General features: G+C 35.7%; 3 protein-coding genes across 3 annotated transcripts; all 3 read left to right on the top strand.

Annotated features, from left to right (window-relative positions):
• The first annotated feature begins 35,349 nt into the window (after nt 1-35,349).
• LOC145943222 (uncharacterized) lies at nt 35,350-40,062 on the top strand. The gene is made up of 2 exons (XM_083050702.1): nt 35,350-36,126; nt 39,367-40,062. The coding sequence occupies exons 1-2, from the start codon at nt 35,350-35,352 to the stop codon at nt 40,060-40,062; spliced, it is 1,473 nt and encodes a 490-aa protein (XP_082906828.1).
• Nucleotides 40,063-40,073: 11 nt separating this feature from the next.
• Nucleotides 40,074-40,835, top strand: LOC145943221 (uncharacterized). Its single transcript, XM_083050701.1, has one exon. The coding sequence runs from the start codon at nt 40,074-40,076 to the stop codon at nt 40,833-40,835; it is 762 nt and encodes a 253-aa protein (XP_082906827.1).
• Nucleotides 40,836-41,050: 215 nt separating this feature from the next.
• LOC145943220 (uncharacterized) lies at nt 41,051-42,052 on the top strand. The gene has a single exon (XM_083050699.1). The coding sequence runs from the start codon at nt 41,051-41,053 to the stop codon at nt 42,050-42,052; it is 1,002 nt and encodes a 333-aa protein (XP_082906825.1).
• The last annotated feature ends 30,037 nt before the right edge of the window (nt 42,053-72,089 follow it).

Here is a 72,089-nt window from a genome sequence, read left to right as displayed (position 1 = left end):
CACTCAACCAAAGTTTAAATTCTTCAATATTTAACCAATCTTTTTTAAATATTGATTTACGCGATTTTTTGTTGGTATCTCAACATCATCATTACTATTATTATATCAGATGATAATGTATTCTTTTTAATATTATTTTTATGATACGCGGAGTCAGCATGTCTTGATATGTATGTTGAATTGCACGAAAAAGTTTTATTGCATATACTACAATAATAAAGACTATTATCAGATGATACTTTACGTATCCAAGATTTGTATCGATCATCAGTAAGCCAAGCTTTTGCAAAACTTCGCTTACGAGCTTTTTGAGATGTCGACAATTCAGCACACATATTTTTTCAGTCACTTTATATTACTTGTTAAAACGAAAACGCGAATAATATATCACAATATGCGACTCACAAAATGCGAATTAGCTCGAGATTGATAAAAACGAATGGCTCGAAAACGAGAGATGTTTATGATAAAACAGTCTAGAGCTGACTCAACGAATTTCGGAGAACATAGATGTCAAAAATCTGTCGCTAGATTGTTATTGTGCCGAACAGCTGATTCGAGAGCTGCTTGGTAAGACGAGACGCGCAAAAAAAGTAAACACGGCTTGTCGAGAATCAAAATCGAACGGTACACGACTTAAGAAAGCGATTACACGCGCGATGCAAATATAATGATTGAAATACATAGAAATACTTAACAAAAAATGTCTGAAATAATTAATTAAAATATATTATATATTAAATTTATATGTTCAAATATATTGGAAAGCCATTTAGTTATTGTTAATTAATTAATTGATTTTTTATTATTTTCATTTATTTTATTAATTTTATATATATTTTTTTATTTGTTTTATTTATATTATTTATTTTATTAATTTTTTTTTAATTTATTTATTTTTATTATTTTATTATTTTATTATTTATTTATTTTTTTTAATAATGACATTTTCAAATATATTATATTTTAAATTTTTTGACGGAGGAAACCACCACCTTCTCGCGGTTTCCGTTGAGCAACAATATGTACGTTGTACATTATATAGTACAAAATAGAGAATAAAAAAAATTAAATGTTCAAGAATATTTATAAATTAGGGAGTAAGAATGGCGACCGTGGAAGTGACAGGAAAGTTTTAAGGCTCTGTGTCGGAGCAAAGATTAGGGGCTTCTAAGGAAGGGGATATGGAGAAGGAGATGATGTACGGATGGAAAAGCAAGTGAGGAAACAGGGGAAATGGAGGAGATACGGAGAGTGAAGTATTAAGAGGAAAATGGAAAGAAGAAAATTATGGAGCAGTGGGTAGAAAGGAAGAGGAGACATGACATGGAAGAAGAGTAGACGGAGAGGGCGCTATAAAAGGCTGGGAGAGTCAGGAGAGAGTAAAGGTAGAGGAAGAGGGCGTCGCGGAGGAGGAAGGAGGCGGAGAACATGAGAGAAAATGGAGAGAGAGGGCGACACAGAGAAGAAGCAAGCGGTTTGAAAGGATCACGGTAGAGGCAGGGAGAACGAGAGAAAATGGAGAGAGGGCGCCACAGGGAAGCTGAGAAGGAAAGATCGACGAGGCGGGATCGATAGTATTGACAGCTAAAGTGATCGGAGGTTAGAAAGTTGGGTGCAGATAAGAGATAGAGGAGACAGTAGTAGAGGAGGTGATAGAGGTGAATGGAAAAAAGACATTACATCCAGAGCAGGATACGGCGATGGATGTATTGGGGAAGAAAGAAGGAGTTAAGGAATTAAAGAAAATAAAGGAGTTATTGACAAGGATAGTTGAGATTATGGAAGGAAAGGCAGGAAGAAGGTTAGAACGACTGGAAGAAAAACACGGTGGCACAGCGGAAAGGAAGGATAAAGTAACTGCAGGAAGTGAAGGTGGAGAGGAGATTAGGAAAAAGGAGGGATCAGATGGTAAGGACAGCGAGACGGAGGAGGAGAGGAAGGAAATGAGAGACAATGGGAGGAGAGGAAGAGGACGTTGGCGGGGAAGAAAGAAGAAAAGGAGGAAGTGAAAAAAGCGCAGGATGAAACGGTGCGGGGGAAGAGAGAAAAGAGAAAGGAGGAGAGAAGAAAGATAGATGAGAAAGAAGAGAAGAAGGAAGCAGGTAGGAGAGGGCGGCGAAAGAAAGTAAGAACGAAGGACACACGGGGGTGACAGCAGGAGAAAAGGGATTAGAAAGTAGAAGGGAAGAAAGTTCGGGAGAGATAGATATACAAGGGAAGGAGAGAACCAAGGGACGAAAGGACGTGCAGAAGATGGAGAGGGGGGAGAAGAAAAGAAAAGAAGAGAAAGGGGTGGAGAGCGGTAAAAAGGAAGAAGACAGGATGAAGGAAGACTGGGAGGAAGAGGACGGGAAGACAACAGAAGAGGAGAGTGAGGAAGAGCAGGGTAAAGGACAGAAGAAAAGAGAGGAAGAATAAGTCAAGGAGTGGTGGAGAGGAGAAGAAGAGATAGAGTGGCAAGAGAGGAGGGGAAGAAAGAAAGCAGCGGAGCGGAAGAGGGGGAGAGGCTAAGAAAAGGGGGAACGAAGAATAGAGAGATGGAGAAGGAGAAGAGGGGAGCAAAAGAGGAGGAGAAAATAGGAAAAGCAAAGGAAGGAGGGAGGAAAAAGTAGGGGGGATGAGGAGAGGAGGTAAAGAAATGAGAGGAAACGGAGGACGACCTGGAGGACAAGGAGAAGAGTGAAGAAAGCGACGAAGGAGGAAGAAGAGTGGCAGAGAGCGAAAGGGAGGAACGGTGGAGGATGGTAGAAGAAAAAGAGGAAGGGGAAGAAAGAAGTAGAGGTGAAAAGGAAGGAAGAGTGAGAGAAGTGAGAGCAGGGTTGGCAAAGAGAGGGGACACCAAAAGGGAGGTGGAGAGAAGAAGCAGGAGATGGAAGAGGGAGGTAGAAAAGAAAAGGATATATGGAATAGAATAGAGGAGAGAAAAGAGAGGTGGAAGAAAGAGAAGGAAAGAAGAAGAGAGGGAGGAGCAGGAGAGAAGGAGAAGGAGAAGAAGGAGAAGGAACCTGATTTGGAAAGGAGTGGAAGGAGTGGACAAGGATGAAAGGCGGGTGTTTGTGGAAGAAATTACAAGACGAGTGTTAGGGAGGAAAGCAGAGGTAGAAGGAATAAACGAGAGGAAAGAAGAGGCGGGAGCATGGGTGCTAATTGTGGAAATGAAAGAGGAAAAGGACAAGGAGGAAATGATGGAGAAAAGCGGGGAGATAGGTAGGAAATGGGGAGTGTGGATAGATGAGGACCTAACGATGGAGGAAAGGAGTACGAGGTGGAGGATAGTGGAAAAGGCAAGGATGGAGAGAAAGAGAGGAAAGGTGGTAACAATAACAAACAGGAGGATATGGATAGAAGGAAAGGAGTGGAGCTGGGATATGGAAGGGTTAAGATGGAGAGAGCAGAAGAACTGAGGGAGAAAGAGCAAGAAGGAAGAAGGAGAAGAAAGGCGGAAAGGATAATGAAGGTAGAGCGAGTTAAGGCGAGACCAAGTTGCAAGTAGAGAGGAGAAAGGAGAAAGAAAAGAAATAAAAGATGGGGGAGAAAAGAAAGGTAAGGTGAAAGAGAGAAGAGAGGACAAGGAGGAAGAGAACGAAGAGGGGACGAGAGTTTCGAGATAGACAAGGACAGGAGGAAGGAAGGGGTCAATGAAGAGTGGAGAAGAAGAGGTGGAGGGAGAGGTAAAATAAAGATATGTATAATGTTTGAGTTTTGTATGTTAAGGTAATAGAGCGGGGGGTGAGGTAAGGAAGGAATAAAGGTCGGTGGAGTTGGAACATTGCAGGAGAAAAGGAAAATGGAAAGGAAAGGAAGGATGAGTCTGGATGAAAGGCGAACGTAGGGGGGAGAAAGAGAAAGAAGAGCTTATGTTTATGTGGTGATATCTGGTATTTAGAAAATTGTGAGGTCGCAAATGGCCAGGCACAGTAGAGAAGGGTGGTATGTGAAAAGGTTGTAAAAGGTTGGGGTAACGCTCCTTTTAAAAGCGCCTTTATACTCCCTTTAGGAAAATAAATATTCTAATCATTCATTCATTCATATTTATAAATTAAAATTTTATTACAATTATTTCTTATAGATAAGAAATCTTTTTTAATAGAAAAGCGTATATATTGGCCAAGAGTGGAATTTTACATTTAAAATATACTTATAATTATTAATTATTATTATTATTAATTAATAATTGTTTTTAATTAAAATTTTAAATTATGAGTGAATTATTTATATTATATATATTTAAAATATATTTTTTCTCTTATTAATATTATTTTATAATATTAAATATATTTCTTATATTTTATATTTTCTTTTTTCACATATTGCATCGCATCCGACTCGCCATCGCTAATATTCCAAATTTGCTCGAAGTTCGTAACTCTAATAGAGAACAAAAGATATATATCTGTCCTCTTCTATTCGAAGCCGCCACCCGCTGAGCGTCTAATTATACATGCGAGTGTTTTCATTCCTTCAGTGCGCTTTGCGCTTCCAGACTATCCCTACCCCTCTACGTCACAGGCTGCAAAGTGGCTGTTGCGTCTGCAAATTGGCAGCTCTGCCGCAGAGGTTTTAGTGCGGTATATCTCCCCCCACAGGGGAGAGAGTCCCACATAACCCTCATTCCTTTCCCAAGGAATGGGGGTATTTATAAAAGATTTCCTCTGCGAAAAGAAAAGAAAAAAAGGCCGATTGGGGAAACCACTATAAAAAAAAGCATCTGCAATAATACCTCACGAGTGATGTGGAAAACTATATGTCAACATTATAATTATTGCATATCATTTTGTCTAATATATTATAATATATTATAATATATATATTTACCTCATTTTATACTTAATTTTTTAAAATTAATATTTCGAAAATAGAATATAGATAATCATGCAATATAACAATTTCAAAACGAATATATATTCAAATACAATTATTAAAAAGAGTGTCCCGTTTGATCATGTTAATATATATATTGATCACAGCCAATCATACAACCGATGCCTAGGGTACTGGCTTCTTCTTCTTCTTCTTGTTTGGCGCTTAGCCAGGCATCTGCCTACTATACGGCCACTTTGTATCGCTGTGTGAGAGAATTATGGTTATTGGTAGTTTTTGCTTCTCTCTTCGGGTTGATATAATCTGTATGTGAGCGTCGTCTTGTGTTTTGATGTTTTCTGTGCTTTTGACTGAAGATTGAGAGAATGATTCGTCGGCAAGTCTTGAGTCTTAGTAAACACACTAAGGTGTGTTTTGCTTGGTTGCGTGTGTCATTGTTCATTTAAGAGTAGTTTTCAGACTTGTAGTTTGTGCTTGTTCAGGAAGGTTTGAAGAGGGGATATAATGTTTGGGGAGGGCGTTTTTAAGAGATAGTGTATATCATAGGGAGGAGATTTTTTGGTTTTTTTCCGAATAGTTGGAATAAGATTGTTTCTATCTTTGTCGTATAAGGGACAGGACCAAAGAATATGGTTAATGTTTTGTTGTGGGTATTTGCAGTCGCATGCTGGGGAAGAGACTATGTTGAATCTGTACAGGTCGGCGTTCAGGTTGTAATGATTGCTCCGAATTCTGCATGTAGTGACGATTTCGTTTCTGTTGAGGCTCGTTTTGTAGAACCAGGGTTTTGAACTAAATGATGGGTACAGACTAAAATATTGTTTTCCGGTTGTTTTGGCTTGATCCAGTAGAATTTGTGATGTACTAGATTGAAGTTTGATCAGGGCGTTGTGGTAAAAATCACTATGGGGAATCAAGTGATTCAAAAGGGTTCCGTACCTTATTGCTCTTTTTGCTAAGTAGTCTGCTGTTTCATTGCCTAGTATGCCCTTATGGGACGGTATCTAAATGATCTTTATTTTGAGGTTGAGTGAAACAGCTGTGTGGAGTTTTTCTTTTAGCGATAGGATGAGCGGGTTGTGATTTTTGCTTGGAGAAGAGGAGAGCGACTTTACAGTGCTAAGTGAGTCCGTGAAAATTGTGGATTCAGAGATTTTTTTTTACAGGATTAAGTCAATGCAACAGCCAAGGGCTGTAGCTTTACCTGTAAAAATTGAAGCGGAAGATTGAATTTTGTAAGTTAGTTGAATGTTGAGGGAAGGCGAATAGATCGCAAGTCCCACATAAATACCAGATTCTAGCTTAGAGGCGTCTGTGTAAAATACATGCTTATCATTGATCTGTTGATGATACGCAGAAAGAAAAATTTTGTGTAAATGGGGCTCTTTCAATCTCTTTAACAAGTTTAGGAGCAGTTACCACTGTGTCTGGAGTAAATAAATTGATATCATAAGGATGTGTGTCTATGAGAGGTAACGCTGAGCTGATATTTGATTTAAATCTTTTGTTTGTTATAAAGGCTTTGTAGAGTAAGAAATTTTTAGATAATTTGTATCTGTCGTTGCAAATGAGGGAGATTTGAAGGTCTAGCAGTTTGTCCATAAGAGTGCTGGATTCATTAGAGAATAGTTTCAGGATGAATTTAGACGTAAGGTAAAGAAAGCGACATTCTAAGGGGCTGATCGCGGCTTCGGCTAGTACAATGTTAGATAAGGAAGATTGTCGTAGGCCCAGGTTGAACTTTAGAGCTCGTCTTTGAATCTTCTCAAGTTTAACTAACTGACTTTTATTATTGACCAGAAGAATGAAACACCCGTATTCCATATTGCTGCGGATTAGAGCTTTGTATACGTTGAAAAGTCTGGGATCTGAACCCCACCAGACGCCTCTAAGCGATTGAAGAATGTTGGTCAGTTTGGAACATTTGTTAACAAGGTAGTCAATCTGTTTGTGTACACATAATTTAGAGTCAAGAATTACTCCTAAGAATTTATGGTGAGAAGCGGAACTGAGGTTTTCGCCACATATATTGATTGAGTAGGAAAGAAGATCTTTTCGATTCCTCGCAAATACAATCAGAGCCGACTTGGAGGGAGAGATGTTCAAGCCTCCAGAATTGAGGAAGAGTGAGAGTTGTTTGATGGATTTTTCTACTTTCTTTATAGATTGGCTGACATTTGGGGAGCGCATATAGATGGCAACGTCATCGGCAAACTGAATGAGTTGGCATTCCATAAGAATCTGTTCTTTACATTTAGCAACTGAAATGCTAAATAAGAGAGGACTCAGAATGGATCCTTGAGGGACCCCCTTAAACGAGTAATAAGTCTCGGAGATTTTTCCGTTAATAATGAATTGTAATCTTTTATTATACTATATTAGATTGTGGATAAAAGTACAGATATTGGTGGGAATGCCTAACTCAATTAAATCAGAATTAGTATGTTGGGGATGACGTTGTCAAACGCCCCCTCTATGTCTAAAAAGACACAAACTGTTGGTTGCCTTAAAACAAAGCCATTGAATATGTCTGCTGTAGGAATACCGATATTATCGCTACATAATTTTTCTTTTCTGAACCCGTATTGGCAGGCATTGGATTTGATTTTTTTCTATCCACCAATCTAGTCTTTGAAATATAAGTTTTTTTAGTAATTTGAGATAGCATGATGTTAGTGATATTGGGCGCAGCTTGTTGGGGGTAGATTTGGGAATGAGGAAAATTAGTGAATGTTCCCATAAATGAGGGAAGAAGCCTTCCTTGATGATATCGTTGAAGATGTCAACAAGGATTGGCAAGTTAGGTAATAATGAGATGATGTTGAAATCTATTTGGTCAAGGCCTGGAGATCTAATTTTTGCATGCTGAATTGCTCTTCTAATTTCTGCTTCATTAAAAGGATTGTCAAAAATCATGCAGGACAGGTTGTTATTGTTACTGTGTAGAGGGAGAAGCGGACGCTGAGAAACGTACGGAGGACATAATGAGTTAATTATTTTTTCTGCCCCTGGTGAAATCTTGATGTTAGAATTAGATGGGTGAGGAGTAAATCCTAGTTGTCTCTTCTTGAATCGTTTAATCATATTCCATATATGTGAAGTTGGGGTCCGACTGTTTATCGAGTCACAAAAAGCTTTCCATCCGTTCCTTTTGGATTTTTTAAGGCGTTTTTCGGTTTGGATCTTTGCTTATTGGATGTGGAGATATTTGCTTGGAAGTTGTTTTTGCATGCAGAAGCATAAGAGCGTGCCGTTGTCGCTGAATTGACTTCAGGAGAAGATGGGAGAGAGGGACTAGGTGTCCATGATGCTGGAATGGAGGAGCGTGAGGAGAGTGGTGAGAGTTGCGGATAGTTTTCATAATCTACTTGAGGGTTGACGTGGTCTATTATTGGCCGTATTACGAATAATGTTTTTAGCGTCAATTAATGGTATGTTTTGATATGCTGCTAGCTCTCGAATCTGTTTTTGAATGTTTTTTTTTCTGGGCACGAATTGTCATTAAATAAGTGTGTTCCTCTGCAATTGGGATACAGGAGGGAGATCTAGTTTGGGACATATCTGATTGTTGTCATGTGCCCTTTCGCTGCAGTGTTGGCAGCGAGGACTACCCTTACATTGGGAACTGTTGTGACCATAGCGCAGACAAGAGGAACATTGAAGGTTTTTGTGATGAAAGGTGTGACTTCGTACCTGACCATGTGTAGGTGAACGTATTTTGGAAGGGATTGTCCTTTGAATGTAATGGATACTGTTCTCGAGGGAACATAACTCACCGTACCAACGTCGGCTCCTGATGGAGATGACAATTTTCTGTATCAGCGACGAGGATACACTTTTGAGGAAATGGCAAATCGATGGAACATTGATAAAAACACTAGTAAATATTGCAAGATTTTAAGAGGAGTTCTTGAAAAAACGCTTGTTAAAAAATACTCAAGTTTTCCTCGTAATCGAGATGAAGCACTGAAGCATTTGACTGAAACGTCAAAAATTTTTTATAGTCCCACTGGTGACAAAATAATAATAATTTTCGATGGAACGTATTTATTTATACAAAAAGGTGCAGATTTTTCTTTCCAGCGAAACACATATTGTTCACATAAATCGCGAAATCTAATTAAGTTGTTCGGCACCTCGATGAGCATCGAGTTGAATGATAAGAAACCTTCGGATTTATTACGCGAAATTAAATAATTGTCGGGAGGAGCAATTTCGGATAATGTTTTACACTTAATTTAGCTTCAAAGATTACCTTTTCAAGTTCAAGCCACTTTGGCAGTTGTAGAAGATTGCCTTTTAATTGAACTTGCCGAGTGTCACGTCCGGTCACATAAAATTTTTACTTTTACATGAAATAAATTCTAAGTTCCCTAAGCGCTGTTTGAAAAGCGCGCCAGTGCCGGCCATGATGCCTAACTCAGCCTAGTGACTAAGAGAGGCGCTGCGTAACGTCTAGGAACTTCCTACTACGGGGAAACGTCCCCGGAACACCGAGCGTCTCCCACTCTCGGACCGCCGCAGCGCCGAGCCGCCGAAAACGAAGGACCTCAGAGCGGTCCCAAAATCCGGCAGATCACATCGCGACTCCGACTAGAGCAGTCATACCTTGAACGCTCTCCTAATTCTAAATCTAATTCAATTCTAACATTCTAACTCTAATATTATAAGTCCTAACTCTAGCATTAAAACTTTAACTTTAGTTAACTTTTGTATCGTGTAGTGTTAATTTAGAATAAAAGTGTGTTTCATTTATAATAATTCTCCACATTTATTTTAAACAAATTCCAATTCCACGCGTTTCTAATATAATATTTTGCTCTATTATTGTTACTATTCTAATATTACGATTTTGGTATTTTTAAATATTCCTAAAACGAGTTCTTCCAATCTGCACATGTAGTGAAAATCTATTATATGAATAATTTTCTTAATGAAATCCTAGCTGCGACTTAGAGAGGACGAACCGCTCGTCGCTGCCGCACGATTTCACTTTCCTTATAATTTCTGAATTCTGTTGTGACTACTTTGAGAGGACGAACCGCTCGTAGTTACGCACTGGAACAATAACCGACAGTGAGGACCGCCGCACATCGACTTATTGTAAAAGTGACGCAATATTCAGAATGTTTTATATTATAAATCATTATGCCTAAGACACGCCGTGCAGGCAGGAAAAACCAACTTCGCCGTTTAACCGCGCGACTCTACTATCCGGCATCATCAAGTGAATATTCAAATCTTATCGGCACCTACTATCATAACGACTCAGAATACGACAACTTATTTGACGGAACCGCGCCGTTCGCTGTTAATAATAAAGACGTTAAACTAAGGAAGTGGCCAGCGCAATTGACTCCAGTCGAAATCGAGAACCCTCGTATTCCGAGACACGACATCCCGGACAACGATTCTCGTCGCACCCGGTATTTGCAAATCAGGGCGGACATCCTGCACAGCCACTACGACGCGCCTACTCCAGAACATTGGGGAACCACTGTCCACCCCCTAGAGATCAACTGAGGTAAGTTTCAATTATTATAAACAATTGGAATAAATAATAAAACTCAACGTTGAGATTCTAGTACTAAAGGATGAGACTATTTGCCGTCACGAATAGCCAAATTATCGAAATATTTTCAAACACATACAAGCGTGTATAATTATTGTTTAAACATATTTTAAAATTAATATTTTCTACGAATTATGTAATATAACTTCACACGTGGTCTCTAGAATATTCGTAAAGACTCTTGGAAAACTGAGTTTTCTAAGGGCCATAAAAGTGAAACTCTGTTTTTTTGCCTAGGGTCATAAAACTGACCCTTAGACCCTTGATAAAAAAAAGGGGTCTCGACGATTTCTCTTTTGCAAACTAAGCTAACGTAACACACTCAATGAATATTCTAGAATTCCGAATAAAATAACATGAACGTTTCATTTATTTAATCCCATTTATTTAAATAATTCACCCATGTGCCCAATAAGGCCTCGGTACCTCACCGCCCCGCACATCTTGCCTCTTCCCGAAGTGGAAGAAGAGCTTATTGAACAAAGAACCCCTTACTGCCAAATATCAGTCGGGTTTATTAATAAAGAAACAAATGCCGCCCTTTGCGTAGATTGCCATATGCGCTTACGCGGTACTGCTCGAAACGAATGGTTGAACATTGCTAAACATTTGCTCGTAATCGGTAACTTACCGACCGGAATAATATGCTCAGTGTGTAACTTCCATCGACTGTCGGTAACTCGCGACCCTCAACTCCACTGTTACGGTTGTCAGATAGCTCACCTACGGTACATCAATGGCGAAGAAACCTTTCGTATCGACACCGATGGTAACATCGTGATTACAATTTCCCACACCATCGATGATTCCCTCGAACGTTTTCAGGATTATATTCGATAATATCCCATACTCCTGTGTAACATTTGCAACTCCCTCGTGCGAATCCTAAGGCGACACCCTCCCCTCCGCAAGACATTGAACCGTTGCGTGTAACCTGGGCGGAACACCCTTCGTCGTGGGGTATCCCCGGAAAAGTTTTCCGAAGTACGACGTTGTTCAGCGCGATAGTCCAAGCACGTGGACCGCGATAATTATTTCTCACGAATTTCACGCCGCGACTGCGCCCCGGACGTAACAATTAATTTTAATATATTATAAAAATAGATTAAATATACTTACAATATTACCAATCATTAAAATCTTCGGGAATGAGTCCGAAAAGTTCATCTGGCGGTGGTGATGGTGGTGATGGTGGTGATGGTGGTTATGGTGGTGATGGTAGGTTGAGTTCTGTTACACAGAAATTATGAAGTCCCCAGCGTGAGTATAGACGTTCTGTATAAGTTTTTTTAAAACCGATTTCACGACTTTGTATCGCTTGCACGATCGAACTCACTGGATTATTTCCCGCTATCGCTGGTACACTGACACCAGGTTCGAAAAGTCTGCGTAATGAGTACTTCAAACCCTCGAGGCGTGCGATTTGAGCGCGAAGCAACGCATAATAATAATCTTCCAAATGTTCACATTCAATTTTCAACACATTTGTTTTTGCTCTTCCATCAACAACCCGATACACTCGTCACATTGATCCTCCCACTCGGCGCATTCTCTTTTCGAATCCACCCAAAGGAATTGACTCCACAGATGTCGTTCTAATGCTTCGATTTCCTCCATATTGTTCCCCATTTTTCGATACACACGGAATGTTTTTAATTAATCACTAAAGTATACTCACTATAATAGTTTATGCAAGTTTATTTTGTGCAAATTGGACACATATCACAGGGAAATATCTGATACAATGCATCTTGACAATTGCTACAGTATCGACCATCCACTGCGTCGTGTAATTGAATCACATGCTTTCTAACAGCATACATGTGCCCGACATCTTGAATAGAGATCATACACGAAATACATAAAGCAAGAGCACCACCCGTAGAATAATAAAAGTATATGGCACAAACTTTCGTACGTCCGTTTAATGCATAGATTTGCGAATTAGACACTATCTTGTCGTCAATATCTGTAAGGTCTTCACTTTGATCACTAATATAATTACTGTCATTCGACAACGCGTGATCTTCATCAGATGACTCGTCTAATATTGCCTCGAAATTATTATTTTCCATTTTTTACACATTACTGCACAATTTTGACACAAGAAAGTAACTGCTATACTTTTTCAACCGAGCTATGCGCTTGCAAATTACGTACTATGGTTTGAAGTGGCAGCAGTCCTTATTATATTTCGTCTAATCATTTCTCCCCCTCTTCATAATTAACGGATTGTTTAATTACATATCAGAAAGGTGATCTCCCTTCATCGCGTTATCGCTTTTGACACAAAGCGGCCGGACATCGGCGCTCATTTTTGTTTATAAAAATTCAAGCGGTCGGACATCGGCGCTCCCTAAACAATGAGAAAGAATCCCGCTTAGGGGGAGGGGGAAGGTACCGCAAAGGCTGCCGAATATCGGCGTGTAATGCAACACGGTCTTTTACCGCGAAAACACGTGTCCTGACGTGTTCGTCGCGATAAGCGCGACCCCCCAAGATCCTTTAGATGGAGGAGGGGAGGGGGAGGTACCGCAAGGGCGGCCGAATGTCGGCAAAATTATCGCAAAAGAATTCTTCCTAAACAATGAGGAAGAAACGTCTCAGCCTTATGGGCAGTGGAGGGGGAGGGCGGAAGTACCGCCAAAGCGCGTCGCTTATGGGGGGAAGGGGAAGTACCGCGAGGGCAGTCGAATATCGGCGCTCACTTTGCGGTGTTTTGTTTATAATAACATGTTAGATAATTCAAAGTAATACAATACGCTGTTTTGTTTATACCCGCGAAAAAACAAAACGCGATAAGCGTCTCCCACACAGCGATAAGCGCCCCCGCCCCGCGTGACGTCATCCCCCTCGCCAACGAGATCCCCCCACCCCGCGTGGCGTCAGACCCCCTCGCCCCGGAGAACCCCCCCGCCTCGCACCCTCCTCGGAGTCCCATGTGTTAGAACTCCCATAGTATTCCTACTAAGAAAACTAATTATGGATGCTATATCTACACCATTACCATTAACAATTTTTTTTGTACTTTATAATATTTTACACACACATATATATATATATAATGTTAAGTATAGCTTTTTTATTGCTCAACGTAAGTTATCCTTGCCAGAAATATGCTCGATGTTGGTAGAAAATTGAGCAATAAAGTCGAGGTGGCGGATTTGCCTAGGAGATGCTTTGTCCAACCTCTGCTGAAAGGCGTAAATTAAAGGATTATGGTCTGTACGAATAAGAAGCTGTCGCCCTTCAAGCATGTATCTAAAATGCTTGATAACCAAATAGATACCGAGAAGTTCTCGATTGTAAGTATTATAATTGCGTTGAGTATTATCTAATTGCTTTGAGAAAAAGGCGATCGGCTTATAGATTCCATCAATAATTTGTTCCAGGGAGGCTCCTACAGCAAAATCAGAAGCGTCACACGTAAGGATGAGAGGTAGAGCAGGTGCAGGGCGGGGGTATCCATAAAGGATTTCCCACACGATAAAAAAAAGAACAAAGGATGAGACAACATTGTGACCTTCAAGAGCTCATCTTTACAATTTTTAAAAGCCTCTTCAGTTTCCGGAGTCCAAGTAATAATTCTCTTATTCCTTTTCTTGCTCTTTTTCAAATAATCTGTGAGAACTGCTTGATGCGAAGCAGCATTCTTCAGGCATCTACGATAAAAGTTGACAATACCTATAAATCTTCTAAGCTCGTGAATGGTCTTCGGTTTTTTGTAATCAATGATTGCGTTAACATTTTCAGAAGTTGGTCTGATTCCTTGCTTGGAGACTAAATAAGGAATTTCCTCTTTAGCGAAGAGACATTTGGACAAGTTGATAGTTTAAACAGTACTGCTTAATTCGAGGGAAAACGATTCGAAAACGCTTAGTGTTCTTTCTCATCGTTGCAAGCAATTAAGATGCCATCCAGATAGCAGGCACAAAAATCAAGTCCGGACAAGATTATGTCTATTGAGCGCTGAAAAGTTTGAGCAGTATTACATAGACCAAAAGGCATAACAAGGAACTCAAAAAGGCCAAATGGAGTTGTAACAGCTGTCTTCGGTATGTCTTCCTTCGCTACTGGAACTTGATAGTAAGCTTTTACAAGATCTATTTTTGAAAATATATTTTTGCCATGCAGGCCAGCATAAAATATTGGATATGTGGAAGTGGATAGCGATCAGGAACAGTGGCTGCATTTAAAGCACGATAATCACCGCATAATCTCCAAAAATTTGCCTCATTTTTGGGAATTATGTGAAGAGGGGCTACCCATGTGCTGCTTGAAGGCCTACAAATTCCTTGTTCCGTTATGAAATTGAATTTATCCCTGGCGAACTTCAATTTCTCCGGTGGCAATCTGCGAGGAGTGGAAGCGATTGAAGGTCCTTTAATGATAATGTGATGCTCTACCTGGTGGATCTTGATTGTGGATACAGGAACAAAACGAGTCAGTTCAGGAAAATCAGCAAGGAGCTTGTGAAAGGGTCCGGAAAGGTAGTACAAACTGACAAATGTTCGACTTTAGACAGTTTTCCTTTAAATGAGAGATTGGTTACGCTATCTAAAAGTCTTATTTTTAATATCTACCAAAATTCTGTAATGACTAAGAAAATCGGCTCCCAAAATTGATCTTAGTATGTCAGCAACGCAAAATTTCCATTTAAGCACTCTCCAGATTAGACCGAGATTTAAAACTAGTGTTTTCAAACCGTAGGTGTTGATTCTGGTACCATTCGCAGCGAAGAGCTTAAAGAAAGAAATCTGAACTTTGGGTACAAACCTTTTAGGAACCAGGGAAACGTCTACTCCTGTGTCAATTAAGAAATTTAACCCTGAAGCTTTGTCCGTAACAATGAGGCGATTGTTATATGGACCGTTGTTATTCGTCTCGCAATTCAACGGTGCAGCTAGTTTTCCTTCTCTGTAATTGACTTTGACATGTCGCAAGGTATAGTGCATTTTTGTGCTTTCGCACCAAATTTCTTATGGTAGAAACAAATTTTCTTGTTATTTTTATCAGACATTATTATTTCTTAAAGATGATCTAAAACGTTTGTTTTTATATGTAAATTTAGACCTACTACGTGAACATCTGACTTCCAGCGCTGCAATTCTACGCTTGAGATCAGCAAGATTCGGAGATTTAGAAGCAGTTTTTACTATCGGGAAAGCTACCGTCGCAACTTGCAGACTACTTCCGCGCAGTGCTGCACATTTGCAGATGCGACAGCCACTTTGCAGCCAGTAGAGGGGAGGGGAGGGGTAGTCTGGAAGTGCAAAGCGCACTGAAAGAATGAGAACACACTCGCACGTATAATTAGACGCTCAGCGAATGGCGGCTTCAAACATAAAAGAGGACAGATATATACATATATTTTGCTCTCTATTAGAGTTCGGAATTTCGAACGAATTTGGAATATTGGCGATGGCTAGTCGGATGCGATGCAATATATGTGAAAAAAAATAATATAAAATATAATGTAAGGGATGGGCCGAAGTAACCAACAATAAAACGTAAACGACACACTGTTAACTTGATAAAGACACTTTAATAATTCGGAAAAACAAGTATGTCCTCGTAGGAAACGGAAGTTCGCCCCCTCCCCTCTTCACCCTAGTACCAGGTTGGTGGCGCTAGCTTATGCGCACTGTTTGTGCGCAAAGATATAAAATAAATAAAAGGATGTGGACTTATAAAATAAAATATAACACTCTTGTGCGGTATACATAGTTATACTTAATCCTAGTCTTACATCTAGCAAATGTCTCACAGTTCGGCCATTCCGACCTTATGGTCGTCCTCGACCTCGTTTTTGTTTGATCATCACTACTATCATATTCGAGTTCGGAATCGGATTTAGAAATTCTGATCCAAGGTTTCATGCGGTCAGGATTAAAAATACCTGAAAAGGTTTTTGACTGATTTGGAATCCTTCGATATCCTTGATTATATATCGATCATTGTTTAATACGCTGTTTACAATGTAGGGTCCTTTATATTTTGGTAGCAGTTTTGTATTTAGTCCTGGAGTGGTTATAACATTTTTTATCATTACGTAATCGCCTATTTTATATTGATGTGATTTTTTGTGTTTTTTATCATATATGCGTTTGTTGTATTCTTGCAATTTACGATTTTTAGTAATAGCGGTATTTCTGAGTTGAGTTCTATCATTAGTCGAGTTATTGTAATCTTGTAAATAAGTTCTTAAATTATCATCAATGAGTCCACGTTGTTCATATTCGAACAAGAGTAGACTTGGGGAAGTGTCAATCGATTTATGATATGTATTATTTAATGAGAATTGGGCTTTATTTAGGGCATTAACCTATGATTCGTCTACTGATAATTTAGCTAGTACTGATCTCAAAAAACGATCGACACGTTCAACTTGTCCATTACTTCTTGGTGTGGCTGTAGCTATTTTGTTTAATATTAAGTTCGATAATTAAGTTTGAAAATGCTTCCGAGGTAAAAGAAGTGCCTCTATCTGATACAATTCGTTTGCAGGTTCCAAAATGATGGAGGTATTGTTTTAAGAGAGTAATTGTTTCTTTTGTTGTAGTAAATTTAGTTGGGTATAAAATAACAAATTTAGTGAATGCATCAATGATAATAAAAATATAGGTACAGCCGTTTTTCTCTTTTTTAAGTGGTCCATAGTGTCGATATGTATAGTATCGAAAGGTTTAGTACCTTTATCGTAAATATGCAGTTCTCCTTCTATTTTGCCGGGTGGTACTGAGTACGATAAACATTTTAAGCAATTGTTAATATGTTCTTTTACTTGTGCGTGCATATAGGGGAACCAATAAGTTTTTGTGATTAAATTTATTGTTTTTTCTAATCCTACGTGTCCTATATCATCATGACTAGCTTGAATTACATTGTAAATCATTGTTTCAGGTACGTAGAATAATAGTCCTTGATTGTATTTTTTGTATACAATGCCGTTTCGTAGTTCATATTGATTGCTTTCTCGTTTTTCTAATTCTTTGTGTATTTTTATTATTATGGGGTCTTGTAGTTGCTTATAGACTAAAACTTGTTCAAAGGATAGCGGTTCGACGACTAATACGTTGCGACTTAGGGCGTCTACGTGTTGCATACGGTCGGCAGTTCGATGTTCGATGTGATAGTTGTAATTTTGTAGAATTAAGCACCATCTGCTAATTCGTGGATTGATATCTTTTTTGGCAAAGGCAAATTTTACTGCATTGCAGTCAGTTATAACAGTAAATTGTATTCCTTGTAAGTATACTCTAAAACGTTCAATGGCATAGATAATAGCCATAGTTTCCAGCTCATAGCTGTGGTATCTACTTTCCGTTTCCGTAGTACGTTTATTAAAGTACGGGTGCATTTTATTATCTGACTGTTTTTGTAGCAATATAGCACCGTATCCATACGAACTTGCGTCTGTATGCAATTCAGTAATTGCTGTCGGATTATACAACGCTAATACTGGTTTATCTAGTAGCTTATCACGTAAAGATTCGAATGCTTGCAATTCCTTTTCTCCAAATATAAAAGGTTTATCCTTTCTTACTAGTTCGTATAACGGTCTGGCTATTAAGGCAAAGTCCGGTACAAATTTTCTAAAATAGCTTGTTAGGCCCAGGAAGCTCTGTATTTGTTTAGTTGTTTTCGGTTGTGGGAAATTGGATATAGCTTCTATGTTAGGAGTAATACCTTTTGACGAGATAATGTAGCCTAGATATTCTATTTCTTTTTTTAAAAAATAGCATTTGCTGAATTTAAGTTCCAGTTTATTTTTTGTTAATTGTAATACTTCCGTAAGGATTCTTAGGTTATCTTCGATTGTTTTAGTAGCTATTAGAATATTATCTAAATAAAGTAAAATTTTTTTTTCCTCTAATAACGGTTGGAATATCATGTTTATATATCGTTGAAAGGCTGCCGGGGCATTGGCTAATTCGAATGGCATCTTTAAGTATTCGTATTGTCCTTCTGGTGTAACAAAGGAAGTGAATTTGATTGAGTTTTCTTCAATTGATATTTGGTGGAATCCGTCTCGTAGGTCTAGGCTAGTGAAATAGGAGCTATTTGATAATCGATCTATTTGATCGTCTATTAAAGGTAATGGATATCTGTCTTTTATAGTGATTTTATTCAGAGATCTGTAGTCAATGCATAGTCTATATGTGCCATTCTTTTTCTTGGTTAGGACTATAGGGCTACTAAAATTTGAAGTACTGGGTCTAACAATTTGTCTCTTTAGCAAGTCATTAATAATTCGCCGGATTTCACCTTTTTCAGACCATGATAATCGTCTAGGTGTGTAATAAAATGGTTTGCTATTTTCTATTAATTGGATATTAAATTTATAATTGATATCATGAATTTTATTTTCAGTATTAATATAATTGTATAATAGTGTGAGTAGCTTGTTTTTAATTTCGAAAGGAATTGATGCATCCAAATTGTTACGTACCATGTCTAAGTTGTCATAATTTTCCGTGGGTTCTATATGAAGAATATTGTCCATGGTTGTATCGTCGTATTTTAACTCGAGTGTTCTGCTTAATATAATAGTTATTCCGGGTTGGTTTATAAATTCACGACCCAGCAGCATGTTGTATGTCATTGTGCTATCGGGTACTACGGCAAATCTAATAATAAATGTATGATTAGGCAGTATTTTGAATTGTATGTTAGGCCTGATATACCCATAAATGGTTAAGGGAGATTTATTAACTCCGCCATAACTAACATTATCTGTCTCTTTCGAAAGATTGTAATTATTGAAAAATTTAAGATATGTGTTTTCAGTTATAAAATTAATTGCACTACCTGAGTCTACGAGGGCTTCGACGTTATATTGATTTTCGCTCGCTTCTGCCAGTAAAACACAATAGTCCCGTGCTGTCTTGTTTATTGGCGTTTCAGGGTTTGCTGGTTCGAGTTGTTTAGTACTGGTATTGTTGATCGGTATTTCAGATGCCAATTTTTTCTTCGGTGATTCTATTAGAGCTGTTGTCGTCTTGTTGGTCGATTTTGGTTGATTAAATATGGTTTTTGGACCAAGGGGTTGTTTGCGTGAGCAATCTTGATATAGGTGATTCATAGATCCGCAGGTAAACCAGAAGCCTTTTTCTCTTCTTGTATTAAGGCAGGCAGATGATATGAATCCTTCCGAATTGCAGTTATAGCATCGAATTGACTTGAGTGGCGTAACTGGTTGAGTATTTGTAATCTTTTTTGTGTCAGATTTCAAACTAATATTTCTAAAGTGAAGAGGTTGATTGAAATCGCTGCATTCTGGCTTGATCACGTAATTTGGTGTCGGGTATTCCTTCTAGTAAATATTCAATGAGTTCTTCCTTTACAATAGGTACTTGATTAGCCATAATGATTTTTTCGTGGTAGTAGTCACTAAATATTTCTCTCGATTTCCATGTCCTATTTTCAAATGCCTTTCTCAACGATAGTCGACTTAAGCGGTGATCAAACATATTTTTAAACTCGTGTAATAATTCTTTGCAACTCATTTTAATATGCTCGGCTTTGGAATGGAACCATCTTAACGCTCGACCTTTTAATTTTGTTCCCATAAGAATTTGCATGGAATTATCATTTAAATTGTAGGTATTGCTAGTCTAATTTGTTTTTCCCATACCAGGAACGTATTGTCAGTTCCATCGAATTCGCTGAGTAAGTCACTTATTACCTTAACGAGCATGTTGGGTTGCTCAGGAGCGATTGCTGTAGCAGCGGACATATTTCTAAAAAGTGCATTTTCTCGCCGCATTAGTTCGAGTTCTCTTTTATCCAGTTCTTTCTCTTTTGGTTGTAGCTCTTCTTTTACCACTTCTTGAGGCGTGAAACCTTCTTCGGGTGTAACAAATACATCATCCTCTTCTTCGATAATTCTCCTTGTCTTTTCTCCTTTCGGATCTTCCAATTGTAGCCTAACTATCAATTCTGCTTTGTTTCCGATGGATGGTAGCTGGAGATGACGCAAAATCGTCTTCAATTGTGCAACAGTGAGGTTATTGAAATCCATGTTGCCAGTTTGTAGGTTAGCGCCGTCTTCTTCGAATTAAAATGTTCTCAGCCAGGCGTGTTATAATATTCGCTCAGTTCGCTCGAATCCCACTTCTGAAATTCTGTAAGGGATGGGCCGAAGTAACCAACAATAAAACGTAAACGACACACTGTTAACTTGATAAAGACACATTAATAATTCGGAAAAACAAGTATGTCCTCGTAGGAAACGGAAGTTCGTCCCCCCCTTTTCTCCCTAGTACCAGGTTGGTGGCGCTAGCTTATGCGCACTGTTTGTGCGCACGGATATAAAATAAATAAAAGGATGTGGACTTATAAAATAAAATATAACACTCTTGTGCGGTATACATAGTTATACTTAATCCTAGTCTTACATCTACCAAATGTCTCACAATAAGAAATATATTTAATATTATAAAATATTAATAAGAGAAAAAATATATTTTAAATATATATTATTGCGTTCTGCTAGCTGACTCTCGCGCACTCACTCACTCGCGCCGAAATAAATAATGCTCTTGTAAAAAGCGAAGAACTTTTAATAACAAGTAAACATAAACAAATACAAGAGCAAATAGCATAATCTTAATCACGCGTCTGACCAGCTTGATAGCTGTCATAAACTCTCTCTAATATGGCGCTTCCAAAACAACCAAACGCCGGTTGTTAGACAACAACTCTCCTTAGCAACGATTCCCAGGAATGTAACTCTTAACCGGGGACGCAGTATCGCAACACTGCTCCCCCTTTTCTAGGTTGTCGTCCCGACAACCAAAGGATTAAGAGTGCTCGAAATATTTCTTCTAGTTTCCTTGTCGACTTCAGGGTCTTCTCTCATACTCCTGCTCCTTTCCGAGTTGCTGCCACAGAACTTTGAGCTGTACATCTTGAAAAATTCCTAACTTTTCGATCGTAATGCCTTTTCATTCTACTGGATTTCATTTTCAACTGTTCTTTAACTCCCTGATGAACTTCGTCTAATTTTTCCCGTAAATCTCGGACATAATCTTCCACTGAATCCGAAGAATTCTGATTCGGAGGAGAACCATGTAATAAATCCAAAGGTAAATGTAAATCTTGTCCGAAATATAATTCTGCAGGAGTAATCCCTGTTACTTCATGTTTTGAAGATCTATATGCTAAAAGAAACATCGGGATCCAACGGTCCCAATCTTTTTGATTTTCGCAAATAAATTTTGACAAATATTGTAATATCGTCTAATGTTGCCACTCGACTTGACCATCAGATTGAGGATGAAGAGCAGTGATCCTAGTTTTCTTAATTCCAAGCAACCAAGACAATTCCTGAAACAATTTTGATTCAAAATTTCTTCCCTGATCCGTATGTAATTCTAACAGTACACCATGCCTAGAAACAACTTGATTAACAAACACTTCTGCTATTGTCGAAGCCCTAACGTTTTCTAATGGAAAAGTCTCTACCCATTTGGTAAAACAATCAACTATCACAAGAAGATATTTATTTCCATTTATAGAAACAGGTAATGGACCTAGAATATCCATCTGTAACCTTTCAAAAGGTGTCCCAACATTGTAAACCTGTAAGGGGGACTTTCCTTTATCAGAAGGACCTTTCTTCGCCATACAAATCTTACAGGTTTTGCACCATTCTTCTACGTCTTTTTTACAAGTAGCCCAATAGAAGCGTTTGCTTTTCCAAGGTTTTATTAATACCGAAATGTCCCCCAGAAGGAGTATCATGAGCTTCTTCCAAGATCCGTTTAACTTTATTTTTAGGAACAATAAGCTGAAATACATTAGTTTTTAAATTTGGGCTTTCCCATCTCTTATATAAAACTCCATCACGAACAACCAATGCATCCCAATGCAACCAGTAAATTTTTGAAGAAATTCCCCTAGCAGCAACTTCTTCCCAAGCAGGACGTTTACCTAAATCTTTTCTTTGTAAAATAAAAGAAATATCTTGATCCTCTAATTGTTCTCTACGCCATTCTTTAGACCAATTTTCTTCAAGAACTATACGAACTACTAACCCATTTTCTTTCAGAGTAGTCTGTAATTCTATTTTTGAACAGAATCTACAATCTGTCTTCATACAAAGACATCTAGAAAGTCCATCAGCATTACCGTGAGAGTGACCACCTCGATGACTTATTTCAAAATCATACTGCTGAAGCCTTTCCGACCATCGCGCTAATTGTCCTTCTAATTCCTTAAAAGATATTAACCACCTTAGGGAAGCATGATCCGTACGAATTAAAAACTGTCGTCCATACAAATAATGATGAAAATGTTTAATTGATTCCACCATTGCTAGTAACTCTCTTCGAGTTACACAATAATTTATTTCAGTTTTGCTCAGAACTTGACTAAAATAAGCTATAACCTTTTCAGTGCCTTCTTGTATTTGTGACAGAACCACACCAATTCCGTGACCAGAAGGATCCGTATCTAAAATAATTTTTCCATCTTCTAGAGGAAAAGAAAGTACAGGGGGAGTAGTTAAAGTCTGTTTCAATTTTAAGAAAACTTCTTGATACTGTTCGGACCAAACAAACTTTGATTGATTTTCTGTCAAAGTAAACAGCGGTTTCGCAATTAAAGAAAAACCTTTAACGAATCTTCTATAATAAGAACAGAATCCTAAAAAGCTCCGAATTTGTTTCTTATTTTGAGGAACAGGCCATTCTGCTACAGCAGCAGTTTTATTCGGATCAGTTAAAATGCCTTCAGAGGAAACAATATGTCCTAAATATTTCACCTGTTTCCCAAAAAGATCACATTTTTTAGGATTAATACTTAAATTAGCTTCACGAAACCTACGAAAAACCTACGAAAAATTTTTTTTAAATTTTCTACTATTTTTTCAAAAGTTTTACCATATACAATTACGTCATCTAAATAAACTAAACAGATTTTTGAAATAAGCTGTCGAAGAACTCGCTCCATTAATCGTTCAAAGGTAGCTGGAGCATTACATAATCCAAAGGGTAATACAGTAAACTGCCAAAGTCCATTCCCCATAGAAAACGCGGTTTTCTCTCTATCCTCAGGACGAATCTTTAATTGCCAATATCCACTCTTCAAATCTAATGTTGAGAACCATGCATTACCAGATAACTGATCCAGAAGATCTTCTATTCTTGGTAACGGATAAGAATCCTTTTTAGTAATGGCATTAAGCTTCCGATAATCAACACAAAATCTTAACGAACCGTCCTTCTTTCTTACCATAACCGCTGGAGAAACCCAAGGGCTAAAAGATTCTTCAATAACTTCTTGACTTTTCATTTCCTGAATAATTTCTTCAACTTCTTCACGCAACCGAAGTGGAATTCTTCTAGGAGCCTGTTTAATAGGGTGTGAATCCTGTAACTTAATTTCATGTTGAAATTAAGTTTTAACATTTCCCTGCAACTACCTGTTTGGAGAAAATATCCTGAAACTCATTTAGTAGATCAGCAAAAATCTCTTTCTGGGACGTAGTCATTTCCTGTGAACTTTGAAAGTAAAGTTCTTCCAAATTCCAAGGAACCCCTTGTGTAGTATTAGCAATACGACAACAAAGAGAATTTCTTTCAAAAGAAGAATGTTCTACAAAAGATTCAAAAATTTTGTCTATACTTGTTTTTGAAAAGAAATCAACCCCTAAAATACAATCTTCTAAAATATCAGCCGCATACATAGGTATTTCTAAAGAAAAATTCCCTAACTCAGTAGGATATTTTAACCTTATGTTTCCTAATGGAAAACAACTCTTACCCTCTACTAAATTGGTGTTTACAATAGACACATCAGAGCCCGTGTCAAGTCTAAAAGTACAATTTTTATCATTTAATTTTCCCTGAAAAACAAAAGACAGTTTCCTTTTATAAATTTTATCCTCGTGCATTGGGGCATTCCGAAAACCAGTCGGGCCTGCCCCAAAAAGCTCGACCAAATCTAGTTTTCCTTCTTTTCAAAAGAATTTGCCGGACACTCAAAACGGAAATGCCCCTTCTTTCCACATTGCTAACATTCTTCTCCCTCTTTTTTCCCTCCCTTAACAAAACACGATCCCAAATTTCTACCAATTTCCTCTTTTCCCCTCTTTTCATTTCCAAAATTTGTATTCCCTATTTTTTCTGTATCGCGAAATTCTTTCCTTGAGCTATTACTAAATTTATTAAATTTATTATTTTTTTCACTCGTAAAGTTATTTTCCTCTATTACTTTTACGGCCATGGCCCTTTGTACAACTGTTTTTAATGACGTAATTGTTTTCAATTGTAACGTTCGTTTAATAAAATTATTAGAAAGTGCAGCAACAAATTGCGCACAAGCAATTTTATCCCGAACCTCATGTGAACACTCCGGATCCGCTAAATGTGAGAGTCGTTCATGATCCGTTCCTAATTCAACTAAATCCTCCCCGAATTTTTGTCTGATTGGTAAACTGCGAATAGTACGCCACTGCTAAATGCCCCTCGCCAAAACGAAATTCATGCTTAGATTTTATCTCTGCATAACTTAATCTTTCTAACTCCGTCACACTATCTAAAACTGACCGCGCCTTTCCTCTCAAACACGAGGCCAAAGCAACAGACTTTTGTTAGAAAAATCATCCCATTTATTAGCAAGAGAAATCAACTCGAACTGTGCGAGAAATTCGCGTAAAGGAGCAGTACAGTCAAACGTATCCGGTTTAACACGATACCCAAGCCCCCCCCCCGCTCTCTAAACTACTCTCGCAAATCGGATTTGACTCGCCTGTAAGACGTAATACTCCTCCAAGCGTCTCATCTCATCCTCCCGTTGTTGGAGAAGAACCGCAAATTCAGCCTCCCGTTGCCGGAATGATTCTCTATCTCGTAGACGTTCCTCCCTCATCTGCTGGATCTCATGCAGCGCAGCCTGTAGTGCATTGTCCCCTGCCGAAGTTTCCTCACTGATAGTCGCTCGGACCCTGAGAACGCGTAACTCTTGGAGAAGTGAGTTGACATCCTTTCTTTCGATGTCTTATCTCTTTGATCCCGGACGAACTCCCAAAATGTTGCGTTCTGTTAGGTCCGAATATTTGGCCCTTCATCTACAACCAAATACAAAAACATTGATATATTCGGATTGTACATCGTTTGTACATGAATGTACTATGATTTTTAGTGTTTGTACATTTTTGGTTAATTAAAAAAAAAATAAAAAAAGTTTACTAACAATACTTCTAAAAGTTAGCCCCTCTTTATTTAAAAAATAATGATAAATTAAATTTTATTGTGCTTAATCGTTTGTACATCGTTTGTACATTCTTAATAACTGATCACTTTTGATTTAAATATTTCTCTTTTTGTTTAAAACATAAATAAATAATTTGGATTCAAATTTCGCGGGTAAATCTTCAAAGTGCGTTTACATTGGCGTCAGTTCTACCAATATCAAGACTCAAACATAGTAGCCAACTGTTCAAACGAAAAAATCGCTATGCAACACTATGTAAATGCTCACTAAGCAATTGTTTATGTCAGTTAATTTTAACAGCTTGGTTATGTTTGTATAAAACATTAAATAAAGAATAAATACATCGAATAAACTAGTTTGCGGTCTCATCACAATGTTATTTTTATTTTTCACTAATTCTAATTCTACAAATTAATTATTTAATAATATATATTTTTCATATGTTTATAATTTTAATGTTTTGTTGTCTAGAAAATAGATTTTTAAATATGTACGAATGACCTTAAAGAGCAATTGTTTCTTGATAAATCAGTGCCAGTTTGATTGATTAATAACGATTCATGTCTTTTGATAATATAAATAATTCACTCATAATTAAAAATTATAATTAAAAACAATTATTAATTAATAATAATTATAATTAATAATTATAAGTATATTTTAGATTTAAAAATCCATTCTTGGCCAATATATAAGCCTTTTTATTAAAAAAATTTTTTATTTTTAAAGAAATAATTGTAATAAAATAATATTTTAATTTACAAATATTGTTAAAGATTTTATTTTTTATTTTCTATTTTGTATTATATAATGTACGACGTACATATTGTTGCTCAACGGAAACCGCGAGAAGGTGGTGGTTTCTTCCGTCAAAAAATTTTAAATATAATATATTGGGAAATGTCAACATTATTTTAAAAAAATAATAAAATAATGAAAATAAATAAAATTTAAAAAAAATAAATAAAAAATTAATAAAATAAATAAAAATAATAAAAAATCACTTAATTAGTTAACAAAAACTCAATTGCTTCCCAATATGTATGTATCTGATATTTATTCCCATGAAGGATTTAAAGGCGCTTTTAAAAGGAGCGTTCCCCCCTCTTTCCTTTTACCCATTTCCCTCCTTCCGTGTCCCAGAGCCATTCTTTGCCATCAATCCATAATCTCCTATTCGTCGTCTCTACCGTTCTCCTCTTTTTTCTCTCCGTCCTCGCCTTCTCCATTATCCTCCATCTTGCACTTCTCTCCTCCATCGTTAAGTCCTCGTCGATCTAAACTCCCCGTCTCTTATGTATCTCCCTACATCTCCCCAACATCTCCTCCTTATCCTTTTCCTCCTTCATCTCCACAATTAGCACCCATTTCTCCTATCCTTTCCGTTATCTCTCCTACCTTACAGATTCCTTCTTCTCTCCTGTTCTTCTCTCTTCTCCCTCCCTTTTTAATTCTCTCTCTCCTTTCCCTCTCTCTTCTCCATTTCTCTTCTCTCTCTTCTATCTTCTTCCACACCTCCATTCTTTTGCTGTCCCTTTCTTTTCTATCTATCTCTTCCTTCCTTCCGTACCCTTTGTTCATCTCTTCTTCTATTTGTACTATTCCCCTCTCTCCTTGTTCTTTCTCTCTCTCTCTCGTTCCGTCCTATTTTCTCTCTTGCGTACCCGTCCTCTTCTTCTTTCACCATCTTCCACCATTCCATTCTAACTTCCTCCTTCTCCTTTCCTCTTCCTAATCTTTCCTCACTCTCCTCCCTGCTTTCCAACTCCCCCTCAGAGAACTCACATACTTCCACTTCCTCTTCTTTTTCTTCCTTCTCCTTCTTCTTTCCTTCTCTCTTATCTTCTCCTTTCTTCATGGCCTTCCCTCTTCCTTCTCTTGTCTTATCCTCCTTTCTTTCTTCGACTTCGTAGCTCCATTTATATCTATTCTCCTCCTCTCCTTCATCTTCCTTCGTGCTACTTCCAACCGACGTTTTCTCCCATGACTCCCCTCCTTCTCCTCTCTTCTCATCAGCCCTTCGACATAAATAATTCCCCTCCTCTTCCTCTTTTTCCTTCTCACCAGCCCCCTCGTCTCTTCTCTTCTCCTCGTCCAACTTCTGCTCTTTCATACGATTCTCTTCCTTACTACTTACTACCATCCTCTCTCTCCTTCTACCGATTGACATATCTTCCTCCTTTAACCTCCGACTGTCCTCATTTCTTCCCTCTTCTTATCTTCGAGCCACTCCTTCCCACTATTTCATCCCTCTCTCCTCTCTTTCCTCACCTTCTGCTGTCGCTCTCTCTCTCTCTCTTCTCCACTCCTTCCTTATCTCTACCTCTCCTTGACTCTCTCTCAGTACCTTCAATCTCTCTCCTGTCCTTCCTCCCAGCATCTCCACAATCTTAATCAATAGCTCGTTTATCTCTCTGAACTCCTTTACACCTTCCTTCGACTCCATCATCTTTTTCCCTCCTGTCTCCTTCACTTACAGACAAATTATCTCCGCAAATTCTTTCTCCCGTATCGCACGTGTATCACCTTCTCCTTAACCTCTTATCCGTCAGCTGTATCGATTTGTCCTATCGATCTTTCTTCCGTCGTCCACTGCGTCCTCTCTCCACTCTCTCTCACTTCTCACTACCTCGTACCTCTGCAGCGCCATCTCCCTCGATCCACCTTTCCTCCATCTCATCGTTCTCCGCTTGTACCAGCGCCCCCTTCATTCACTCCTTCTCCACGCTACGTCTCCTTTTTCCTTCAACATGCTGCTCCTAATTTTCATTCTTTCGCTAGAACCTTGTCCTTACACTCCTGTATACTCCACCATATCTCCCAACTCCACCTTGTCTCTTCTATCCAAAACTCCATTCCTCTTTCTCCACCTCGTTCTTAACACCTCCTTTTCCTCGCTCCAACACGGAGCACTACCACACGCCTGTCACTACTTCAACAGCCATCTTTATCCTTCAATTGCTTCCCAATATATTTGAACATATAAATATGTTCCGTATGTGTGTGTGTATATATATATATACACATATATATATATATATATATATAAAGTAGAGAAGTAATCAGTTAAATAATATTTTTCTTTACAGATTAATTTACTAATCACTTAATATTTTTTTACAGATATATCTAAAGAAAATTTATCCCTCGAAGACCTAAATAAGCAGCATAAAATTGTAAAAGGTAAATAAGTATAATATTTATATTAAAATGTTATATAAATGTACACATGTGTTAAACGATATTTTAATTTACAGTTAATTAATATTTTTCTTTACAGATATGTCTGAAGAGAAGTTGCCCTTGCAGCTGTAAATTTAAATACGCAACATAAAATTGTAAAAGGTAAATAAATATAATATTATATTAAAATGTTATATAAATGTACACATGTGTTAAACGATATTTTAATTTACAGTTAATTAATATTTTTCTTTACAGATATGTCTGAAGAGAAGTTGCCCCTTGCAACTGTAGATTTAAATATGCAACATAAAATTGTAAGTGGTAAATAAATATAATATTATATTAAAATGTTATATAAATGTACACATGTGTTAAACCATATTTTAATTTACAGTTAATTAATATTTCTCTTTACAGATATGTCTAAAGAGAAGTTGCCCCTTGCAGCTGTAGATTTAAAAAATACGCAGCGTAATGAAACTATAAAAGGTAAAAATATTATGTGATTAACTGAAAAATTGCATAAATAAACATGTATATTATATTTATATAACATTTTTAAATGAATATAATTATATTATTTAAAAATGTTATATATATAATATACACATATGTTAAATATTTTTTCACCTAATCACGTAATATTTTCTTTTACAGATATGTCTGCGGAAATTTATCAGACCAACAGCAGAATCATAGTAAAACTAAAATAATAGAGGAAAATTATATAAAAGGCAATTATATAAAAGAGAGATAAATATATATAATTTAAGATTTCAATTGTTTAAGTAATTAAAATTTAATATCTGGTAATTAATGTTTAATGTATTTTCAGATATTTCTGAAGAGGACATGCAATTAATTAAAACTGCTCTGAAACCAAAAGCAATACAAACACAGCAGCAATATCAAATAAATGAACATAGATCTCAAACACCACATACAAAAACGAAAGGTAAATATTTATCATTCAACTTAACCTAATAATTCTCTATATATATTGATAAAATGATAAAACATATATTTATATATATATATATTTATACCAGAAAAGATTAGCTACGTCAAAAGTATATAAAAATTAAATTAAATTATATATAAATTTGTTTAATTAATGATTATTAATATGATATAAATATGATTAATTAATATAATTAATCATTCTTATATGTTCGGATTATTTTAATTTTTTAAATAAAAGTTTATATCGTATTTTTATTTATTTTAATCATTCAATAAAATAATTAATTTAATATTTTTTTTTTACAAATATAGCTCCAAGAGATTTACGATTGGCTTTAGTGGAACTAAAAAAACAGGAGCTAAAAAATATGAATCATAAAGGTAGATATGTTTATAATTGTTACTTCAATTAAAGTTCCAAATTCAGAAGGAGGCTATATGGAGCCACGCGTAGGGTGTAGGTACGCAAATACTAAAAACAAACTTGTTGGAATAACAAATTTATTAAATCTAAACGTTTCGGTCCTTTCTTTGGACCTTCTTCAGTAAATTTAATACAATAAATTATAATGTGGAATCTACATACTGACGCACGCAGCGCAAAAAGCCGTGAGCCCCCCGATCGATACCCCACTAAATAGACAAAGTGAAATAATATGTCATGAGGTACTCAAAAGTGGACTCTAATGAAGAGTATAGTGAGGAATTTCCGACAGGGGGCTCACTCTTACTCACATACTCATCCATCGCACGTTTTGATTTAATAAATTTGTTATTCCAACAAGTTTGTTTTTAGTATTTGCGTACCTACACCCTACGCGTGGCTCCATATAGCCTCCTTCTGAATTTGTAATTTATCAATGCAGGGAGCCTACATTGTTGACTTATTCAATGAAAGTTTTCTATCTTTACATTTATTTAAATGTTTTAAAATTTATTTTATTAATCGTGTGTGTGTGTGTGTGTGTGTGTGTACACATGGGGGTGTCCCATTTTAAAATTTACAGTACTAATATATCTTGCAAACTAATAAATTTATTGTAAAATGTTTTAGATGAAAGTTGTATGATTTCAAGGGGGACATAATACGGTGATAATGATTTGACTTTGGCTAGTTATTTGAAAATCATGAGGTCATCCTTAATTTCTTAAATGAAACCATTTTTTTTTTTGCATAAATCGATTCTTCACAATATTCTGCAATTTACGAGATATTTCATCGTATATGTAAGAATATGTCAAATTAAAATATAAAATACTTGTAAACTGTTCACTTTTTGATCATCCTACTCTTATTACTTTTTTATGCAGAATATTATAAAAAATTGATTTATGTAAAATATATGGTTTTATTTAAGAAATTAAAGATAACTTAAACAACTAGACAAGATCAAATTATTGTCATCGTTTTACACCCCCCTTAAAATTATACAATTTTTATCTGAAATATTTTTCAATAAAATCATTCATTTGCAAGATATAGCACTGTAAACTTTAAAATGAGACATTCTGTATATATAATAATGATATGATTTAATTATTGAAAACTAAATTAAACTAATTTAAATTTAATTTTTAGATAAAGTAAATTTAACAAGATACAAATATGCTCAAGTACCAAGGTGTATAAAAGGTATTTTCATCAGGATACAATCATTGTAAAATTCGACACATTTTTTTAAAAAACAATGTGTCAATTTTTACAATAATTGTAACTGACAGATTTTGCATCGCTGGGAATCATGTATAACTCTGCAGGATTCATAATAGAAAAAAACTAATAAATATGCACAATTTTAATCACTTCTCATTCTTTTTCTTATGGACAAAAGGTACGACTTTAGAACGTTCCTCGTATATGTATAATATGTATAATATACAGTTATAATACAACAAATTAATTATTTTTTGTTGTATTGTATATATAGTTACGCAACTCCCCCCCCCCCACGAACTGGAAGAGAACGTGGTCGAGGACGCGGTCGAGGACGTGATCGAGGACGTGGTCGAGGAAACCGCAACACTGTTATTATTAATTTTTAAAATTAAAATTAAAATTCTTTTTATTAATTTTAGAACAAACGAGTAACAGTAGTTTCAGAACAAACATGTATTCTTTTTATAGTTTATTTTTCAGTTCAGTTTATTTCAGTTTAGTTTATTTTTTAGTTTATTTTGTATTGTAACAACAGTTTAGTTTATTTCAGTTCAATTTATTTGTTTAGTTTATTTTGTATTGTAACAATCGCGGATTTACGTGCAAAGATATTTATATTGTAATTGTTTACATTAATTTTATATAGTTATCAAAATATAAAATTAATGTAAACAATATTAAATAAAAAAACCTCTTTGCACGTAAATCCGCGATTGTTAACGTAAAAAGAGATAAAAACGGTAGTGTCCGGCATTTATATTCTCCATGTTCTCTTAATTTTTTTTATTTACACTCCACAGAATTTGTATGCTCGCTACATGGCAAAAAGATATTTTGTATTGTGTAATTATATATTATTATATAATAAATACATTTATGTTATGAGAGTTCAATTAAATAAAAATTCATCAATCGTAATCAATTTTAAAAGTTTCTGATTTATTTATTATAGTAATAATTTTGATTCATTGTGTATAATACAAGCTGTCCCACAAGAAGTTGAAATTAATCAGCTATCATTTTCAAACTCATATAGACAGCAGGTATAAGTATATTGCAAAATTCTACTATTTCTTTCATATAAATATATATTTATATAATAATTACTACTTTCTACTTTGTTACGCTACAGTCATATTATTTCTTTCATTACAATAACTACTTTTTGTTACGCTACCATGTTACCAACTTATTACAACAAAAAAAATAGTAGGATGGTAGCGTAACAAGAAAGTAATTGCGCAAATATATAAATATATACTTATGAAAAATTAACAGAATTTACAGTTTGCAATACTATACTGCATACATGTGAAATGTAATATATATGTTATATATATTTTTTTCACACTACTATTCTTGTCGCGGTTTCCATGTCGAATTGCCCGCTTCTGCGATGTCCCACCGATCGATAGCGGATCGATGGCGCCATCCCGAATTAAATCCGCGGAGCTTATCATAAAGCATCGAAATTCACGCGTGCGTCGCGCTATAGGTCCTTGCGCGCAGGATCGAAAATCATGCGATATTGCGTAACGTGGATTGATTGGCTAAGAAATATCTTCCGATCGCCCTGAGCCCGCGATTGAGTACGAAGAAAGGCGAGACTCGGGCAGGTAGACAAGAATCGTCTAAGATTAAGGATCGAACACGTAGCGCAACACACAAGTTTCTCCGCGAGCGATCATCGACTACAGACATTAGTGCACGTCGACCGCATCCGATTTGCTAAAAAAAGGGGATTGCTCGGCGCTCGTAAGGCAGCACGACAAACCCGTGAAGTGAGCTCGCAAATTACTGTACAGATTGACGACAAATACAGACTTTTATGTGGAAAGAATCTAAGTAAATAGAACTCCGTATATCCTCACACTACTCATTCTTCCCGAAATCCACGGCGCACCACCTCGGAGCGCGTACCGGAGCCTAGTCGGGTTTCATACAATCATCTCGTGAAATCGCAACAAGGCAATAGCAAACAATTCTACTATTTCTTCATAAGTATGTAATTGTTGGTATAAAATAAAGAAGTGATAAAAGCTAATAATAAAAAATCATAAATATACATTTTCAATAGCTTATAGCACTCATAATAGTGCTATGAATTATCAAATTTTTATGACTTTTTCTTTACATTATTGACTTTTATTTACTTCCTTATTTTATATAAACAATTATAAACAATTTTTTTAAACGATTACAATGAATATTTGATTCACTCTTTCAATCATCAAATCAATTAAATTTTTAACCTACGCGTGTGATCAAAACTCAAATCTGACCTACGCGCGTCAAAACTGACTGTCGCAAATATAAGCATGCATGTGTGTGTGTATGTGTGTGTGTGTGGGTAAGCGTGCACATTTTGCGCTAACAATGCATATGCAATTCCGGCGATCATATTCAGCGCGACGGCTGATGAATTAGAGCTGCCGGCCTGTGCGTCGGCGCAAACCCGCGCGCTCTCGCTCTCGCGCGTTAACAAATATCGCTCGCTCGAAACACCGGCCGTTCGAATCATCGCGAGAAAACAAACGCGGGGAAAACAAACAGCTTTTCTCCGGCTTTCGAGAGAGTCCTTTATCGCTCCGTCATGAGACCAAAATTGATGATATCATTTTTGGAACTTTCTCGAAGGTCGGAAGGATAAAGCCGCCCGTTTAGCGCCACTCGCCCTCACTCGTCTTGACGTCGTTCACACCGATAAATCGCAGTTCGCAGACAGTCTCTTTTTTATTTCGCACTTCCAGTGGATAAATGAGAATCGCGCAATCATTGCACTTCTCGCAATCGCCGAATATCACTTACCGCGTTTCATATTGAGCATAAATATAGAACCACATTGTACATTATCTGTAAATATAGTGCTGTTTCAATTATTCTTTTGTGTCGTTCGATTCTGTCTTTCTTGTACTGTCTCTCTCGAACTCGCGTCCGCGTACTACACCGTAATTCGCGCACTTAAACTGCACATTTTCTGGTCCTTCGAGCCGGATACTCGCTTCCTAGTGGTACCCGGCTCCCGCAGTTGTCGCGATTTCGGTGAACCAGTGACGCAGTGGTGAAGTGTTCGTGTGGCCTGAAACAGAATGGAGTGTTTAATCGTATCTCAGCGAGAGCTCCACAGGCGTATCACCCGCATCTATGAGAATTTGAAGAAGATGGGTTCGGCCAAGCTGACCGCCTCCTTGGCAGAATCTGCGAGGATGGTCCTGGAAACAAAATGGACGAAGTTTGAGGAACAGCATGAGCAATTGTACGCCGAATACGGTGATGAACTAAAGAGCGACGACTACATCACCTCAGACTTGGCAGGCCTCGTCGAAGACGCGTACATACGGCAACGCGCCGCGCTGTTGAACCTCGAACGGTCGCTCTCCGCCGCAACAACTTCGGAGCCCGCGCGAACCGAGTCTACATCGTCGCGCAAGACTCTGCCTCGGATCCAGCTGCCTCAATTCTCCGCCCGGTTCGAGGAATGGCCAGCCTTTCGCGACTTGTTCCGGTCGATCGTCGTCGAGGAGCCGTCATTGTCCAAGGTGGAGAAGATGCACTATTTGAAGACGGGCGTGAAGGGCGACGCCGAGCAGCTGATCCGGAACCTGCCGACAACAGAAGACAACTTTGAGCGCGCCTGGGCCACGCTGAACGATTATGAGAACAAGAGAATCTTGGTGAGATCCTACCTGTCGGCCTTCACCGTACTGCCGCGAATGAAGACTGCTTCCGCCTCAGGTCTTCGTCGCATTTTTCACGGTGTGCTCTCCACCGTCGGCGCACTGGAGGGCATCGGGCATCCGATCGGAGCCTCTTCGGATCTTTTCGTCCACCTGGTGGTCGAGCTGCTAGATCCGAAGACTCTCTTCGAAAATCATCCGAGCCACCGACCTGTGAGGAGCTTCGCACGTTCCTACAGGAGCAACTGATGACGCAGGAGGTGCTCCAGACGATCAGCACCGAGTCGTCCGGCAAGTCAGTGGGGAAATCCGGAAAACCTGCTTGCTCCAGTCTAGTAGGAGGTAAAGGGCCGGACTCGAACCGCAGCTGCCCCCTGTGCAAAAAGGAACACTTTTTAGCATATTGTGACCTGTACAAGAGGAAGACATCACAGGAGAAACGCGAGGCCGTCAATACTCACCAAAGATGTTGGAACTGTCTGGGCCGCCACCTACTTGGAGAGTGCAACTCAGCCAAGGTATGTGTCAAGTGCTTAGCTCGCCACCACACGTCCTTGCACGATGCCTTCACCACTGTGGCCTTGCCCACCGCCGGGCCATCCGCGTCGGCGACAGTGCACGTCGCCAAGCAGCCACCCGCGGAGTGCGGACCGGTTTTACTCGCGACAGCTCGTGTGCTGGTAACGGATCGCGTCAGTGTTCGTCACATCGTCCGCGTGCTCGTGGACCCGGGATCCGAAACCTCACTAATCGCCGAGTCTCTCGCGCAGAGACTGCGCCTCTCGCGAACCCCGTCGTCAGTAGCCATCTTCGGAGTCGGAGGTGTTCAGACGGGCTCTTCACGAGGTCGAGCCGCGGTCACCGTGTCCTCGTTCACTGGACACTTCTCGTTCACCGTGTCATCCTTGGTGTTGCCGCGACTGACGATCTACAGCGGTGCGTCGGACGGTGTGACTCGGTCGTGGACTCACATTCACGGGCTCGAGCTCGCTGATCCCGAATTCCATCGCTGTCACGTCCTGGGGGTAAGTATTTTCTAACGCGTTCGCGCGCCTCTACGAGTACGCGATGAGACACCTGACTAGCGGGGCCGAGCGGTAGAACACGCGTGGTCAGGAGTAAAGGAGAACGCGTTAATCTTATCTAGGACGCTTGAATTTTATTATTTATAAAAATAGAGAATTTTACAAGCGGATGGATAGAATATATGTATATTTTTATGATTAAAATGAGAGGGGGAAATGTGAGTAGTTAGTACGCGAGCTCTTATTTGCTATGTTACTGATGTGGTACTTATATAATAGAATAATATTAAATATAAATGGAGAATTAAGAAGGCTATAGTCTCGAGTCGAGATTATTCCGAAGAAATCTTGGGAGTATACCAAGTAAAAAATTCGTGCCCCGTGCACAAGTATTTAATTCCAACGAAAAATTAAAAATTTCGTTGGAATCAACGCACCGAAAACCGCGTACGGCTCCTATAGCCTTCTTAATTCTCAATTTATATTTATTATAGAAGGAGCCTTTATATTCTTAATATTTAGAATAATATTAGCTGCGTTTTATATAATTATAATATATTTATTGTAACGTTATAATTTCAGGCTTTCGGGGAGGCTTGATTATAATTTTTAGAAGCCGTGGAGCATGATTTTTAACAGAGAGAGTACGACTAATCTCTCTTGGTTTTATTGATTCGAAAACGATTTCCGGTTCCGATTCGTCGAGTGGCGAGTGATCGTTCGCCAGATGAGTTGTATGGGCCTCGGATCGTTCGGATTGAGGTCTCACTACTAACCGGAATGTCCGCGGTAACACTACAATATTTTTGACGCGGGGACGTTTCCGTGCCAGTGATTTAAATACGACTTCCGGTTCTGAAATGTCGGCTTCGTTCTTCCTACTAGTGAGGTGGTCGATCAACAATTGAATTTGCCCTGATAGTGGCCGCGTCTGGCATACACGGGAGAAATCTCGGGTATATAATGCCCGGTTCAATCGCTTTATTAAGTGAGCTTTGCCTGCTCTTCTTCCACGTCCTATGTTTCTATTAAATTGCGAGAAAATAGCATGAAATTTATTGAACTTCATTTTCTTTGTTAGTTTCCCACTAGTTAGTACCCTGTTATTAAGTTATTAGTAAAATTAATATTATGCGAGATTAATTCTTAATTGACATTAATTGATTCTGTCTTTCATTAATTACAGGTTGAGATGGATGTGGTTATCGCCCTGAGAGAGGCGTGACCTTGTGAATGGATAGAAGTTCACCCTTATGGAGGCGCTCTCCGAGAGATGGGTACAGAAAAGTAGCTAAAGTCAAGGATAGCCCTTTCAGAGGCGCTCAGAAGGATAGGAGCCGTGCGACGCCCTGTGAGAGGCGCGCGGTAGATGGAATAGAAATATTAATGGAAGACCGAATTATCAGATAAGTGTAAAATCTTCCTGAATAATAATTGAAATGTATATATATATATATATGTAACAGTCTGAGCTTGTGGTTATTTTCTAGGTTGAAAATATCATGCAATAAGGAGAGAGCTCGACGAGTGGAACGACAGTAGAAGGATGCGAGTTTCGACGGACGCAGAAGAAATTCGAGAGTCGCGGAGTCGCGTCGAGTGTTAGCGTACTATGTTAATAATTAATTTATTATTCGTACTTGATTGTTAGAGTTAAGTCACTTCACTTGTTAGTGTAAGATTAATTTTCGTATGAATGGTTAATTGGAATGTTATCGTGAGACTTCGAAATGTTCACTGTGAGAATGAATTAGATATACTGTAAATACTTACGATGATATGTTGTGGACGCTGGATAATCGCAGATATGTGAATAAATAAGTTATAACTACTATTATTATTTTTATTATAACACGTATATAATATATATATATATATATATATATATATATATATTATAAGTATCGCTGTGTATAAATATAACCGTTTAATTATCTTAATTAATACGAATAGTATCTAGAAGCTAATGTGCTTTGGTTTCTCAATATGATCTCGATATAACGATTTTGTTCTGAATGTTCTGAGTGAGTTTATCGATCTGAAATTGGATTCTTAATAATAATGATACTTCTTTGCAAGCGGTTATATACTAATTTTTGGGCTACCCCCAGTCTTTCGATAGTCATACGTGGACCAGTATCGATGAGACACGTGTCGCGAAAATATAAACATTCTCGGTATATTTGCTGACTTCTTAGAATATTTGCGCAGTACATTTGTATTTCTAAAGATGTTTTGAGTTTTAGATTGAAAACATGTTATTATTATCGTGTACTTTAGAGCGTTAAGACTGTGTAATTAAGTATGTTTATCATCGTTTGAAATAAACCGTTAAATTGTATGACATTGGCTACAAATATTATTGTGTTATTACCCTTGTTAAAGTATCAATATCGTTGGTCGCTAATTAATGTAGATACATGTATGTGTGAACTCTCTTTTGTTGTTATAACCATTTTAATATTAGTAAACATATATATATTGAGGTGAACTTGATAGCATTAATAATTTAAGTCTAGTATGTTCGTGAATTATTCATTTTAACAGTATGCCTGTGAATCGCACACCTACATGCATTTTTAAGCTATATTCGATATTCGAGTCGGTCTTAAACTATTGTTAGTTGATAATTATGTAAGATGATATTTGTTCCTGTTATAATATGTCTAAATAAAGATGTTAAAATATATATATCTATTAGGTTCACTTAAGTTTAGAATCTCACACATTTATGTTCATGATTTTGTCGATAAAGAGTTACACCGCAGATGCATATATATATATATATATATATACTCGAGTTTTATCACATTTATATAGAAAGAGTTATACGCGTGTGTCTACACTAGGCTCATATCTGCACATGTAAGTGTGTATTCTTTGATTGATTGTGTGCGTAAAAAGTTTTATATACATATATATATATATATATTTACAATTAAATATTGTTAAAAAGGAAACGTGGAACGTAAATGTTCCTTAAGCGGTTTTGGATCTCCCGCGCGAGAGAGAGAGTTTCGAGATCTCAGGAGAGAATCGTACAGCTGTGCATTATTGCGGCGGCGCTGATATACGTGCAGTGTCAGGGCGCCACTGACTGTCTCTTTAAATCTATTTACGTGCAGCGTTGTGTTTACGTTTGATAATTGTCTCGGATAATTAATTCTGTGTGCTGCAGGTGCGCGTTGGGTGAATGAAATTATTATATCTAAGTGATAAGACAATCGTGCGCGTGGCCAGTGGTTCGGGAAGAAGAAAAGAAAATTTTGCGTGACAAGCGGCGGTGGACGTCAAGTGGAGTCGACGGTCGTAACAGCTGTTCGTCAACTCGAAAGAGTTCGCCATCGAATACAACGAGAGTCGTCTTTCGACAAGCTCTATGTAGAGTTCATGACGGAATACGAGAGCCTGGGACACATGCAGCGAGCAACAACCGCTCAAGGTCATATTAATTCAGTCTATCTTCCTCATCACGGGGTTTTCCGTGAATCAAGCTCCACGACAAAAATGAGAGTCGTATTCAATGGATCGTCGCGCACCAACTCCGGTGTCTTACTCAACGACTGTCTTCACGCTGGACCGAAACTGCAGCAGGATCTTGATGCAGTTCTTCTTTGCTGGCGAATTCACGCATACGTCTTCGCTGCCGATATTCAGAAAATGTATCGGCAGATTTTGATCCACCCAGACGATCGAGATAATCAACGAATAGTCTGGAGTGAAGTCGGAGCTCCTCAGGACTTTCAGCTCTGTACAGTAACGTACGGCCTCACCTGTGCTCCGTATCTCGCGCTGCGTTTAATTCAGCAGCTCGCCTCCGACAAGGAGCATAACTATCCTCAAGCCGTCCAGATTCTACGAAAGGAGACTTATGTAGACGACTTCTTTCCGGTGCTGATTCTCCGCAAGAAGCTCAAACTAAGGCAGCTCAAATAACACGACTTCTTATGGCGGGCGGCTTCCGCTTACAGAAATGGTCAAACGACGAGTCTATTCTCTCGAGTATTTCAACGTCTCCGGAACTCTCATCCACTCGAGAACTTCCGACTGAAGCTCGCACTCTCAGTCTTGCTTGGCATCCAACGAACGATGTATTCAAGTTTTACGTAAGCCAATCTGATTCTACAGGAGTACTCACTAAACGATCTGCATTATCTCGGGTAGCTCAACTGTCCGACCTCCTCAGATGGCTCGCTCCCATCACCATCGTAGGAAAAATATTCATACAACGACTCTGGAAATCAGAAATAGGATGGGATGATCCACTACCTCCATCTCTAGCTCACGAATGGGTCACCTTTGACGAAGGTTTGCGCGGCGTGTACGAGCTCTCAATTCCTCGCTGGATCGGCACTTCCGCATCTGTACAAGGCATCGAACTGCACGGATCCTCCGATGCTTCGCAAAACGCACTTGGAGCGGTTCTCTACGTCCGAACCTTCCATAACTACGCAGATGCCAAGGTCGAAATCCTAGCAGCCAAAAGTAAAGTCGCTCCGGTCAAACGACAAACGATTCCGAGATTGGAGCTCTCCGCTGCTGTATTACTGGCTCGTCTGCTTTCTCGAGTTCGAGATCTCCTCGACTATCCATACGTACCTGTTCACCTCTGGATCGATTCGAGTGTCAGCCTCGCTTGGATCAGAGGTCATCCATCGAGATGGAAGGAGAGTTCGTCTCGAATCGAGTGGCCGCCATTCAGGATCTAGTTTCCGATGCGCGCTGGCATCATGTCGCTGGAGTGGACAATCCTGCCGACTGCTTGTCTCGCGGTCTCTCTCCGCATCAACTTCATCAGCATCATCTCTGGTGGCACGGTCCATCGTGGCTTCAAGGTCCCTCTGTTGGATGGCCTTCAGGAAATCCGTCTATCGATTCATCAATCGACCTTGAAGAGCGCCCATAGAATCCAGTTTACGTCTCGATGGTAAGTGCAACACCTGATTGCTGGGACTTAATAGATCGATTTTCGCAGCTCAACCGTCTCATTCGCATAACGGCCTGGATTATGCGCGCAACATCTCGCTTCAAAGGTCACAAAAGCCTGTTCTCCCTGGAATTGACAGCGAACGAGATTCTCAACGCCCGAACCTTCTGGCTGAAAGAAACTCATAGGACATACTTCAGCCGAGAACTGGAGCTCTGCTCTCGGAACGCTGCTCTTCCTCGCACTCATCCGTTTCTCAAACTCTCACCATTCGTCGATTCGGAAGGCATTCTTCGCGTCGGTGGACGCTTGCAAAATTCATTATTGGATTCGAACAGCAAACATCCAGCCATATTGCCTCGCGACTCTGCTTTCTCACGCCTTGTCATTTCAGACATCCATCAACAGACGCTTCATGGCGGAGTGCAAGTCGTGCTAGCAACGTTGAGGCAGCAATATTGGGTCATCGGCGGTCGCGCACCCATCAGCTCTTTCATTCGTCGATGCATTCGATGCACCCTACATCGCGCCGCCACCGCCAGAGAAATAATGGGATTGCTCCCAACGTCTCGCGTGACACCAACGCGTCCGTTCTTCACCTTCGGCGTGGATTATGCCGGTCCCTTCAATCTCCGAACATGGCGGGGACGAGCTTCTCGCAACTACAAGGGCTATCTGATAGTGTTCGTCTGTTTCGCCACATCAGCAGTCCACCTCGAGCTCGCCACGGACTACTCAACGCAAGGATTTATCGCTGCGTACCGACGATTCATCAGTAGACGCGGCCGATGCAGTAAACTGCATAGCGATTGCGGCACGAATCTTGTCGGCGCCGATGCGGAACTTCGTCAAATGTTCAATTCCGCGTCCAAAAAAGTCGCCGAATTGTCTCATCTTCTTGCCGTCGACGGTACTACGTGGAGATTCAACCCTCCCTCCACTCCACATTTCGGTGGTAAATGGGAGGCCGCGGTAAAATCTACCAAATTTCACCTTTGACGTGTTCTTGGCGATTCCGTCCTCACGTATGAGGAATTCAGTACACTTCTTGTGCAGATCGAAGCTGTCTTAAATTCGCGACCGCTTTGCGCGCTCTCTGACGATCCTGCCGATACTTCCAACGTTGACACCCGCACTTCCTCGTCGGCGAGTCTCTCATCGTTATTCCGGAACCGTCGTTAACCGAAACGCCGATTTCACGTTTGTCACGGTGGCAACTTCTCCGACATACGCTCGAACGATTTTAGCATCGTTGGTCGACCGAATCTTCAGCGCTTGCAGACTCGTAATAAGTGGCAGTAATCATCTCACTCAATATCAATAGGATCTCTCGTGTTAATTCTCGATGAGAGATATCCACCGTCGAAGTGGCCGTTAGCGCGAGTAATCGCCGTCCATCCTGGGTCTGACGGTCGAATTCGCGTCGTCACCGTCCGTACTGCCGCGTCGGAATTCAAAAGACCTATCGTAAAATTATGTCCGCTTCCGATCGAGTCGTAATGTTCATAACGTTAACACAGTATACTTATATACAGTAGGGACACACAGCGTCGGAACCTTTGATCTTTTTCAGCTGACCTTTCAGCAGTCCGCCATGTCTTTAGGTTGCAGCACCGTATTAATATTTTTTGTACCCATTACTATTAAAACAATTTTGCGCGAAATATTTTCGATATATTATTTTATAGTCATTTTTTCTGAATAAAAATTAAATATTGCATAAAACGCGAAATCAAAATGATTGTATTGTAGTTTTACAGATTATATTTTACTATAAATGTAATCACAGTAATGGAGTTATTGGGTTCTTTATGTTGAACGGGATTGGCATGACTTATATAAATGGTCGCTTACGATGCGCAAGCAAATCTGCGCGGCTGATTTGAGAACAAAGGACTGTCCCTACTGTATGTAAGTATACTGTGACGTTAATAACCGTATTTATGCGAGCGCTCTTCTTAACAATTTTCTGTTTGCTAAATCGCGTTTTTAAACTCTCTTTGCGTATCTCGCACCTCACGTTGTTGTCCTTCTCGTATTAATTCTATCTGCTTATACTATAGTGTATTAATTCTCAATTTGATTGTTAACTACTTCAGCGGCGTTCATCACGCCCCTAAGGCGGGCGGTAATGTTCAAATATTTCAATTAATTTATTATCTTCGTAAGGAGTTACTTCGAATTTCTGTATCTCGATATATTTAACGTCTGTATCTAAATTTATATTTGCATCGCGCTTCTTATAGATTTCTTATTAAAGCCGTGCAACGGCTCTTCTTCGCGCCGAACGTGTTTACGTTTTTTCCGCGTCTCGAGCGTCTTACCGCGCGTCTCATCGTGCCTCACGGCTTTCAAATCAGCTGTTCGACATCACAATACTCGAAACCTTGACACGTATGTTCGCCGAACTAATCGAGTCAGATATCGACCGTTTTCGTGAAAGCATCTCTCTCTTCGCTTCTCTGTAAATCGCGAGACTAATAATTGTACGTTAGTCTTTTCTCTTGAGATTAAATAAACACTGTTTAACGCAACAATATCAGTTTTTTCATCTCAGTGCATCCATCTAAATTCCGCGGATTAATTTCGCGTTCGCTTTAACAGGGTATAAATAATTATTTCCAATATTGATATTTAATAAATATTTTTTTATGTCAATCTTCATTATTTTGTTTAAAAATTTAATATTAGATTTATTTTGCATTTTAATTTATGTTTAATATTTTACGTCTTTCTTAAAAATTGTTGAAAAGCTTACTGTTTAAATCTGTCTGAACGCATGGCAATTATTTCTCAAGTTTTTAAAGTGAGTTTCTCGCAAGTGCTTTACGCTGGTATAGTTAGTACCGCCATTGTACCGCGAGATGGCTCCGCGGCAAAAAGTCTTTCCGTAGTAAGAAGTTAGTGTTACGTCCGGGGCGCAGTCGCGGCGTGAAATTCGCGAGAAATAATTATCGCGGTCCACGTGCTCGGACTATCGCGCTGAACAACGTCGTATTTCGGAAAACTTTTCCGGGGATACCCACGACGAAGGGTGTTCCGCCAAGGTTACACGCAACGGTTCAATGTCTTGCGGAGGGGAGGGTGTCGCCTTAGGATTCGTACGAGGGAGTTGCAAATGTTACACCGGAGTATGGGGATATTATCGAATATAATCCTGAAAACGTTCGAGGGAATCATCGACGGAGTGGAAAATTGTAATCACGATGTTACCATCGGTGTCGATACGAAAGGTTTCTTCGCCGTTGATGTACCGTAGGTGAGCTATCTGACAACGGTAACAGTGGAGTTGAGGGTCGCGAGTTACCGACAGTCGATGGAAGTCACACACTGAGCATATTATTCCGGTCGGTAAGTTACCGATTACGAGCAAATGTTTAGCAATGTTCAACCATTCGTTTCAAGCAGTACCGCGTAAGCGCATATGGCAATCTACGCAAAGGGCGGCATTTGTTTCTTTATTAATAAACCCAACTGATATTTGGCAGTAAGGGGTTCTTTGTTCAATAAGCTCTTCTTCCACTTCGGGAAGAGGCAAGATGTGCGGGGCGGTGAGGTACCGAGGCCTTATTGGGCACATGGGTGAATTATTTAAATAAATGGGATTAAATAAATGAAACGTTCATGTTATTTTATTCGGAATTCTAGAATATTCATTGAGTGTGCTACGTTAGCTTAGTTTGCAAAAGAGAAATCGTCGAGACCCCCTTTTTTTTATCAAGGATCTACGGGTCAGTTTTATGACCCTAGGCAAAAAAACAGAGTTTCACTTTTATGGCCCTTGGAAAACTCAGTTTTCCAAGAGTCTTTACGAATATTCTAGAGACCACTTGTAAAGTTATATTACATAATTCGTAGAAAATATTAATTTTAAAATATGTTTAAACAATAATTATACACGCTTGTATGTGTTTGAAAATATTTCGATAATTTGGCTATTCGTGACGGCAAATAGTCTCATCCTTTAGTACTAGAATCTCAACGTTGAGTTTTATTATTTATTCCAATTGTTTATAATAATTGAAACTTACCTTAGTTGATCTCTAGGGGGTGGACAGTGGTTCCCCAATGTTCTGGAGTAGGCGCGTCGTAGTGGGTGTGCAGGATGTCCGCCCTGATTTGCAAATACCGGGTGCGACGAGGATCGTTGTCCGGGATGTCGTGTCTCGGAATACGAGGGTTCTCGATTTCGACTGGAGTCAATTGCGCTGGCCACTTCCTTAGTTTAACGTCTTTATTATTAACAGCGAGCGGCGCGGTTCCGTCAAATAAGTTGTCGTATTCTGAGTCGTTATGATAGTAGGTGCCGATAGATTTGAATATTCACTTGATGATGCCGGATAGTAGAGTCGCGCGGTTAAACGGCGAAGTTGGTTTTTCCTGTCTGCACGGCGTGTCTTAGGCATAATGATTTATAATATAAAACATTCTAAATATTACGTCACTTTTACAATAAGTCGACGTGCGGCGGTCCTCACTGTCGGTTCTTGTTCCAGTAACTACGAGCGGTTCGTCCTCTCAAAGTAGTCACAACAGAATTCAGAAATTATAAGGAAAGTGAAATCGTGCGGCAGCGACGAGCGGTTCGTCCTCTCTAAGTCGCAGCTTGGATTCCATTAAGAAAATTATTCATATAATAGATTTTCACTACACGTGCAGATTGGAAGAACTCGTTTTAGGAAAATTTTAGAAATACTAAAATCGTAATATTAGAATAGTAATAATAATAGAGCAAAATATTATATTAGAAACGCGTGGAGTTGGAATTGTTTAAAATAAATGTGGAGAATTATTATAAATGAAACACACACTTTTATTCTAAATTAACACTACACGATACAAAAGTTTAACTAAAGTTAAAGTTTTAATGCTAGAGTTAGGACTTATAATATTAGAGTTAGAATGTTAGAATTGAATTAGATTTAGAATTAGGAGAGCGTTCAAGGTATGACTGCTCTAGTCGGAGTCGCGATGTGATCTGCCGGATTTTGGGACCGCTCTGAGGTCCTTCGTTTTCGGCGGCTCGGCGCTGCGGCGGCCCGAGAGTGGGAGACGCTCGGTGTGGCGGGGGCGTTTCCCCGTAGGAAGTTCCTAGACGTTACGCAGCGCCTCTCTTAGTCACTAGGCTGAGTTAGGCATCGTGGCCGGCACTGGCGCGCTTTTCAAACAGCGCTTAGGGAACTTAGAATTTATTTCATGTAAAAGTAAAAATTTTATGTGACCGGACGTGACACAAGAAAATATATAAGGCGATGAAACTATTTAACTGGTTCTTGATGTTCAACGCTTTTCAAGACTGTTAACCACACTTTTATTTTCGATACCACTGGATGTAATATCGTTTTTATTCGCGTTAAAGTGAAAATTTGGATTTGAAAACGTGATTATGTTTTAACTAAATATTGAAACCAAACTAATCTTTTAGATTTTAGAAATATCTTGGTGTGGGTAAATATATTGGACAAAATTTCAGCTCGCATTTTATATGTTACCGATGTAATACCTGTTCATAAAAAAGATTATACTCATCAAAAATAAGTCTTACTATATCAGAAAAAGCCACCTATTACTGTAAAAAGTCCTATCGCAAAATTGAATGCCATATTTATGAATAACTTATTTCCAATTTTATTCAATCGTTTAGCGCAAATTTTTAGTTAATATAAACTTGCTTAACGTTAAATAGAGACTCTCTTAATCGCGATTACGTCACAAATTGATAGAACAACATATTAATATTAAAACATAAATATATATAACACTCAATTTTGTAACAGGTACTTTTTTGAAAATAAGATTTAATATGAATTAATATATTGATTACTATTCAGTAAAAAGAAAAATTAAATATATTTGAATCAAACCTGTTTTGAAAATATCAATTATTATTTTAAATACTGGAACATATCTCCTCTTTCTTCTATAAAAGTTCGAATATGTTCCATATTATAATATGCATTCAGAAGAGATTGACATAAACTATCGAATGCGTATGTATTAATTACTTTTATTAATTTGTTTTCTAATTTTATTTCTCAAAGGCAATTGCCATTTTTTAAAATGGGTATATTTTGTTTTGGTTTTAGAATTTTATTTTTCATTTGTATTTTCTTTTTCAGACTCATCTAAATTTATATTGTTGAAATCAGTTGTGTGCCTTTTTCTTTTTTGGTTAGTTATTCAAAGTTTTGCTTTAATTCTGAAATATCCTGACTTGTGTGATAGGATATATTTTAATATAATGTGGTCCTTTATAATTGATTACTGTTGCAAATACATATATGTTTTATTGATTATCAATTGATATTCGGAACTGTGTCGGTTATTTTTTCGACATAAAATATTTTTCTCTTCCATTTATTTTTCATAAAAGTCCGAATATGTTTTATGTCTTAATAGGCAATCAAAAGTGATTGACATAAGCTGTCAAATGCACACTCATTAATCACTCTTACTGATTTGTCTGTCAATTTTATTTCTCGCAGATAACTGTCATTTTTTAAGATTGGTATATTTGCATTTTGTTTCGGTTCCAAAATTTTATTTTATTTGTATTTTATCGATATTTTCTTTTTTATATTTATATGAATTTACATATTCGAAATAAGATGTGTTTCTTTTATTTTTGGTTGCTTATTTGGAGTTTTGTTTCTTTAATTCTAAAAGAAAAGCTTTATATTTTATTGACATAAGATTTTTTCAACTTTAATTAGGAAGTAAAATGTCAACTGTACGAAAGCAAAACCGATATGTTATTTAAATTTATATTTAATTTAAACAAATTTGAAAGATTATAAGCATACCAATTTCAACTGTACAAAATAAACATTTTGATTGATAAATATATACAGGGTGTTTCGGTAAAACTGGGCAATATTTCGTGGACATGTATAACAGGTAAAAATAATTCTATTGAATTAGAACTTTATAGAACGTTCATATAAAATTTTTATTTTTTATTTTTATTTTTTGTTATTTTTCGTTATTTTTCATTTGTATTTCACATTTGTATTTTCTTTTTCAGACTCATCTAAATTTATATTGTTGAAATTAGTTGTGTGCTTTTTTCTTTTTTGATTGTTTATAAGTTTTGCTTCTTCAATTCTGAAATGTCCTGACTTGTGATAGAATATATTTTAATATAATGTGGTCCTTTATAATTGATTACTGTTGCAAGTACATATGCATTTTCTGGATTATCAATTAATATTCGGAATGCACACGAAAGGCGATATAAATAATTATTACCAAGCATTCTGTATAATAATATGCTTACCATCAATATTACCGTAATCAGCATTTTTTTTATAAATAATGGCTCTTAAAATTGATTCCGCATTAAATTTCTGTTTCATTGTAAATTTTTTGAGCTATTATATCTCCCCATTCTTTGCTTTTAAATCGGATGCGGACTCGCCTACCATACACTTTTGTAATTAATAAATCCTGATATTCTTTGTGCGTTAATGTAATTGTAAATGTTTTTTCCTTATTTATATTAGTAACATCATTTGAAGCATTGATAGATTGACTACTCTCATTTTTATTTTTATTACACGAATCTTTTTCAAAGAATTTCCTACCTAATAATTCGTGCAAATTGTAAATGTCACAAACAACATATGAATATAACGTTTTCGCTTTAATATGTCCATGATTTGATAATTCTTCTTTAATTTCTTGCCAAATAGGAGCTGTTTTTGAGATTACTTTATTATTTATTAATATATCTCATTTTTATATTTTAAAATAGTATTTGCAAGAACGTCATGAAAAACACTTGGTTTTCTTCCATTTATCTTCCATAAAAGTTCGAATATGTTCCATATTATAATATGCATTCAGAAGAGATTGACATAAATTATCGAATGCGTATGTGTTAATTACTTTTACTAATTTGTCTTCTAATTTTATTTCTCGAAGGCAATTTCCATTTTTTAAGATGGGTACATTTTGTTTTAGTTTTATAATTTTATTTTTTATTTGTATTTTATTTTTCAGACTCATCTAACTTTATATTTAGTTGAAATCAGTTGTCTGCTTTTTTCTTATTTGGTCGTTTATTTGAAGTTTTGCTTCTTCATTTCTGAAATGTCCTGACTTGTGTGATAGGATATATGTTAATATAATGTGGTCCTTTATAATTAATTATTGTTGCAAGTATATATGTGTTTTCTTGATTATCAATTGATATTCGGAATGCACACGAAAGACGATATAAATAATTATTACCAAGCATTCTGTATAATAATATGCTTACCATCAATATTACCGTAATCTTTTGATAAATAATGGCTCTTAAAATTGATTCCGCATTGAATTTCTGTTTCATTGTAAATTTTTTGAACTATTATATCTCCCCGTTCTTTGCTTTTAAATCGGATGCAGACTCGTCTACCATACACTTTTGTAATTAATAAATCCTGATATTCTTTGTGCGTTAATGTAATTGTAAATGTTTTTTCGTTATTTATATTAGTAACATTATTTGAAGCATTGATAGATTGACTACTCTCATTTTAATTTGTAAGAAATACTTAAAAACGTAAAAATCAAAGGAAAATATTGAATATATTTTTCAATATAAAACTTAATAAATACATACTGAATTTTGAGGTTTGACAGAACGCAGTTTCGATTTGTAGTACGTCTCCTCCTCTTCCTCTTTCTCATCCGAAAGAACTGCCGCAACTTCTTCTTGATTGCTGTTTTCCTGTTGGTTTTAATATGATTGTTAGTCCAAAACTAAGTTTCCCTAATTCTTTTCTCCCAAGAAACGACAATTAGCAGATTTCTCGGGCGTGAGATACTCTTGTTTAGGTATGCCGAAAACATTGGTAAAGTTTTTTGCGGAAGCGACATCGCAATTGTTAGTATGCTCCTTACAACTATGGATCGATTTTTTTTAGCGTGTCACAAAACATTACCAGTGTTTTTAGCATACCTAAACAAAAGTTTCTGACGCCCGAGAAATCTGCTAATTGTCGTTCCTTGGGAGAAAAAAATAGGGAAACTTACTTTGGGACTTTTTTTGGTCCTTTGATATTTGTTTTCCTTATTTAAAGACAATTCTTTCGGAGGAGATTTTTATAAATAAATAAATATCCAAAAATAGTCTAAAAGTAAGTATTCCTATTTTTTCCTTACCATTTCCTATCATTATTTACATGCATGTCATGTGTACGTAAATGTTGTTTTATAATTATGAAATTGTAATTCTCATATACTTTGTGACATAGAACACATTGAAACTTATCATTGTCTAATTTTTTAATATATGCAAAAACTAATTTAAAATTTTGCATTTCCTCTGTTGGGTTCAATTTGTGTTTAATAGTTAAGTGGCTAATTGTTTGATTTGTAAATTAGGGACACTTTTTTAGTATCACAAAGTATGCATTTTAATTTAGACGAATTCTCTAATTTTTTAAAGCATCCCAACCATTTTTTTTCTTTTAGAGAAATTTCGTTAAGGTATTTATTAAATGCTCACGGACGTGAGTATAATCCTTTTTTAATGTGAAAATTTCATTACACATTGTACACATAACATCTGAGTTATTTATAGCCTTATATATATATATATATATATATATATATACTATACTGCGTTTGGCAATGCAAATCGATCATTGTTTTACTCGTAATGTAGCCAACGCTACAATAACAAATAATTTTATTTATTTTGCCTTGAACATTTGAGGTAAATATATTGGATAAAATTTCAACTCGCATTTTATATGTTAACAAGGTAATACCTGTGTGTAATACCGATGTGCTAATTACTTTTACTGATTTGTCTTCTAATTTTATTTTTTAAGGGTTGCCATTTATTAAGATGGGTGCTTTTTGTTTTGGTTTTATAATTTTATTTTTTATTTGTATTTTCTTTTTCATACTTATTTAAATTTATATTGTTGAAATTAGTTGTGTGTCTTTTTCTTTTTTGGTTGTATATTCGAAATTTTGCTTCAATTCTGAAATATCCTGACTTGTGATAGGATATATTTGAATATAATGTGATCCATTATAATTGATTACTGTTGCAAGTACATATGTGTTTTCTTGATTATCAATTGATATTCGGAATGCACACGAAAGGCGATATAAATAATTATTACCAACAGGCTTGTAATCCGAAACAAAAATACGCTCTTTGGAACGGTTTTGAACCGGTTCGAGTTCAAAAACCGCTTCAAAAACCGTATAAATTTATGGAGTAAATTATTTGGAACCTGGGATGTAAACCGAACCGAACCGTTAAAATTTATACGCTCCGAGAACGGAGCAAATTTCGAATTTTAAAAATGTTCTAATCCCGGAGCAAACCGTTTTTAATTATAATTTAAAACGCTCCGGTATCGAACCAGAGCATAGAAACCGATTTTGGAGCAGTTTCTTTATTTAAAAAGGAGTTAATTAATATATATAGAACAAAATAATTAATTAATATATATATACATATAATAAATTACATATATGTTTTATATATATATATATATATGTATATATATAAACTCGTCAACAAAATTAACGCATATGTATTTTAAGTCAAAATTTCGCATAATTTCAAATAAGCATAACTCCGCTAAAAATGATCGTATTTGAAAAATTTTTTTTTCGCTGTCAAGCTTGAAGTCTACTTTAAAAACCATTCGTCAGATTTTTAATTTATCCTCCCTCCCCCGGTACGTCACTGTTTCAAAAGTAAGGACGTGTTTTGTCTCTAAAAAGTTGCGTAATTTGACGCACTCCACGAGGTGGAATAAATTTTTTTCGCAAATCTTATTATAACTATCGTAAAATGTGGACTTTTTACTACAAATTTAAAAAAAAAGCAAAGTTCGTACGATTTTTTTTCGCGGAGTTATTACATATGAAAATTACCCATACATTTTTTCCATTTAATGACTCCAAACCCTCTGCTTTGTGTGTGTGTATGTGTGCGTGCGTGCGTGCGTATGCGTGCGTGCGTATGGTTAGGAGAGGGAAATGTAGAAATGTTCTCATTCAAAATTGTGTGTTCCCGCCTCGTCTTTAGATTACTTTTTCTATACGTTCACGCATATTAATGCATGCTCTAATTGTTGTTTGAGAAATTTACACGCACGCACGCACGCGTGGGCGCATACACACACACATACACACACACACACACTATGCGCCAAATCCAACCAGCAACCTCGTGGTGCGTGTCGGATAATACTAATGCTAGCGGTAAATGGAAAAAATGTATGGGTAACTTTCATATGTAATAACTCCGCGAAAATAAATCGAACGAACTTTGCTTTTTTTTTTTAATTTGTAGTAAAAAGTCCACATTTTACGATAGTTATGATAAGATTTGCGAATTTATTCCACCCCGTGGAGTGCGTCAAAGTACGCAATTTTTTAGAGACAAAACACGTCCTTACTTTTGAAGCAGTGGCGTACGGGGGAGGAGGATAAATTAAAAATCTGACAAATGGTTTTTAAAGTAGAGACTTCAACCTTGACAGTGAAAAAAAAATTTTTCAAATACGATCATTTTTAGCGGAGTTATGCTTATTTAAAATTATGCGAAATTTTGACTTAAAATACATATGCGTTAATTTTGTTGACGAGTGTATATGTTTACTTATCGCAGTCGAAGAATGAACGAATAAGGGCTATTACATTTTGCGACAACAAAATAATAACAATAATATTTAATTTATTAACAAATAAACATAAAATGGTACACTTGTTGAGTAATAATTTGCGAAGCGACGATTTATAGTTAAACAATTTGAAACGTGCTACGAAAAAGACGAAAAATGATTTTGTGTTTCGGAAAAGCGGGAAAACTAGCGAAGATGTGGTCTTCCAGACAGCAAACACGATTAACTTTGAAGTTCGAAACAAAAATTTTATTGTCTTACGAGATATTACAAAAACCGCGTGACGAAGAGGAAGTATCGTTCGGCGCTATTGAAATTCGGTAATATGGGACGGAAAGGGTTGATTGTGCAAAAAATTGAAGAATAATGCGGACTGGAACCGTCATTTTATAATAAGAGCTGGTTTCTAGAATTAACTGTTATTTATGGTAAGCAAAAAATTTGGAAATTTTTGAAGTGTTAATCTGAAACGGAACAATATAATACATGGTAATAAATTGTCGTATGAGCGTTATACCATCAGATAGAGCGTGAAAAAGTAAAATCTAATTTCGCAATTTATTTCGTAATTTTTTTCTTCTTTGCTTTTTTTTGTTAGAACCAAAATACAATTGCATCGAACTTGTTACGTCCTGGAGGGAGATTTTGACGTGTTCTGGCGTGACCTATGTAGGTACGCAATAGAAATCCTGGCGCGCGGGCCGAGCGGTAGAACACGCGTGGTCAGGACTTATGAAGAGAACGCGACGTCGCAGGACGACATAACGAAATGTATGCTTACGTATGTGTGCGTAAGGAAGGAAATGTAAGTAGTGAATCTTAAGTACTATATTATTGCTTGCGATAATAAATAGTGCTAACTCGATATTCAAATACATATATATCAGTTGATTTTATTTATTAATAATTTATTTATTTTCAATAAGATGAACTAATTCTGTCTTTTATTAATTTACAGGTAGAGAAGGAAGCGGTTATCGCCCTGAGAGAGGCGTGACTTTGAGGCTATTGGCAGAGGTTCACCCTTGTAGAGGCGCTCCCCGAGAATTGGGTATAGAGCTGGAGGAATTGTTAAGGATCGCTCGCCCTGTCGGAGGCGCTCTAATGGATAGGACGCCCTGTGAGAGGCGCGCGGTAAACGAATGAATTTTTCATAGAAGGCAGAACTATAATTAGATAAGTATAAAAATTCCTTAAATAATAATTATTTTTCTTATATAGCAGTCTGAGCTTGTTGTTATTTTACAGATTCGAAAACCTGTGCCAATGGAGAGAAGAGAGAGAGAGATAGTGAAACTCTGTGTCGAGTTAAATATATATTATTTTTGAATCGTGAAACAATTGTTAGTACCGTCGCGATACTTTGGTTATTTGATAGTTAAAGCGTTGCGTTAATTAATTATAATGAATTAATTTATAATGTAATTAGTTAAGATATGGTTAGGTAGCGCTCGAGAATAATTATAATAATAAGTTTGATTGATACTTACTATAGATTGTAGGTTTCCAGCAAGTTACTTGTAGAATAAATTTATAGGTAGTTAAGAATAATGAATATTTATTTTATACACCGATTTGTTCTGATCTATCTGTATCTTATAATGACTGAATGACTGAATTACAATTCTTATAATTTGACTAGTATGATAACTATAGTGATATATTGGCTATAATGATGAAGAATAATTAACTAACTATCCCTTGCGAGCGGCGTATATATACCTCTGGGCTACCCCCAGATTACAGAAACAGGCGGTTACAATAATTCCACGTGTCTCCGAATGATAGGGTCTCGCGAGAGAGTTTGAATATAATAACCGTTGTATTATATTTGCACAGCAACATTTGTATATCTATTTTTAGTCGTGATGTTATTATCGCTGTTTTTATAATGTATGTTCTTTTAATATTTGTATTTGTCAAACAATACGTGTTTTTATATTGAGTAAATAAAGAATACGTTGATTTCAAATGTTCCTCTGTTTTGGTGTTGTTATTTTAAGTGCCCTTGTTTTCATATAGTTGCGAAAAGATATATATATGTATATATGTAATTATTATTACATAATTTAATAGGGAATATATGTATATATATATATATATATATATATATGTGTATACATATATGCGTATGCGTGCCTTTTTATATGAGTATGTATGTCCGCGAGTGTATTCGGCAAAATATAATATAGAATTAATAATTACATATGTGTATATATAATTATATAGCCCTTTTGATGCTTATAATACTTATATCTGTATTTAATAATAATATTACTATTGCAAGACTGTTTGTTAAAATAATATATAACAATATGTAAGATGTGATTTGCCAGTCGAATTTTTAAACAAGGTTTAAGATTTTATTGACCAACACTGACTAAGACTAATTCTTATATTATAAGACTTTATTTGGGAATAATCTCAATTCGAGATTTATTTCCCGACTCCCCTCTAACCCCCCTATAAAATTATAGGCGAGAAAAATATAGATCCGAAAGTCGCTGAATCGGGAATCGAACCCGAGACCTTTCGCTTGCCGGGCGACTGCTCTCACCAACTGAGCTATTCAGACCCTTCGATTCTATACTTTTCTCTGCCTTGATAAACAATTTCAATCAACACCATTATTAGGTCCAGGTGTGTAAATAACAATATGTAAGATGTGATTTGCCAGTCGAATTTTTAAAATAATATATGCTTATTACATATTTTCATTATATATATATTTATACTTTAGTATTTAATTAATTTAATACTTATCAAGTTTTATTTTAACGTTTCAATCCTGCAATTGACTTAATGCTAGTGTTAGTATTAAAGATAATATAATTCTTAGAATTATCTTACTTTAACATAACATGATTGATTCTCTTAATATATATATATATATATATATATATATATTTACAATTAAATATTGTTAAAAAGGAAACGTGGAACGTAAATGTTCCTTAAGCGGTTTTGGATTTCCCGCGCGAGAGAGAGAGTTTCGAGCACAGTCTTGTATACAGATCTGGGCACTTCGGCGAAAATATGTGAGCAGAAGTGACGCCAATATGGCGTCTACAGTTGGCCGATTACCAGGAGCGTAGACACGTTTTCGGCACCCAAAAGATAACAATTGTTTTCCAATTTATATTTTGTATTATGACATTAATACATTTTAATAAAATTATTATAATAAAATTAAACATTATATTTTCATAAAACATAACATATTATAACAAAAAATAAATGTTAATTATAATTATTAACTTTTATAATATTTTGCTTGCCTCTTTTTTGTGGCACTTATTTTTTTTGCATCTTTATTTATCTGTTGGGAATATTGCCTCATCCTTAAACGTAAATAGTATGTAATTGCATAGGATAGGAGCTCAGAACCATGCTCTGTGCAAGGAAATGAAAATTTATAGTTATTTAACATTTCATTAACTGTCTCCTCATAAACATTTGGGGAAGATACATGCTTTGAGAAATAAGCTTCGACTTCTCGAAGCATTAAAAAAAAATTTATATTAGAATGGATTAAATATGTGATACAAAGAGACCGTGTGCTAAACAGCCACAAATATACGGCACTATGTTGTCTGACAAAACATGCCAACTGCGCTTGCGCGTCGGCCTATTATAGTCGCCATATTGGCGTCACTTCGCTCACATCGGTTTATATGAAAATAGTATAGGAGTGCCTAGACCTGTATACAAGACCGTGGTTTCGAGATCTCAGGAGAGAATCGTACAGCTGTGCATTATTACGGCGGCGCTGATATACGTGCAGTGACAGAGCGCTACTGGCTGTCGCTTTAAATCTGTTTACGTGCAGCGTTGTGTTTACGTTTGATAATTGTCTAAGATAATTAATTCCGTGTGCTGCAGGTGCGCGTTGGGTGAATGAAATTATTATATCTAAGTGATAAGACAATCGTGCGCGTTGCCAGTGGTTCGGGAAGAAGAAAAGAAAATTTTGCGTGACGAGCGGCGGTGGACGTCAAGTGGAGTCGACGGTCGTAACACCCCCCTCGTTAAGTTGAGAGCAGCGGTCTTTAGACGATGCGACGGTGAGCCTGTTGAACCCAGCTTGCATCGGGGAAGTACATTTGTTTATTCTTGTCTCCAGATGCCGGTAAGCAGTTTTGAGGTTAAGTATTTCCTTTGACAGATCAAAATGTTTCTTGTGTAAATGTTGTGTACGTTGAAGTACTTCTATGTGGCTTTTACAGTTGCTGTGAGAGGATACTTCTGGAGCTTCTGGATCGTAAGAGTCGATAATTATATGTCCAGGGTGTGTTCTGGCGTGTATGCTATTATTTGGCTGCTGCGGTACATGTGAGTGATGCTTGTTCTTGTATAATTTTTGTACAAGCATGTATATAAGTAATACAGCAGTGCATATTATTGTTTTTTTGCAGGGTGAGCCTGAGTATGTATGCTGGAGTCGATTCTTCATTTGATTCATCGTCTTTGGCAGTATTTTCTTCTGTATCGAGGATGGAATTTGCTGTAGCGATGCTGTTGGCGTCAAGATTTCTGCCCCATGGCATTGCAATGAGATTAATAGGCTCTGGTGCTGTTTTATATTCTTCTGGCTTTGGTGTGAGTACATGCCATTGGCTTTTTATTTTATACATGGCAGTAGTGAGAGGATCGCATGTGATTTCGGTTCCTCCGTTTGTAATGGTACGCGTCTTTGGTTGCAGGTACATTGGTTTGTCATCCACTGTTACTGGGAGTTCCATGGAACAATTTCTTGTGATTCTGATTCATGCTGGTACAGGAGTGCAGCCTCTCCTCTTATGTGTGTCGAGTATCCAGGCATGCCCATAAGTGTGTATGCGAGTAGTGATGGGTCCTTTTGTGCCATAATTATTGAAGTACGTAATTCCATTTCCTTTTTATTACATTCTTGCATATTAAGAGATATATAAATGTTTCTAATATCTAGATTATTGTTAGTAATTACATTGACATGACCGTTTATATTAGAAAAAGCGAGGAATCTTATTTTATTAATATATTTTTGATTTTTTAGGATATCGTCGCTTATTTCTTGTACAACGAGTCGTGGATGCTCCCTTTGAAGTACGGTGGCATTACATATAGAATGCTGAGTGTGAACGAAGAGGAGTATCCTCGTATTACTATGCGTGAGTGCATAAGCAGTCGGATGTCCCGTGGATTGCATCTTTTTGGCAATGCCTCTATAAACTACGGAGTGTGGCAAATTCTCACATCCGTTAGAAAATACTGGGGACCAATAATTTTGATATCCCTCTTCATCTATACACTCGAGGTGATTATAATTACACGTAGTGCCTATAGGCAGCAAAAGCTTATTAGTAAGTAAATCTATTTTTACTGAAGAGTGCTTAAAAACTATATGAATGTAAATATTTACATTTTCTTTTGTTTCCAGGTCTTCTGACGGCCGAATATCGTTTCTGTTATTATTTAAAGGAATTAAACGGCTATTCACGTCGTTTACAGAGAGACCATGGAAAGTAAAATTTCCGAACTGAAATCTTTTATATGCGTGTATATATGCGCATGAAGTTAAACTTATAGGTATGTAATGTCGCTTATTTCTTACTGTATTTTTATAATTAATATCTTTATAATCTGAATTGTTTATAATATATTCAATTTCAATTCTGCAGGTCAATACATCTACCGTAGTGACTCTGGGGTGATGCAGCAGTTCCATATATACATCGCGGTATAGAAGATCTCCTTCGTTTATATGACAAGTATTGTCTTCGAGCAATGACACTGTGGTGCCATTGTCATATGGCGTTTCGCAGTCGTATCCTATTAGAGCGTTGCTGAAACGACCCAGGAGGATGAAATAAATTAGAGGAATCATCTGTAACAGAAAGGCATCATCCTGGTTCGCTTTTCTGATCCTATTCGTGTGTACAACTTTCATCGTATTCCCTATCTGTATTTTTACATTTCCGTTTTCGAAAACTTCTATTATGCGGTACGGACCGAGATATTCTTTACTAAATTTGTTACATTTTTGTTCATTTGTTAAGAATACGTAGTCGTCTACTTTAAATTTTACAATATTAATACGTTGATCATAACGAATTTTAGATTTTTCTTTTGCTTTTATTAAATTGTTTCTGGCGGATTCTTGTAAATCGAGAGTTTTTTCAAATAAATTAGCTAAATACGAATTATATGTTTCAGGTTCTTCGCAGTTGAAACTGGATGGAATCCTTGCTGGATAACCGAAAATTAATTTGTGTGGAGTGTATCCTGTTCCTTCGTGTACAGCGGTATTGTATGAAAAACTTGCTCGTTCAATATATTCGTCCCAAAATTCTTCTTTCTTCATAAAACATTTCAGGTACTCTACTAGTACGATGTGTGAGCGTTCGAGTGATCCGTTGGATTGAGGGTGATATGCGGTAGTGCGGAAGTGTTGGATGCGAAACTTTTTCGTTATATTTTTCATAAAGCGACTGGTGAAGTTCGATCCTTGGTCGGTGAGTATACTTCTTGGACAACCAAATCGATAAATGAAACAATTAATGAATGCTTCTGCTGTCGTTTCTGCCGTAGCATCCGGGATAGGAGCATAGATTGAATACTTCGTGAGGAGATCTTGCATTGTCAAGACGTAGGTGTTTCCTTGAGGGGTGGTTTTGAATGGTCCGACGATGTCGAGTGCGACTTTATCGACTTTATCGACTCTTCCTGGAGTATCGGTGAGTATCATTGGTTGTCGAGTTTTTCTTCTTACTAGTTTCATAGTTTGACAAGAACGACATTTTCTAATGTATTCTTGTATTTCTTTTTTCATATTCGGCCAGTTAAATTTTTGTTTAATTCGCAGGTACGTCTTTGTTACACCTTTATGTCCACCGACGGCTGATGCGTGGTGTTCGTGAATAATAGAGTTGCGTTCTTCTACGGCCGGTGTTGTCATGCATCCATGACAGCATGTGATAGTGACGGAATCATCGGCGAGAGTGTTTCGCAACGAGAAATATAGTTGTCTCCAAGGTATTGTATCTAATCTTTCGACTTTACGCAGGCTTATCGTACATATATTTAATTCAATTATTACGTCGCGTAAAGACTTAAGACATTCATTTAATATAATTTCGTCTAATTGTGTATTTATTCTTTCTTTTATAGGTAGAATGATAATGTGCCGCCTAGGATGCATGGAAGGATAGACGCGTGCTCTTCCAAGCGTGAGTGATTCGAGAGGAGGCATATTTCCTGATTGCAGTAATTCGTGTGCTCCGTTGTCTAGAGGATATTTATCAACAGTAACAAAAATTACAATATTGTCGTCCAGGTTAGTTATCGGTGTGTTGCTTTCTTTAAATCGGCATTGAAAATTACGTTGTGAAATTTGGTTTCTTTCTGGTTGTAGGTCCTCTTCGGGGAATATTTCATCGATTGGCTCATCTTCGCTGTTCATCTCTAAATCGTCTTCGGAGAAGTCTTCTGTCGGTTCAAGCTGTATTTCTAATGGTTGATCCGGAGGAATTAAAGTTGCAGTGAAGAATTCGAGACCTGACTGTTGGTCACTTGGTTCGTTTAACTTAAAGTTCTTAATTTCTTTTTCGTAATTATTTTGTTCGTCAACGGTTTCGGCAAATCTGACAATTTTCTCTTGTTGTTTGTCAGGTGGTTTTGCAGGTGGACGTTCTCGTGGAACGGTGAAGATATCATCTGAGGTGTCGGATTCTTCTGTTATATCGTCGTGATGCTGTGTGTAGAGGCTGCTCGTTGGCATCTTTAATGGCGGTTCGAGAGCTTCTTCGTCGGTGTCGTCGTCGGAATTTTCGAACATTCCAGTCTCGAATAGGATTCGAGGTCGTTTTTCAACAGGGTACGAGGAAAGATAAGTAATATTATTTATCGGATTTCGAGATAATGCATCTGCATTTTTGTTAGAAGTTCCTGTTTTGTATATCACTGTGTAGTCGTATTCTTCTAATTTCAGACGCCATCTCATGAGTCGAAATGTGGGATCTTTGACCCTGTGTACCCATGTGAGTGGTTGATGATCCGTTACGAGAGTAAATCTGCGCCCGTAAAGATATGGTCTAAAGTGAGCTACGCAATATACGATAGCGAGAAGTTCTTTTTCAATAGTTGAATAATTTTTTTAAGTACTCTGGAGGCATATGCGATGGGTAAATCTTGCCCTATTTGTCCTTGGCTTAATACACCAGCTATTGCGTAATCGGATGCGTCTGTGGTGAGTACAAAATCTCTATTAAAATCGGGGAACTGTAGTATCGGTTCCTTACATAATGATTCGCGTAGAGTGTCGAAAGCGTTTTGCATTTCGGTTTTCCATATAAATTTTATATCTTTTTTCAGAAGATCTGATAATGGCTTGGCGATCCGTGAAAAATCAGGGATGAAACGGCGGTAGTATCCTGCTAAACCGAGGAATTGTCGCACGTTTTTCGCGTTGCGTGGGACTGGAAAATTCTTGACAGAATTTATTTTCTGAGGATCTGGACGAACTCCATCATCGGTGATAATGTGTCCGAGGTAAGCGACTTCGTGTCGTAAAAATTCGCACTTGTCTGGTTGTAACGTTAAATTTGCGGCTCTGAGTCTTTGCATTAGTTTTTCCATTTTGATATCGTGCTCGCGTAATGAACTTGCATATATTACGATGTCATCCATGTAAACTAATAATTCTATTCCTTGCAGGCCGGTCAGTATTTGATCCATCAATCGTTGGAACGTTGCGGGTGCGTTTCTGAGACCGAATGGCATTCGTGAAAATTCATAGTGGCCGTGTGGCGTCGAGAAAGCTGTCTTGTGAGCATCTGCGGTGTCCATTGGTATTTGGTGAAATCCACTGGCGAGGTCGAGCACTGAGAAATATTTCGCTCCGCCGAGTTGATCGAGTATATCGCAAATATTTGGCAATGGGTAAGCATCTCCTAGTGTTTTTTCGTTTATTTTTCTATAGTCGATAACCATGCGCCATTTCTTGTTTCCCATAGAATCCGATTTTTTTGGAACGATCCATACAGGTGAATTATACGGTGACGTCGATGATTCTACAATCTTCTTTTGAAGTAATTCGTTTACTTGGTTGGTGATTTCTTGACGGTGTATCGGCGGAAATCGATACTGTTTGGTATGTACGGGTATTTCGTCGTTAGTGATTATTTTATGTTTTACAATATTTGTTTTTCCTAAATATTCGTCCGTTAAATGGAATCGGTCGCTATTTTTTTGAATTAAATTAATAATATTATCTTTTTCAATGTCATTAAGGTGATCGAGTCGTAATAAATGTATAATCTTATTTATTCTATCGTTTTTACAATGTTTTCCCGGATCTAAATCATGTTTTGTGATTTCGATTTTTTTATCATGTAAATTTTTATAATTCTCGTTAACCTTAATTCGTTTTGCCAATTTTTCGTCATATATATTACTAATGAACAATGATTCGTTAATATTGTTGATACTATCGTCTTCATTGTTACTGTTTTGCAAAATTCTTTTATAATTACACGCGTTGATATATTGATTTGAAATTTTATTTTTATTTATTATGATAGCATCCTTGTCGCTGGTGTTAATATCTGTTGGATTTGGTTCCGATTCGTTTTCGACGATCGTTCCTGAAAAAGTATGCAAATTCTCATTAATATGATTTCTTTTTTCGTTTGTTGCAGCCACACATGAAGAAAAATAGTTCGCGATTGCGAGTAGAGGGGGAGAGTGAGAGATAAGATTTGTGAGAGGAGTGCCTGGATTCATCAGGTCATCACCTTGGAATAGAGTTTGCACCAGAGCGAGTACGTCGGAGTCGTCTGCTGGCGTAGTAGAGGATTCACCTTTTGTGGCGATAATTTGTGAAGAGTAAGTGTAAATAGAGGAAGATTCATTTGCTCCACTTGTGTGGAGACAATTGTTGATTTTGAAATCATTTTTGTTTTAGGGGAGGATGCAAGGAGAGGAGGGGTAATTTGAGGATGTCGATCGAGATCGACGACGCATCTCGATGCGCCAGACGGAAGGCAGTGCTCCTGCCCGTGAGGATGCTGATCTGAATCAGCGGCTCGCGTTTGCGCGCCGATAGGAGAGAGGTGAGAATTGTATTTTAAAGAATTTTTGTAAGATTTTTCGTTGCGTGGTTGCTTAGAACTATTTTTATAAATGTTTTACATGTAAATTAATATAAATTTTATATATCCAATTAATTTTATTTATTTTGTAACAGGATATATGCGTGCGTGTGTGTGTGTGTGTGTGTGTGTGTGTGTGTATGTGTTTGTATAATAGAGATACATATATCTGGAATGATATCTGATTTACATCTTTCAAATACTTTTTTATATTTATAAATAACATTAAAGTAATTATAGATAGTAAATATTTATCCATACCAACTGTGATTGTGCCTCTTCTGACGCTAATATGACTTCAAAATTATTAATATCCTCAATTTCATTCATTGGTAAGTGTGGAAGCATGTCAATATTATGATGAGTATTATTTGTAGTGTGATTGACATTTTCCAAAATATGTAAGCGATCGTCTAATCATTTACATATAATTTTTATTTCCACAACATATCGTAATATTGAACTAAGAGTTTCATTAACTAAAATAAAATATATTTATTATATTAATATTCAGTATCCTTCATCTCTTCTATACATTATAATTTTAACATTAATAAAATAATTAATACATATATATATTTTGTATCAATATGATAATCTTGTAATAATAAAAATTATATATTATTTTTATATAAATATTTTTATGCACAATTTTTTAAATAATTTTACATAAAATATTTTTTTAGAAAAGTTTGTTAAAATATTAACATATAAGAATATAAAAATAAAACTTACTATGATTATCTAAAAGATGAATATTATTGTTTCCTATTTCGTTTACGACAACAGGAATAGTATTGTTTCCTGTTTCGTCTATGATAACAGGAATGTTATCAGTATGTAAGATATCTAAATGATTCTTCTCACGAACATTTTGATTGGCATCATCTGAAAAATATAATAAAAAAAAATTATATCTTACAAATGTGTGTACAAACAGTATAAATATATTAGTAATAAATAAATTTTTTTTATACAGATATATGCACACACATGTTTTATATTTAAAAAAGTTTATAATAGTAAAATCTATTATTGTAATATATCATACATTGATCATGTAAAGTTTTATCCATATCAGGAATCGAGTCATCACTGTTTTCTTGTTCATCATCAGTAGTCTTACTTGAATTACTTGAATTATCTATAAAATTATATAGAGATATAATTTATCCACATTAATATAAAAATAACTTGACCTAACAATAAGTAATTAAAAATAGTAATAATAAAGACAACAAATTTTTCCACAATAAAAATTACCATTTTCTTCTGCAAAACATTGTGAAGGTTTTTTCTGCCTAAGTCCGCGGCCTAAGTTATTTTCTGACTCTGTTGTATCTTTGTTATCCATCAATCTTTTTTCCTTTTTCAAAGCATGTTCATATAAACCTAAAATAATATATAGTCAATTTTTTAAAAAACATTTATTATTTTTTATATAATTATTCATAAAATGTTTTTTAATTGCAAATACAATTTTATTTGTATGCACGCGCGCGCGTAAAAGTTTGATTAATATTTTCAATACATAAATATGATCAAATATACATACCATATTTGGCAATAATAGTAACTGGATAAAGGGTCCAATCATTACGTGGTGGTTTTCGTTTTATAATGCAGTTACGTACATTTTTTTTTGGCCAATAAGTGTACTTATTATCTTTTAACCAAATGGTTGGAATGACAGAATATGTTTCATTGTCTTCCTTATTGTTAAATTTAGCATTAAATTTAACGACGGAATATAATGCATCTTGCTGTAGAAAATACATATTTCTTTTGAAACATGCTTGCAAGCTTACTTAATCTTGGCAATTTTATAAGTGGACAATTTTACAATAATAGTACATATATTATTTTGAAAGATCAGAAAACTATTGTTATGATACACATAAATATAACTTTACATACATTTTTAGAAAAAGTATTAAAATATATAAGTTACATATATTTAATAATTCAATATCATTTATAATTAAGTATTATAAGTCATAAATATCATAAATTATAAGGAAAAAAAATATAAATCATAATAGAAAAATTTAATTTATAATAATTAAATACATACATATTATATAATAACTTTACATTCAATAGATATTAATCATAATAAACTAATAATTTTTATGCAATATTGGAATTACTACAAATTTATTATTAAATGGTAGGATTACACATTTTGCTTGAATGTCTTTAATATCATAGGTTGATATTTCTGAAATTTCATGTATGTCAATAACTTTGATGGCCAAGCTAAATGAAGGCTTTGTTACAAAATTAGAAACATTTTGCAAAATTTTTCCAACTATTTTTATGTTATTATTATTTTTATAAATGTTTGAAATTAACATATAACTTGAATTTTTTAAAAGAACACAATTATTTCTCTGACATAATGATATCGTAAAATTCTCATAAGTAAGTTTCCTGTAATAGGTATAAATTTTTCCATTTTCATTGGATACTAAAGAAATATCTTCTTGGAAACATGGAAAATTAGAAGTCTTTTCAACATAAGGTAACTTTCTGTCTTCAATAACTCTATTGTATATTTGTTGTAAAGGATATCGTGAATTTTTCATACTTCTTTTAATTTTACTCATGTAACTTTCAAATTTAAACGCGGAAAAATTATCAAGTTGTCCATATAATAACACATCATCACAAAGATGTAGGAGATTATGCACGTTATACGTTATGTATTCGCTACCATATATCTTTTTATATCTTATGATAAAATATCTAATTAAAGATTTGGCATATCTATTGAGACTAATACATTTAACTGAACACAAAATTCTGATAGCGACGTGTAAACACAGAAAATGTTTATACTGTATTTTAGACAATTTTCCTTTCATTGCAACAGGACCTGTATATAATAAAAATTGTCTGAATTCTGTCGCTTTCCAATGTTCTATGTCTTCTAGAGATCTTGGTAAACGACAAAATTCTTGAGAAATGTATTTTCTAAAAATTTTCATAGTTTTTGATATTACTTTTATTTTGTTATCTTTTAATCTAATACATTTTTTTCCTTTTTTTCCCAACCAAAACATTAAAAGTGATTTCATTATACCAAGACATACAAGATGCATATAGTCGAGTGGTACATTACTGACCAAGCCAATACCAATTTTTTCTAAAGGAGTGTTACCTTTATGATGTTCTTGTTGTAATTGTAGTATAAAATCTTTATGAGTTCGTAAAGTTGCATGAAGCTCTGGGAATGTCATTTTGCTCCTTATATATTTGCCTCTTTGCATACATTTATTACAACTAAAATATCCTGTATGAGACTTTATTGCAAGGACAAATGCTGTAGCAGGTGCATCACAAATAATTTTCTTTAATTCTAATTTAATTAATTTATTGTTTATAACAATACCATTTTTTTTTAACAATAAATATTCTTCAACAAATGCATCTAAAAAGTTTGTTACTGATTCTGGCTTTTTCATACCATGATAAATCCCTACTATAAAAGGCTCTGCAAATTCTGTAATATCAATTGACATTAAAATCGGCCAAAATTGACTTTTTGAAGATTTACTTAATGGTAAACCATCTATATTTATTGTTAATGGAAGAAAGTCTATTTTTTTTCTACTACACTCCCATGTATTTTATGGAATATACCTTTCTCGATACCAAGATGTATGTATGCACCAGGTGGCATATCTATAATATTATTATTAGAGACTAAAGGAGTTTTTACTAATGTTCTGCAATCTTTTGGAACAGGAAGATTTTCTGATTTCAATATTGCCAATAATTTATTTACTGAATTATGTGATATATTATTAGTAACAGTCCAATATGCTATTTTGTCTGTCAAGCTTATTTTGTTTTGTGTTTGAAACATATTCTTATCAATATTAATGTGTTTATTAGTCGAGTTACTTATATTATTATAAATCTGTATATTATTGCAAAAATCGATATTATTATCTGTATCATCAGTAATTGTGAAATTTTCACTTGTTTCATAAGAAGTGCATTGTGTTTCATTAATATTTTGTTGTTTTCTGATCTTACAAAATTCATTATGTGCTATTCTACGTAAATGTCTGCTTGTTACCTTTGATAGATCTTTTTTTTTTCTTTCTTGTACCTGTAAGTAAAAAATATATGTATATATGAAAAGTGTATAACACTATAATGCTCTACTTATTAATAATAAAACACTTTAAAATAAAAAAGTAATTTTGTAAGATATATAATAAATAATAATAATGTATATAGAGTGATGCGTGTATATAAAAAAATTTTAAATTATGAAATATATCTGTTACGTATTATTTTTTTTAATTATATTTATATTTTAATCTTATTGCTTTGTTATTTATATCGTTAATAATTTCTTAAGCTGCAATTAAAAAAATATATATTGCATTTAAAAGATTTTATTTTCCAGCGCTAAAAGATGTTTGTCATATTTTTTATGTACACATATAATAAAATATATTACGTATATATATTTTTTTACTTTAAAAAAAAAGGAAAAAATAAAGAAAAACGTAAAAAAAATTTTAAGCTATATACATTATGTAAATACATTAATTAATAATTTTATATAATTTTAACTTTGGTGTATAACATGAAATGCTACAAAGAAACGTTATTGAAACATATTAGATACGTTTCTTTGTATAGTGGGTAATCTAACAATTTAACACACATTTATAAGAATAATACTTATGTCAAAATCTATGTATTAATTTAATAATCATGTGTAACAAAAATTTTTTTTTGATAAAATACAAATAAAATTTTATAAAAGTGATTGTAATATAATAATATAATTTATGTAGATGAATACATACCGGAATAAATTGGTTACTCGAACAGGCACTATTTTCGGACATATTTATAGTTTTTTGTCATACACATTAAATAACACAATATATATATAATCACCGTATTCTTGAACTTGCCTTTCTTAAACTCTTTTTCTTGTTCACAAGATTCACAAGAATATATACGCACGTGCACGTAAGGTAATATACACGCGGGAGACGGAAGGCGGAAGGCAGGCGTGCATTGTATGCGAAAACGCATATGCCATCTATATGTACCGCGAAAAATTAAAAAATTGCAATCTAAATAAATTTTGAGCTGCATTTTTATCTCACGTAATATATAAAAATAAAATAAATATATATATATAACAATGAACACAAACTTTAAAAAGCATTTTGTTTTATTAAAATTAGAAAATTTTCTATTTAATTATTAATTTTGATGATGTTTATTTTACTATAATTTTATCAATATACACTGAACATAAACTTCAAAATATGTTATATACAATACATATTAACTGAGATATACAGGATGATTCACGTAACGGTCGCCACGATTTTTGGGACATTTCCGCCTGTTTAAAAAAAAGTTTATACATTGAAAATTAATCTGCTTTACGCAAGCTTTAACATGCAATAGAAAATTAAAAAACATTTTTTTTTTTATAAACAAATTAATGTCACCTTGAATTTTTTAAATGGAACCATAATATTTTTTTTACATAAATTGATTCTTTACAATATTCTGCATAAAAAATTATAAGGGTAGGATGGTCGAAAAGTGAATAGTTTACGAGATATTTTATATTTTAATTTTATAAAAGTGGTTCTCGTAACGATCGCCACGATTTTTAGGACACTTACAATAATCTGACAAAAAATGTCATTAATCAGAAATTTACCAATTGTATGCAATCATCAAATTATTATTAAATTTGTTGACGGTTACAAATTGGTAAATTTCTGATTAATGACATTTTTTGTCAGATTATTGTAAGTGTCCTAAAAATTGTGGCGATCGTTACGAGAATCACCTTTATAAAATTTAAATATAAAATATCTCGTAAACTATTCACTTTTTGACCATCCTACCCTTATAATTTTTTATGCAGAATATTGTGAAGAATCAATTTATGTAAAAAAAATATGATAGTTCCATTTAAAAAATTCAAGGTGACATTAATTTGTTTATAAAAAAAAAATTGTTTTTTTAAATTTTTTATTGCATGTTAAAGCTTGCGTAAGGCAGATTAATTTTCACTGTATAAACTTTTTTTTAAACTGGCGGAAATGTCCCAAAAATCGTGGCGACCGTTACGTGAATCACCCTGTATACTTTATTTAAATAATTTTTAACATAAAGAGCAATAGTTAAATATTTCAATAGTATAACACTCATAAATTATACAAAACGTAACTTCGAAATATTTTCGATATATATCAACTGAAATATTTAATTTGAAATATTTCTGACATAAGCAATAATAAAATGTTTCAATTGTAACACTCATAAGTTATATCATTTGTAAATATACATAAAACATAACTTCGGAATATTTCCGAAACGTTTCAGTTGAAATATTTTATTTGAAATATTTCTGACATAAGCAATAATAAAATGTTTCAATTGTAACACTCATAAATTATATCATTTGTAAATATACATGAAACATAACTTCGGAATATTTCCGAAACGTTTCAGTTGAAATATTTTATTTGAAATATTTCTGACATAAGCAATAATAAAATGTTTCAATTGTAACAATTATGAGATATATCATTTGTAAATGTACATGAAATATAATTTTGGAATATTTCAGATACGTATCAACTGCGATATTTCATTTGAAATATTTCTGACATAAAACATTTTAATTGTGACATTTATGAATTATATCATAAACATACAAATGAAACGTCTCATTTGAAACCTATATGAAACATTTTGAAACATTGCATATATATTTCATGTTTAGTGGGCTCTGGGCTACCCCCAGATTGCGGAAACAGGCGGTTACAATAATTCCACGTGTCTCCGAATGATAGGGTCTCGCGAGAGAGTTTGAATATAATAACCGTTGTATTATATTTGCACAGCAACATTTGTATATCTATTTTTAGTCGTGATGTTATTATCGCTGTTTTTATAATGTATGTTCTTTTAATATTTGTATTTGTCAAACAATAAGTGTTTTTATATTGAGTAAATAAAGAATACGTTGATTTCAAATGTTCCTGTGTTTTGATGTTGTTATTTTAAGTGCCCTTGTTTTCATATAGTTGCGAAAAGATATATATATGTATATATGTAATTATTATTACAGAATTTAATAGGGAATATATGTATATATATATATATATATATATATATATATATATGTGTATACATATATGCGTGCCTTTTTATATGAGTATGTATGTACGCGAGTGTATTCGGCAGAATATAATATAGAATTAATAATTACATATGTGTATATATAATTATATAGCCCTTTTGATGCTTATAATACTTATATCTGTATTTAATAATAATATTACTATTGCAAGACTGTTTGTTAAAATAATATATGCTTATTACATATTTTCATTATATATATTTATACTTTAGTATTTAATTAATTTAATACTTATCAAGTTTTATTTTAACGTTTCAATCCTGCAATTGACTTAATGCTAGTGTTAGTATTAAAGATAATATAATTCTTAGAATTATCTTAATTTAACATAACATGATTGATTCTCTTAATATATATATATATATATATATATATATATTTACAATTAAATATTGTTAAAAAGGAAACGTGGAACGTAAATGTTCCTTAAGCGGTTTTGGATTTCCCGCGCGAAAGAGAGAGTTTCGAGATCTCAGGAGAGAATCGTACAGCTGTGCATTATTGCGGCGGCGCTGATATACGTGCAGTGACAGGGCGCTACTGGCTGTCTCTTTAAATCTGTTTACGTGCAGCGTTATGTTTACGTTTGATAATTGTCTAAGATAATTAATTCCGTGTGCTGCAGGTGCGCGTTGGGTGAATGAAATTATTATATCTAAGTGATAAGACAATTGTGCGCGTTGCCAGTGGTTCGGGAAGAAGAAAAGAAAATTTTGCGTGACGAGCGGCGGTGGACGTCAAGTGGAGTCGACGGTCGTAACAACGGCGTCTAATTATTTGCGAGTGTTATTGGGGTCAAATTTGTTTGTTTGCATTGTCGGCCTGTTATTGCCGTCGTTTTGCCCGAATTTTTAAGGGCCTAACGAGCTTTCGAGCTTCCCGATTCGTCGTGCGAGGCCGGTCGCGCGGCGCCGGTGATTGCACGCGCTGCCTCTGCGCGGACCCGCCAGTTATCGCGCTGAATTCAAACAGCCTTATCCTCCCTAATTCACAACAGTAGCGATGATTTTTAAGGACAATAATTATTTCCTTAATTAGAGTCACAAATATATTTGGTAAGACACTTTTCGATAATCTTAATATAATTCGAATTGCGAATGCGCAGTAAAAATGAGTTTCGACATCTATTACCGCGATATATGTATATAGTTACGCATAATTCATAAAAAGATCGTTGTCTACACACAATCGCGATCGATATCAGAAAACTAATGAAATTATTAATTAGTTTTCACAATTAATTATTTGTATATTATAATAACTTATACTGAGATGATAGATCTTGAAACGCATTTTTTGCAAAATATATATTTATTTAATCGAATAAAAATTGAAGAAATATAATTATATTATATTAAAATTTAATTACATATCAAATTACATTTTATTAATACTTTTTGACAGAAATCAGCTGATTAAAGCGTTAATTTAATAATTAAATTTTAAAATAATATAGAAGGAGGTTTGTATTGACGACCAAAAACTGGACTAATTTGAATTCATTTATTGGATAAAATTCATAACGTTTCGACCTTAGGTCATTATCAAATGTGAACTGAAACAGTTATTACAATATTTTAAACATACAATATTATGGCATGGTTATGATTGGATACAAAAGTATAGACGAACTTACAATCAGATGTATTAATTACGGTGTCAAATGAAATGCCATTATATAAATGGTATATGCGATGTAAGGATGGTTAATAATAAATATAATACGTTTGATATTATATAGATATAAGTAATAAATGTAAAGGGAAATGAAAGGTATCAAAGAAATGTGTAAAGATATATATATATATATATATATATATATATATATATTAAGGAATAGTTAAAAGAATAGGAAAGCATTTTAACTGTTTGGAATAGTATATAAGGTATAAATGTATGAGATAAAATAAAGTATAAGGTAAGAATAAGGTAGAAATAGCCTATGTAGTATATAAGGACAATGTAAGAATAATATAAGGTAAGGTACTGGGTGATGTGAAAGGATTGAAGAAAGGAATAACCTACACGCATAGGATATTTTGGAATTGAGTAATTTTGAA

This window comes from Prenolepis imparis, unplaced genomic scaffold (assembly GCF_030444845.1).
Source record: "Prenolepis imparis isolate NDT839.2.m4 unplaced genomic scaffold, iyPreImpa1.0 SCAF_11, whole genome shotgun sequence".
Taxonomy (NCBI): domain Eukaryota; kingdom Metazoa; phylum Arthropoda; class Insecta; order Hymenoptera; family Formicidae; genus Prenolepis; species Prenolepis imparis.
This window is presented reverse-complemented; position numbering and strand designations above follow the sequence as displayed.

Bases quoted from the DNA above. Each gene is read 5' to 3' on its own strand.
- LOC145943222 (XM_083050702.1), top strand. From the start codon at position 35,350: ATGACGCAGGAGGTGCTCCAGACGATCAGCACCGAGTCGTCCGGCAAG. The intron at 36,127-39,366 runs GTAAGTATTTTC...GCGCGTGGCCAG, and splicing joins ATCGCTGTCACGTCCTGGGG to TGGTTCGGGAAGAAGAAAAG.
- LOC145943221 (XM_083050701.1), top strand. From the start codon at position 40,074: ATGGCGGGCGGCTTCCGCTTACAGAAATGGTCAAACGACGAGTCTATT.
- LOC145943220 (XM_083050699.1), top strand. From the start codon at position 41,051: ATGGTAAGTGCAACACCTGATTGCTGGGACTTAATAGATCGATTTTCG.